This window comes from Aythya ferina (assembly GCF_964211825.1).
Source record: "Aythya ferina genome assembly, chromosome: 16".
NCBI classification, from domain to species: Eukaryota; Metazoa; Chordata; class Aves; order Anseriformes; family Anatidae; genus Aythya; species Aythya ferina.
In genome coordinates, this window is record NC_140315.1 from 9,786,158 (window position 1) to 9,851,107 (window position 64,950).

Here is a 64,950-nt window from a genome sequence, read left to right on the forward strand (position 1 = left end):
TTCTCGCAACAGTAATGAAATATTCCCCATGCCAGTAAGATAAGAAAGTGATGAGGAGCATGTGCTGGCGCTGTCTGAGTTTTAGAACATTTAACCTGCCCCAATAAGCTTACTGATTTTTAATAAATCTTGGAATTCTGGGGAAATTCCAGAGGTTTGGGAGGCTCTGGAGAAAAGGAATTTAATTCAGTACTATAAAGGGTCACTGTTTTGACCTAGCAATTATAAGCAAATTATGGGTCTGTTGATACCGACTGAATCTTGCAATATGATTGAAGGGTTGTAGTTTAATTCATAGGCAGGAAGAACAATTAAGATCATTTAGTTGGATGAGCTGCACACCCAAGGTAAAACTTTAACCTAGGGACTCTGCATCTCTGAGAATATCAGCTCAGTTTTTACAGACATCAAGGTGGCAAATGCAACTTTAGCAATGACTGGGAGAAAAATAGAGAACAAATGAGAAAACAATATGTAGGCACTCTAGGGATATACACGGCTCTTGAACACTGTGATATAGTAGAGCTGGAAGAAGGCAATGAGAAAGATTGGAGGTATGAAACAGCTTCTGTATGAGGAGTAATTAGATAGACTGGAGCTCTTCAGCAAGAGGTGACTGGGGCAAGAAAGAAAAGTGATGAGGGCTAAGAATGTGAACAAGGAGTGTTTGCTCCCAAACAAGAACCATGGTGCACCAAATGAAACAAGTTTTGGACAGGGTTGAAACAGAGATACTGATTCCTACAGCATGCCCAGCTGCACAACTCCTGACTATATGTTGGTTTCTATGTTACGTATCTACATATGTTAAATAAATAAATAAATAAACTGACAGAATTAATTTCATGTAAGAAAACTCCATGAAAAGCTGGTAGACACAGGGACCTGCGACTTTCTGAGCCATTGGTAGCTGAGAAGCTGTGCCAGGAAAACCTCACTGCACATTTCTCCTGTCCTTGTTATCTTCTTTAGCGATCTGCTGTCACCCATTGAACACAGGCTAGATGGAGCCATGGGTTCACTTAACAAAACCATTCTTATGTTCTGTATGAAGCCCCAAATTTCCAGTGGACTAGTACAGTACAGCCTCCTGGCTTAATCCATTGCATAGGACTTATGGCACCTTGGCCACTGTCCTGTTAGAGAAGCATGGCTTTCTGATGTAGTCTCTTTTTCCCACCAATTTGTTTTTAAAAGGAAGTCTATTTTTAAAATTCATTGGAATTAAATGATGTTACAAAATAGCTGGGTATTACATATATGGAAAGAGAGATCCAGAACTGATCTAAAGACCAGAAGTATTAAAAAGCTCACCACAGTCAGCTCTAAGCTAATACTGTGAATATTAGCACTTCATTTTTTAAATAAGCAGCTTATTTCTACCTACTGTCCAGTTTTCACTTTGAATCAGTGAATTGGCTTATTTGCCTGCTATACTAAAAACTTATTCCTATGGGCATTGTTCTTCATATGCAGACTCTGATGATCTCTCCTCTCCTCTCCTCTCCTCTCCTCTCCTCTCCTCTCCTCTCCTCTCCTCTCCTCTCCTCTCCTCTCCTCTCCTCTCCTCTCCTCTCCTCTCCTCTCCTCTCCTCTCCTCTCCTCTCCTCTCCTCTCCTCTCCTCTCCTCTCCTCTCCTCTCCTCTCCTCTCCTCTCCTCTCCTCTCCTCTCCTCTCCTCTCCTCTCCTCTCCTCTCCTCTCCTCGATGGAAGACATACATGTACATCACCTTGGTTATGTTTTTGCTGTGCCCTTTCTTTGCCAGATTCTTTCTCCTACTTTTATTTATTTGTTTGGTTGGTTGGTTTTGGTTAGACTTTTTCCATTTTTCCAAATACTTTTTGCACCAGATCTCTCATTTCACATTTGGTTAACATTAACTGTCTAATCAATGACACAGAGACAACACGAACTGTAGTTTTACTGGATTTTGACCTTCATTATCATCCAGGGTTTGGCTTTCCCTCTCTTCTTTGGTACCACATTAGGAGCTCATTCTCAGCCTTCTATTATAACCTACACTGCTCTCCATAATCACTGCTTTCAGATGAAAATCTTTCCATTTTACAAATTGAATCACAAGATGATAGACATACCCGTAATGGATCACAAGACTGATTCATACAGGTTTTGTTGTCCTGCCAGCTCTAGGAGGTGTGCATTTTCTGAGACCTGAAGGAGGCTCACACCTCTCACTGCTATTCCATAGGGTGCTTCTATCACTTGCTTGCAGCCGCTTACACCCGGAGGCCCACCGGTGCCCCACTCTCCCTGGACAATGCCAGCTGTCTCAAGGAGACTTCAGCTCTGGACATCAGGCTCTTTTTTGCACTGTGGCTTCCAGTGTAGACAACACTAACATTGCTCAGCTACCCAGCCCAGCAGGAGTGATGGGAGGCATAACAAGGACTCCCACTTGTCTCTATTGAGATACAGGTAATAAATACATTGACACCATGGGAGTCATCCCATTGCGTGGTCCCTCTGGGACTCTGGAGCAGCAGGACCACTTGCTACCACAGGGGAAGACCACCTTGTGCCCTATTCACAGACCGTGGCCAGCTCCTGCAGCTTTTGTTGGGAGCCATGTGAAGGGAGGGAAGAAGAAAGAGGGAATTACTGCTGGAAGGTGGTGGGTTGAGGGATGGTGGGGACATTTCTTGGTGAAAATTGTTCTGCCGTTGCTAGTAGGGACTGACAGCATGCCTCTGATAGATTATCCTGGATAGCCAAGCCTTACCCCATATTATATGGTTTTAATCACAAGCATAAATGTACTCGGTATAAAACAGAAGGTCAAGGAGGTTTAAGACATGGTATATGAGAAAACATTTTCCAGATTTCAGCTTCCTCCAAGGTAATATGCAAGTGTAATTAAAACAGAACCTGGAAATATAGAGTACAGTACCCTATTGAAAGTGTGTTGTATGAGCTGAACTCCCTTCATTGATAGTTTTCCAAAACACACAGCTGCAATAATCTTTATCCAGGAGAAGGGAATAAATTAAGTCTGAACACCTCTGCATATAGTACAGTACAGTGTATGGCACTGCACCCCATATAACCTCTTAGCAGTAATGGAAAGCTGAAGGAGGCGCATGTGGAAAACCTCTCTGACCAGCAAACATTTTCTTCTTCAGAAAGCATACAGATGGGAAGAAAAGTTCATGAAGTAGAGGTGGCTTAAGTACTGGGATGTCTTGTTTCTGAAGCTGTCTGCTCAAGACGTTGAGACTCCACAATGGCAGGGTGCCAAAGCACACTTCAAGCTTGACAGGTGGGGAGGGAAACATCCTGGGCTTGCCCCAGCAAACAGTGACTACTGATGGCAAGTTAAAGTGAACAAATAGGAGTTTATCATGTTTAACAGTAGCAGCAGCCACTAGGATATATACGCTTGGAAAAAGTAATCAGGTCTGACTTCTGCTTCCCCTGAACAGTTCAGTCATGGAGTTCAGATGCTGCTTGCTAGGCTTCACCAAACCCAGTGAGTGCCCCAGTGAGGAGCCTGTTCTGCTCCAGGTCTGCTTTTACTACTGCAGCGCTTGCACAGGAGAGGGGTAGTTCCCTCTTGGAGACCAGAGCAAGGACCACTATGCACCTGTGGCCAAGGAATTCCAGATCAGGCAATTGATGTCCATACTCGCTAAACCTTGCAATATCCATAATACATTGTTGGGATTATACTTTTACTGAAAATTTCTCTTCTTTTTATATGCTTTTTTTATATAGCTTGAGAAGCAGCAGTAGTAAATGTATTCATACCGACCCCACAAACTGATTCAGTCTTACAGAGAGGACTAAGCATCTTTACTTTGTTAATAACACAATTAGCTTCCATTTAAATTCCTCTATCAACTTGTAATGTCATCCCAAAGCTGAATTCAGTCTCAAAATGTCCAGATATACTATGCATGCAATGGTGAAAAATTGTGTGAAAGCAAAGTGTGACAAATCCATTATAAATTACCAGTTCAACCCTACAAATGCCCTTTTCCTTCAGCACAGAGCCTCAGCTAGAAATCCAGTGGAACCTGGTTTTCCCCATGCTGAGTCAGGTGGCCCCTCACTTCATTTCTGGGACTGGGAGTTCTGGAAGAGCAGTGCAAAGACATCCAAGTGAGCTCTGGAAGAAGTCAGTCCACATATGCCAGGGCTCCAAAGGCCTGTTATCACTGATTTGTACTCCAAGTCCTAAAAGGGTGCATTAGACAGGATGCAGTGCCAGACCTGCACTGGCTCGTTGGTACATACAAGGCCCTTTCAGAACCTGGAGCACTGGGAAAGTATGCTGCAAAGACAGTCAAATAGCTGAGGGGCCAGCTGGCAGTCTTGCAGCATTGGCACTGAACCAGAGTTAATAAGACCTGCTGGACCTGAACAGAGTTTTTGAAATTGGGTTTTTCTTTATCATGATCTCCAGGGTGTCCTGGAATACCCATGGAGACTATTTTCACTCTTGTTATCTGGAGTATCCCAGCCGCACTTGTCCCAGATAACAGAGAGAGATTCTGTTTTCCTATATATTCGTGAGATTTCCTTTGACTTTTCTCCTGTGGAAGCAGGAGCAGGCTGTTAAGAAGGAAAATCAATATAATTTTAAATTCTGCACTTAGACAGGAACTCCAGACCGAGCAGAAAAAAGACTGAAGTTGAGATCTGTACTTTTGCCCTAGTGCAGAGTATGTTTGTGTTTTGGAAACAGGGAGCTCTCCTCAGGAATGTTGGGCTAACAATTGCTTTATGTTAATTTTGATTCTTCCTGTGATCAAGAGGAGAAAAATAGAAGTTGTCTTGGAATTTCATATATTTAGACTGTTTCAAAAAGGTTGATTTACAAGTGTAGTTACTTTTCAAAAGATAAAAATATACAACTACATAAAAATGATCAGTGAAAAGAAAAAAAAATCATGTTCTATGCTAACATTTGAAATAAAATCTGATGCTAACAGGAAATTAGGAGGACAGGAACATCAAAATATTTTTAAATGTGTTTGTTTAAAAGCTATATATCATTTCTCATTCATTAAGTCAAAGAACAAACAAAACTAGTACTGACCACTGAACCTGCTTGGGAGAGGTTAAATACATACCTAAACTCAAGATCTCAGTAGCCCAAAGACCTCTGTGCAATGTACGGAGAGTCTGTGGGGTCTATTGAAAATGAACAAAAATACTCAGAAAAAAATAGATAAAGGTTATTTCCTGTTGTGTTACATACAGAAAGGCTGGCTGACTGCAGTCACTGCTGGAGAGGAGGAAAGATAGCAAGTGAAAAATAGCGAAGGAGGTCATTGAGGTGGCTGTCTCTGAAGTCCAAAAAGTGGAAATTTCAGGAAAGATTTAGTCTGGAGATTCCAGCTTAGCAGGTCAGGCAGTGCTCACTGTACTAAATTCCCAAGTGCAGCCCCTTTGCCTTTTCAGCACTGTATTGCTCACTCTGAAAGACATAAGCATTCTGCAAGGCAGACTATGATACAGAGGCCACACAGGACCTGGATCACTGGGTCACCATAAACTGTTTTGTGTTTTTCACAGTATGGCCTTCACATACCTGCTTGTACTTCTTATTTCTGATGGCACTATAACAAGCTATTTAAAACCAAACTGAAACAAACCCTGTGTCATTTTCTGAGGAAATATGTGCATATCCACTAGCAGAGTGAAGAAAACCCAAGTAGTTTGTAAATGTTGTATAAAAAATAAACTTGCAGAGCTGCATTAAGAAGCCTTCTTAACAACTCTACAGAGCTTCTCACAGCAAATACCTTGAGGTCAATTTCTTAAAATATTAGCCAAACTCTGCTCTGACCTAATACCTTAAGGAACTTGACATTAAAGGGAGAACAGGGCTCACACTGTGCATCTTTTTAGTAAGTATGATGAAACTTTCACAGTGAGAGACTGGAATGAGCTTCATGTGGAAATTGGAAATCCCCTCATTAAAATATTTAAGTGCAGGTAAGAGAAATGTGCACCAGAGGATCTAAATTTAGTACAGCCTTGGACATGGAGGATGCTTCAGGTGATCTTTTTAGCTACAAACCTATGGGATTTGCAAAAGTTTGTACTTAATTATGCCAACCAAGGAATAACGTAACAATACAGAATCGAAGTCTCAGACTCTACCATGGCCTAGCATACCCTTAGAGCACACATTTTAAAACTAATAAATCATCTAAGCATCATTGCTGGTCTGGGACACTTCTTCATATTAGAAGGTTTCTCAAAATTGAAGTTTTCAGGGTAGTTAAATACCCAGTTTAGACAAGGCAACGTTCTGAGTCTGGGATTGAATTACTGGGCAAAAAAAACAGAGCCCTTGTCCTGCTCTTCTCATAGAGAACAGACAGCACCCCAGGCCATAGTACTTCTGTGCAATGCTACCCATCTTCAAGCTTTGAAGATTTTAATCTGAATTAAATTTGAGCAACCTGATTTAGTGGGAAGTGCCCCTACCCATGGCAGGGGGGTTGGAACTGGCTGATCTTTAAGGTCCCTTCCAACCCAAACCATTCTCTGATTCTGCGATTCTATGAATTTTTCACATCAACGTCAGTCATCACAACTGTGTGTATTGGGCTTACATGGTAGGTTTCTGGTAGCAATGGGGGCTGCAGAGGTGGCCTCTGTGAGTAGAACCCAGGAGCTGCCCCATATTAGAAAAGAACCAACTCCATCCAGCTCCAACAGGGCCCCACCACTAGCCAAAGAGAATGATGCTGCTGCATCTCTAGAGAGGAGATTGAAGAAAGGAAAAAACCGCTGCACAACAGCAGCTGGGAGAGAGGAGCAAGGAAATGCAGAAAGAACTAGTCCTGCAGCCAGCCACCAGGGTCAGAGCAGGAGGGCAGGAGGTGCTCCAGGCACAGAGCAGAAGTTCCTCTGTGGCCTGTGGAGAGGCCCCTGGTAGAGCAGGCTGTACCCCTGCAGCCCATGGGTACCATGGTGGAGCAGATCTCCATGCTGCAGCCCATGGAGAGGAGCCCATGCAGGAGCAGGGGAGCTGGTGGGAGCTCCTGCCTGTGGGGGACCCATGCTGGAGCAGTTTGCTCCTGACACATGGACCCCGTGGTACAGAGCCATACTTGGAGCAGTTCTTGAAGAGCTGCTGCCTGTGGGAAACCCATGCAGGATTAGTTTGGGAAGGGTGGCATCCCGTGGGACGGACCCCACTTTGGAGCTGGGACAGAGAGTGACCATGAAGGAGTACTGGAGACGAAGTGTTATGGACTGACCGCAGCCCCATTCCCCATTCTCTTGCACTACCTGGGGGGAGGAGATAGAATAGAGTAGAAGGGTGGAGGGGGGGAGAGGGGGGAAGTGGGGAAGGTATTTGTGTTGAGTTCTCACTGCTCTGCTCTGTTAGCAGTTAGCAATCAAAGTACATTAATCTCCCTTATGCTGAGTCTGTTTTGCCCATTTGAGTTCAGCTGCCCGTCAGTGTGAAAATATCAGATTATGCTAGAGACCTCTGCTAGTCTTCCAGTCTTTCTTGTGGCATTTTATGACTATTTAGCAGTTCACTGTATCAGAAAGTCAGTTTCTGTTCTGATAAATTTTAATAACAGGTGTCCAAGTCACCCAGGGGGTGCCCAGGGAAGTGGTGGAGTCACCATCCCTGGAGGTCTTTAAAAGATATTTAGATGTTGAACTTAGCGATATGGTTTAGTGGAGGACTTGTTAGTGTTAGGTTAGAGGTTGGAATTGATGATCTTGAAGTCTCTTCTAACCTAGACAATTCTGTGATTCTGTAATTGCATGGTGTAGGAATCCTGGAGCTTCATCACTTTCAGTGACTCTAGCTCACTAACGGCAAAGAGGAGGCTTCAGAAATGGATGCGCATTCTCCTCTTTCACCTTCTCACACACACAAAAAAGCTGCTGTTATGAATGGCATTCAGCATTGCTTTGAGTCTAATACACAGAGGACAGCTAAGCAAATGGAAACAGAGCTAGCTCTGACCTTCCTCGCTAGAACTGACAACAGGCAGAAGAAACAAATGAAATGGTGCACATCCCTGGGATCTGCAGTCCCCTGCATTGTTCAACATCTGGCACTGCATCAGAACAACTTGTTCACTAAACACAGTCAGATACAGTTTAGTTAGACGTATTTCAACCTATAGCTGCAGCGAGTCAGAACACCTCAGAAAAACTGCCTGCATGTGCAGGGATCTGGGATGCCCGTGGAAAGGAAGCCCAGGCAGGTGTCTCCATTGGCCCTGGGAGAGCTGACATTTAAGAACACAGGAAAGAATTCCAAGGACTACTGTGGAGTTTCAGAGCCATTAAAGCAGCTGCTACTGCCCTCTTGAGAAGCTGACATCCCAATAAATATGCCGGGAAAGAGGGGAGCAGAATGTTATAGCTCCCCAAGCCCTTTAAACCAGCACTGCTGCTGAGAAGCGCAGCCCCCCTCTTCCCCAGCTGCTCTTGCTCACATCTGCACCAGCCTTGGACTAGCACTAACATTTGCGAGGTGATGTGGATGTGATGCAGACGGGGACTACCCCGGCGCAACAAGGCGGCTGGTTCTGTCCCACCGGGACGGTGCCAGCAGGAGCAGCGCGGGAGGCGCGCTGGGGGAAGGCACCGCGGGTGTTGGGGGGGTGGTGCTCCGCCATGTTCTGCGGGAAGACACCCAGCACATCCCCCCCCCGCCTTCCTCCCTCTCCACCCTTTCCTCCTCCTCCTCTCCGGCCGGAGGGCGGAAGGGACGGGGCTTCCCTGCCGGAAGCGGCGCGAGGGGCCATGGCGGCGCTGGTGCGGGCCGTGGTGAGTGGCAACGGCGGCGGGCGGCACCGCCACCCCCCCCTCACCCGCCGCCCTCCGCCCCGCCCCTCCCCGCGGCATGGCGGCGCTCTGAGGGGGCTGAGCGGCCCCTGCGGCCCCTCTGCCGTGCTCCGACCTCACAGCGCTCGCCCGGGGCGAGGAGGGGGCTGGCTCGGGATGGGGAGGCTTCCTCTGGGTTTGTGCTTCCATAGGAGCCCTGCAGGGTTTTCGCGTTCTGGGCTTGGGCTTTATATTTGAGGATTTATTATTATTTTTTTTTCCTCTGAGGGTTTCCCTTTCTGGAGATCCCTGTCTCAGTTTAGAGGTGTTATAAAGGTTCCAATTTCCGTGTCAGGTGGAGGAGATTGGGTTCCTGTTAATGAGAGCGGGTTACTAATCAGCTCCTTCGTTTCCCATCCATGTGTACATTTTTGGTCTATTGGCTTTTGAAATCTCAGCAGCAGGTTACCAGATTTCAGCTTTGCATCTAGAGGTTGGTGCCAGGATCTGATTCCCTGCCCCAGTGCAGATACGGGCATGGCCAATGCTGCTAGCTGGAGACCAGTGCTTGAGGAAAATGGAAAGCCCTTAATCAGAGAGCTTGCGCAATTAATCCACCTAAGTTTTAGAACCGATATCTCAGGGTGTGGTTTCGCAGGCATGATGAGCCCTGCCCTTTTATCTGTCCATCTGAAAGCAGCTGAGAGCAAACTTGCCTGAGAGCAACTGAAGCGCAGTGAGCATGAGTTCCTGCCTTCCTTCTGCCATTGCTGCACTCCGACCTTACTCACATCGCTATGCTGTTGCCTACCTCTCTGTGCCCCAGTGTTTTTCTTGACCCCTATGCTCTGAATGCCAAAGCAGCAGAACTGGTGGAATATAAAGTTAGTTTCCTGCTGTGATGAGTTGAAGAGGCAGTCATGAGCAAAAGTGGAGGGGGAAGCCAGGGGGAAGGGGAGCTGAGTGCTAGAGGAGCAGTGAGTCACCGGGGGTTCAGCTGTCTGAGGAGCTGTGCCCCAGGGTGCTACTGGCAATGCCAGGCTGCGTGCACAGAGGGGGCAGGACACATCTCCCAGGCCTCCCTAACCCTGGCTCTTCTCCCAGCTACTTCTGGCATTCGTATGGCAAAGTTGGTTCAGTTCTTCAGCCTAGCCAGAAGAATTTCTCTTGGGATGAGAGATTTAGTTGGCTGCAATTTTTGTGATCTGAAGAGCCTCATTTTGTGATTTTGGGAGAAGCATTGGAGCATTAGTAAGAATGGGAGGATGCAGCTGGGAGGCTGGGGAGTTCTAACAGCAAGCAACACGCTTCACCTCAAGCTTTGTACTATCATAGCATTACTGATCCATGGTGTTTCCTAGTATCTGCATTTGCATTAGGATTTAATAGTTTACTAATCAAATGAAAGTAAGTCTTCATACTTTAAACATCTCTTCCATGTATTAAAAATGGGAAGGGACTGTTTTGTTTTCCTTTGATCTTCAAGCCTCCTTGGGTTCTCACGGCGTATGTTATAGTCATGATTATTGTCTGAATATTTCAGTTAATAGTGCTGTTACGACACAATTGTCTTTTACTTAAGAAGAGTTCCTGATGAATGTTTGTGTGTTACCTAAGGTTTTTTGAAAGGTTGCCAGGAGGATTTAGATGACCCGTGGGTATTTGTTTTTATCTGAATCCTGACAAGACAGTTAGCTGCAGGAGGTGCTTATGCTGCCTGCGGACTTAAAGATCTATTGCAATCTATGTGTGTTTTCTTATTACCAAGAATAAGCCTCAAAAAATCTGTTAGACACATTGGAGTCTTTTAGTCATTCTTTATCAATTAAAAAAAAAAAAAGTGAATTTTCTTTCTGGCTTTTAGTGTTAGTTAAACTGTTTGTATCAGAGCACTGGATTGCCTCAATAATTGTTTTCTGTTACTCAGCTGAAATGTAGACAGCCCATCACTTCCTTTGATTAATCTGTTTCTCTTATCAAACTCAGGTTGCATTACTTTACTGTAAGGCAAGATTTATTTTTTATTTTTTTGCAATCAGAATTTAGATTTCTGTCAAATGCAAGTTTGGAGCTTAATCTGAGGGTTGTTGTACAAATGAGTAAATCTGTGGAAGCAGGATGACAGTTATACTGTATTTCTATTAGGATCCTCTTCTTCATTGCTACTCTTTCTGTTCCAGAGCTGCCGGACTGGAGTAACTCAATGGATAGCAGTATGCAGTGGACTATTACAGACAGCCGTGGTCCAAGGCCAGTGTAGAAGGATGCTCCATAGTATTTTCCAGGTAGGATGTCACAGTATATTAAAGTGTGTAAACACTGGGATGAATTTGAATCTGGAATACTTTTTCAGTAAAGAGGCTTCCAGAAGTGGTGTCTTCACTTCACTGTGTATTGCTGAAATATCGAAGCAACTTAAAAGCTTTCTGCTGCTGAAGGAGTGAGGTCCCAGTCTTTATCACACAGTTGTCTTGATTCAGAATACAGAAATCCAAACATAGGTATCATTTTTTCAAAGCAGCTAATTACAAACAAGTCACATTTGCAGATAATTGCCAGCATTTTATGTTATAGAACATTTCTCTGCTGTACAGTAGCCTTGGACTTTCTAGTATAGATGGTATGTTTACCTAGCACAGAACAACATTGAGGAATATTATTTCAAAATTGCTTTGCAATTTTACTTCCAGTTTTAAACAAGCATACCTAGTATCAGATTGTGTCTATAGTAAATCAACAAGAGGATTGCTTAATAGCAGCCAATTATAGAGGTTAAAATGCATATATAGGAATGCAATACAAAACACAAACGGGAATAGATGCAGGTTATCAGAACAGAAATAGGGTATGTCTCTGGGTGTTTCCTTCACGTGTGCAAGGTAGCCAGAGGAGATTAATCCTCTTTTCTCTTTTCCTGTATATTACAGCTTGTAGAGCCAGGACTTACATAATTAATTACTAAGCTCTTTGGCTTTGATGTCTATCCTCTGATAAGACCTTCCAGTCCTGGAAAAATCACTTGTGCTTTTGTGACACTAATAAAGCACCAGCCCACATAAAGTAACATATAGCGTTGAGAGTAGTGAGAGAAATTAGCAGTTGTGAAGTTGATTGATAAAGTTAGACTTGACTCTGAGCCACATGTTAGGATTTAGAGGCTTCTGGGAATGGCTACACTGAACAAAACAGCATATTTGCTTTGTCTGAATTTATTCATAAATAGTTTGCTACTGACTTGGGCAAGCTGTAGATGTATGATAGATATGCTTTCCAGTGTGGCGCTTCTTAGAATTCCACTCACTCCTGTACGATGTTTTGTTATTATGCAGTAGCTGTGTAATGCAAATCACGTGCAATGTAGAGGTTACAGTGACGACTATTACCCTGTAATTTGTTTTGCTCAAGTCTTGGCCATAAAGGCAGTTCAACGGACTATAAAGTTGTAGATTAAAAATGCCATAAGCTCTGTTTCTCTGCAAGGCCAGGAAAAATAATTATTTTTTTTAAGAGGCAAAAAGTGTAATTAGAAGTAGTTTGTGAGTCAAAGCAGTTAAGCTGTGGTTTTTGAGAGTGGAGCGTTCTGCCGGTCCATTCCATTAGTACATTTTCAGAAAACTAGTAAATTCGTAAAGTGGAGCATTAAGCATGAGCAGCCATTTTATTTGTAGCAGTTATGATATAAATTTGTGCTTTTTTTTTCTTCAGGATTATACCAAATTGGCTTGGAAGCAAAGTGAGGGTAATTGGTGTAAAGTTAAGTATTTACTAATCAATGGTCTCTTCAATTTTTCTTTTTCTTTTTTTGTTTCGTCATTTTTACTAGAGACACAAGACTGGCCGGTTCCAACTTTCTGAAGCCTGTGGTGGATTTATTCAAGCCAATGGAACCATTAAACAGCTAAATAGAACATTTTACAATACAAATAAGGTTAGAAGAGTTTTATGTTTTTATTGTCAGGGCACATTGTTCTAGGAATTGTACAAATACAGGTAATGAAATGCTTTTGAAAGCATGTAGGAGATGATTCATCTTTTACGTAAAATATTTTAGTATAGCATTAACAATGAATCCAATAAATTGAAAAGAAACTCTGTTGCTTTCCAGAAAATGAACTGCTAGTATAGGAGAGTCAAATCACATTTGCTTTTTTTGGGAAATGAGCCCAATGAGGAAAGAAGCAAAGTTGGGAAGAGTAGTTATTGGGGTGGGGGTTGGTGGCAGATGTTCCCTTCTTACCTTCAAAGAAGGAAGAACAGATGTTGTCCATACATATTAGAAGTGACAAGATGTTTCCAGATTCCTTATCTTGGGGATAGTGTGTAACAATGGTTTTGCTGTCTGCTTAACACTGACATTTGTCATGCAGTCTACTAATAATGACTAGTTATTGTCGTACCTTTTCCTGTTCTTCCGTCCTGTTTTGTTAATTTGTGGTGTCCACATCTCTTACATTTATTTTCTTTTGTCTTAGAATAGAAGTTTTCCAGAGCAAGAATTACTAGTTTAGCACTTAATCTAAGAGAGTCAATGTCTCTCATTTAATAAATGTCTCGATCCTGCTCTTGTTATTTCAGTATGAAAAGAATGGCAAAATGGAATATAAGCAAGAAAAATGAGAGAACAGAGGGAAAAGGAAAGTTGACAGGGAACACCAATTATTTCTTTCTTTTTTTTTTTTGTATTTTGTGTCAAAATTAACAGGATGTATATTATTGTACCTTATTTGTACAGATGTACCTTATTAACGTTTATAAATATGTAAAGGATGAGTGTCAGGAGGACAGAGCCGGGCTCTTCTTGGTGACACCCAATGATAGGACAAGGGGCAATGGGTGTAAGATGGAACATAGGCGGTTCTGCTTAAATATGAGAAGAAACTTCTTTGTGGTGAGGGTGACAGAGTACTGGAACAGGCTGCCCAGGGGGGTTGTGGAGTCTCCTTCTCTGGAGACTTTCAAAACCCACCTGGATACATTCCTGTGTGACCTGACCTAGGTGTTCCTGCTCCAGCAGGGGGGTTGGTCCCTTTTTGTGGTCCCTTCCAATCCCTAATATTCTGTGATTCTGTTTTGAGCAATGAATTTCAGGTATTGAGCAAGAAAGTCAGCCTGAGGCTTATGTGCCTTTCAGTGTTTTGATGAGCTAACTTTAATTTGAATGAGACTTCAAAAACTTTTATCTCTTGTGTTTGATTTTATATACATTTATATGACTTTAATTGCATTTGGCTGCAGTCATGGCATTGGCAAGGTGAACTGCATGTCTCTGTCCATACATTGAACCAAGCATTCACTGCTTAAATCTCCTCTGTGTTTCCTGAGGTAGTCCAGTCAGACATCTGAATGAAGTAAGAATCATGATGTTCCACAGTAAAAAGCCATTTTCCAGTCATTTTTTCATTTCTTTTTTGGTGATGAGCTAACAATTGAATCAAAATAATTTTGGCTTTTAACTTAACTTCCTCTGCATAATGAAAAGTCCATAGTGGGGGGGAACTTCGTAATGCATTTATAGATAAGAGGTGTGTAGTAAAATTAGTCTGCCTAGATTCACTAAGAGTTTAATAGCATTTTAATTCAACTGGAGAAGGTGGAAGTTGATGTAGTGAGTTCAGTGTGACAGTGATTAGTAAGAATAAAGTTCTGTATTTAATGCATTCTATCATTGACTGGCTGGAGGGGGCTTATGAAGTCATCTTACAACATAAGGTTAGATGTCATTTTTAGTGTAGAGAAGAGTATTGTGTGGGATAATCTTGAAGAACAGAGTACTAAAGCTTGGATTAAATTTTCATGTACACATTCATGAACTCGCTGCATCCATCATGTGTTGCAGATGCTGTTGTTTTGCATGATAGCAGTGGACTTGGTGAACAGGTTTAATAGCCATTAGGTTTAAAGGGTCTGAGGTCCTGGACAGTGTGATGCTGTCTAACTAGGTGACTGATAGTAAAATGGCATTGAGCATGTTTCTTTTTAGTTACCTGAATACTAAGCGTGATGGAGGTCAAGACATTAATAGCCATCCGTGGATTGCACGAGTGCAAATCATTTTATCTCAAATGCTAATGATAGTGTGTACTCTCTGGATATACGTGGGAGTTGATTATGGCTCTAAGCTAAATTTTTTGTAGCTTTGTAGTTAATTTTTATTGAAGTATAGCAACTTGTGCTGGATATGTGTCAGTATTTAAATATTTGTGTATCATTCATGCCATTTCAAAAAATAGTTGTGCTAGGAAAGCTATAGAGAATACAAAAAGAATAATGAGAAATCTGAAAAGCCTTCTATATGAGAAGAGGCTATTTTAGGACTCATCTAAATCACGGTCTGATAACTGATGGACCTATACATAATACTGGTCTGTAAAATTCGTAAAAGGTACTGAGAAAGGGCATAGGACATGGCTGTTTGCGGCTTCTTGTAGTTAAATTGAAAGCTTCCAATGAAGTCCCAAAGTTGGGTTTAAAAGAGGCTCAAGGGAATTGATTTTACGTAACGAAGCTGTGAAAGTCATGTACCACAATTCTATGTATTATGGAGGTTAGATGGTTTTAAAAACTGTTTTGGAGTGCTGAATTTGTAGCTGCCAAGAATAAACATGTGCATATGTTTTCTAGAACAGGAGTGAGCATTAAAAGCTGGGCAAATATACCACAGGAACCTGCAGTGTATGTGACTATTTCTCTGCTCTTCTAAGTGTCTCTTCTAAGCATCTGCAGATGGTCCTTATTGGAGATGGGGTACTTCTCTGAGTAGTCTAGCCATGCATGGAAGTTCTTATGTGGCTAAATTGCTTCCCTGCTAAGAAAATTCTTTTCTTAGTATGTTCACATCTTAGGAGGAAGTGCTTAAAGTGAAATTCCAGTGAGTTAAAGCAATTTAACATTTCCTCGGTCATGGAAGTTTCTCAGATGATAATGGCTCTCAGCTGCATTCCTCAAATATATGTACAAGATACATTTGCAGTAGATTTTGGTTAGAATGGTTAAAAGTAATTTATTTATAACATAAATATTTATACTGCATCCTTCATTGATTAGAAATTATTTGCTGGAGTACAAATGATAATTCCTGTTGGCTGATACAGTACTGCTAGGAAGTTTTAGCCAGAATGTCACAAAGATTTCTTACCAGCCTAATGCTGTATAGTTAATCTGGAGGAAAACATTTATCTTCATGTTTGCAAACACTGCAAATCCTTGAAGAATAAATTACTCCTCTGATGTAGATTTTCCACAAGTAAAATTGAGAAAAACCGCAACGGGAATAAGAATTTGGAGGAGCTATCTAGTAAGATTTCAGTAAGCTTTTCACTGGCTTCATGTGCCTTCATTAATTTTATGATGGAGCGGATTGCTTTTTATCATACATAATTACTCTAGAATGCAATATGACTGTGAGAGTAAGACAGGATGTGAAAGGGCCAACTGTTTGTTTACTATCTGTTTACTATTCATTTACTGTCAATTTACTATTTGTTATTTACTCTGTGTTTGTGATTTGTTTGCTTATTTTATCTGTCTGAGTAAAGGACAGTCATCCAGAAAGAATATGGTAATTTTGAATAAGAGCAATCTTTCAGAAATCAGACCTCTGTACAGTCTGAGCCTGAGCTTCCAGTGGGATGCTCTTATTGGAACAGACACGTAATGCTTGCATTTATATACAGAAGAATGTCAAGAAGGAAAGACAGTATATACTGTTTTGCAGATAAAACCTAAATATGTATTTGTTTTGTTGAGCAGAGAAAGTAAACAGAAAATCTGAAGCTCTCTGTTAAACTTCTAGCTTGTCAAACTAAAATAGTCAGATCCAACTGCTGAGACTGATGTATATGGTAATCTTTCTGTTTTACAGCATCTTTCTGCAAAAGATACCTTGCAGACAGAAGAGAAAGTGGGTCCTTTCACAAGGATAATAGAAGCAATGGGTTTCACAGGACCTCTGAAGTATAGCAGATGGGTAAAGCATTTATTTAGTATCTTGGTTAATACTTTCAGCTTTCTTAAAAAGCAAAGACAAACAAACAAAAGCAGAAAAACTTACAACTGTTTTTTTTTCTTGCAATAGGAACAATATTTATATGGAACAATTCTAATTATTATCCAAGTATGTCATCACTTTATAACGTGGGGGATATAGTAATATAAGCTGGAACCTGCTTTGGTCTGTGTTGTCATCTTTGACCTAAGTAGGAACGTTGCATTAGCTTTGTAGAGTCTTTAAGCCTTCTTGAATTTCTTCAGATAGCCTATTTTCCTCTTTGTTTGTGCACCAAAGAACACAATAACCACCTTACTATCTTAAAAGTCAGTCCAACATCTGCACAGACCAGCATCTTGTCTCTGGCAATGACCAGTACCAGTTATCTAGACAGGATTTAATTACAGTAAAAGCATATAATGATACTTTTCTCGTGTACTTCCCAATTTACAGCAATTGCCTGTTTCAGAATTTCTTGAACAAGAGTTGGCATTTTTCTGTAGATGAATTTTTATTCCATAAATCTATGCAGTTGCACTTTGAGCTCTTGTAAGCTTGTAACATCTACAGCATTCTATATCAAGGAGTTCCATAGCTTAAGTATCTGCTGTGAGAAGAGGTACAGTTGTTTTCTATTGATGTTTTTTGATTTTGTCATTAAAAAAAAAAAAAAAAAAAGTGATTATTCTTTCCTTGGCGTGTATGTTCACCTTTTCCCTTTCACTTGTGGCTTTATAATCTTATATATGCTGTATTAGCTGAACTTTTTGCTGAACTGAAGAGACCTAGTCAAACTTGTTTCTGTTATTGAAACAAGTTTCGTGTCTTGATTTTCATTGGCCTTCTTTGCATCTTCCCTTGTTCTGTGTTTCTGTGACAGGAGGGTCTCTGAAATGGACAGTAGTGAGATGTTACTGCTGTTTCAGTAGTAGCTGCCTAAGGCAGAGTCACAAATAGGTCCTTCTCTTCGGTGTTTGTAAAATAGTCCTTTTATAAAGCAGTTGTTAACAGTGACTAAATGAGAGCAGTTCTGTAGGAGACCTCCAGTTCCTTCTGCACAATGGAAAAAGACAGATGCAATTCTGAATTTTGCTGTGAACCAGGTCACAGGAAAAGGTGACATGACTGGGAAGGGCTGAGCCCAACTGTGCAGATGTTAAAAACTTATAAGGTGCTTTGAATATCTGCAAGGCAGAGTGGACTTCCTGTGAGACTGATCTGAAACTGTTGCTTATTGCATCTTGCCCCTCAGAAAGAAAATATAAAGAAAAGATAACTGGCAGTTACGGGGGTGAGGTATTTTGCTTGAAAACCAGTTGCTTATATCATATACTGATAAACATCATGAGAGGGTAGTTTCTGTCCCATGTGTTTGTGTACATATTGTTGTAATAAAGATTCTTGTTAGCTGCAAATGTTGATTCAGAGCTCTCCTTAACTGCTACTCTTTAGTGCCTGCTTTTGGCTAGGGAGCTTGGGTTTGGAGAGAGTTATTTTGTGGTTAGGGCTCAGGAGACCTGTGTTCATTTTTGGCCTTGCCAGTGCTCTCTATGAGATCTTAGGGACGTTTTCTTAATATTTCTGTTTTTTTTCTTTCTTCTCCCTTCCCCCTTACCTCTTCTACACACCAAAACTTTCATGATTAAATTTCACCAGTTTCTCCTGTGTTTCTTGTCTTATTTAAGGGCTGGATTACAGGAACTGTTCTTTACAGTATGTTTTTAATGTCTAATAACGCTTAGTCTGGAGCAGTGACTTTCACAGGGGAGATCTCTACTCCCAGGCCAGGCAGTGTTTCTTTTAAAATTGAAACCTTCAGAACTCTGATAAATGGTGTAAATTACTTCACTGCAAGAATTTTAGACGTATAATCAATTGTTGAGAAAGCTTCTAATCCTTTGTTTTTGACAGAACCTTGTGATTACTGAATAAAAAATTAATGGCCTCTGTGTTTCCACAGCAGATCAAGTGTAACTTTCCTATCTTTCTTTTGGCTGGAGGAGCCAAAATAAATAGTACTTCAGCAGTTTGAAGTGCCATTTGATAGGCATTGAGTGCTCATCTATAATATATTGATCACCAAGACAATCCCTAGTAGTTACCAATGAAAAGAAAAGAAAACAAAACAAATAAACAAAAGAACCAATGCTGATCCCTGGCTTAGACATGTATGGGAGTAGGCTTTGGAATTTTAAAGTTTTTTTAATTTTATCCTCCCATGATGTTGGTAGACAGGAATAGCTGTCAGTTATTCTCTTTCACAACTTTGTCCGTTATTGTGCTTTTTGAAGCTTCAGCGTGTCTGTCTTAGTTATCGATGATGCACTGATTTTTTTTTGTGGTGGAATGGCAAGCCATGAACAAAATTTAAAGTTCTGAAGCACCTGAAATATACTTCACATCATTCATCACACAGGATTGCTTTCTTGCTTTTGAAGCTTTGTTGGCCAAATCTCATTTTTGTGGGGAAAAACAAGATATTTTTAGTACATCTGGTATATCACTACTTAAAAAATAAAGCATACAGAACACTAATTTATACATCAACAGGTAAAAATATTGGATGAATTTAGGAGTTGTGTGTTGGGATCTTTTGAGCTTCTGTAGGGAAGCTCTTTCATTTATTTTTCTGCAATTCTAGTTTTATACTAAACTAGATTTGGAAGGGTATTCAAGCAGCCACTTAGCCATTTTTTGCCTCGAGGCAAGATGAATTACAGTTGTGTAATTCCTGGGAAATAATAATTTATTGTACTCTTGAAAATCTCAGCTGATAGTGAGTCTCAAAAGAAGTCTTTTCAGAAGAATACAGCATATGTATTTAACAAAAACAGTAGTGTTCTTATGATGAATGATTGTATTCATCATGTAATCAAGTATTGTCTTTTCTTTTTCTTTAGAAAATTAAGGTAGCAGCTTTGCGCATGTACACATGCTGTGTGGAGAAAACTGACTATGAGGAATTCTTTAACAGTAAGTTGTGTCTTTGAAGATACTAGAATTTGGAGTGTAACCTTGGTGAGAAAACTTATGATGAAAAATAATTAGATAGGTTTACATGTGTATCTATAAATAAGACAACAGTAAGACTTGTCATATGCTAACAGTGCACAGCCAACTGGAAGCTGACTATGCTACATTATTACTTTAAGCTCTGAAGCTGCAAAGGTTCAATGGCATGCTCTGGCTTCTGGACTTGTTACATTTTGTCCCCTGCAATGGAGAATAAGAACATGGTGGGATTGGTAAAACCAGAATATCCTGGAATTTGAAGGACATTGCCATTTCTATTACGAAGGGTGGGATAAGCTAAGAATCCAAATGTCTCTTTCTTTTTTACCATGGTCTGATGGTCTCTGTCTTACCCAGTCCCATGACTAGTGAGAAAGTCCAGTGTAATCAGGATACAGGCATGAGAGAACCATCCCCCTCCACTGATGCACAGCTTTTTTTAATGATACAGGATCAGTTAGATTTCAGGGTTCTACTTGTCTCTCTTCCTTGTATCTGGTTAAGCCAGGACACATCTCCGGACTAGTTGGTGAGACTAGAACCAAGACACGTAAGTCCCTCCTTTAAGTATATACGAATTTTAGCTGGAATTGTGATGACTCTTCCTTGTTGCACAGTTTTGTTTTTTTTTTGTTTTTTAGCTATCAGTGAAAAAATCTGTTGCTGCTGCTTTTGTTAGTATCAAATACAGATTGGTGAATGGGGAGCTGTATGATTCACTTAAGTAAATTTCAAATAATTATTCTTATATGAATTATTTCCCATGACAGTGTGATTATGGTTGCACTAGGCATAGGTGGGAGTTGCTGCTGCTTCTTCAAGAGATCAGCTGAAGGTGCATCTTTGTGTTTTAATCTAGTGCAGAACTTTCTGAGCGTGGTTTGGCACATGGTATTGCTGCTGCAAGATTTTCCAATGGCTTTCAAAGGTTTTCCAAAACTGTGATGTGGTTTCAGTGGTTGTAGGGAGAACTCTATAAGTAGTAGGATTCATCACTGATGATGAAAAAATTAGAACCTCATCTTTTCTGCACACACACCTCTCCCCAGCTGTGTGTCCTCTCAGACTTTCTCAGCTAAATAGTCTTGTCATATGTACCTCTCAGACATAAGTTTTGCTATTTTTAGCAGTTGTTTCACTATCTCTGTTTAACAGATTAATTGAAAAAGATTTATAAATGTTGCTCTAGATTGAAGGATTTTCAGAACCCGTCTAGGAAAGAGATACTGTGTTTTTTGTTTGCTACAGATTCTTCTGGCTCAGTACTGGGCAAAATGACTTCAATTATTATTTTTGTATTATTTTTTATTCTTGGTACTGTCTTACCATTTTAAAGAGAAAAATTCCCGGAGCTCCTCCTCTCTTCAAGCATATCACAAACAGCAGGTGGTCTTTCCCTCCTTTTTCTCCAGAATGTCATAGTTGTTCCTATTGTCTTTTTGCTCTACAGTACAAGTTGTAGCCAGTCAAGTTCTAAATTTATACACAGGGAAATCTCTGCTTGCATTCATAGGAGACCTTTCTAATGTAAGGAAGTAGTTTTGTTGACGCTGACTGTATGATGTACCTGTTGGTGTAAGTATGCCTGTGATGTTGGTGTCTATGGTGGTTGTTCCAAAGAACCCATTGTTCTAATATAGACAGATGTTTCTGTTACTTCTATCTCCTGCAGCTGTTTGGGGAATTGGCTGTAGAACCTAATAGGCATGTGATCTGTGTTTAAAAATTAATTCCCCTAAAAGATAGACTGGATGGGGTGGACAGGAACCTTTTACTTTGTTTGTTTGATTGTTTATTTTTAACCAATGAAGAGCTTTAGGTTGTACACGTAGTTCCACGGGCAGATGAGTTGAAAGGGTGGCCAAAAGGAAAAGGCTCACTTCTCCATCTTCCTTCCTCTTCTCTGCATGGGCTTTTTGCCTGTGTCTAGTCTGTTCAATTACCATGTCCTCTGATGAAATGTTTATGTCATTGAAAGAAACTAGCCTGCTTTTTTGCTGCCTTCCTGTTTTGCTGTGTTAGTGAATTAGTGACATATGGAAGGGACTGATGGCCAGAGGCTGTGGCATAAAATAGGTGGTGAGGAGTATGTGGTTCAGAGGTGGGAACATGGCATACAAGATACCCAACTTAGTTCAAGTCGTCCTGTTTTAATCAAACTATATCAGTCAGGAACAGGTTTTTCCTTTTCGAGTTGGTCCTTTTTCAAGTAAAGGGAGCAACACCTAAGCCAGAACTACGACTTATTCTCAAAAGAGCAGTCTGGGAGACTAGTAGGAACAGGAAGCAACTACGGTAGTCTCTTAGCTCTGTCTCTTGGTGATGTAGCAAACACAGGTGTGCCTGAGACCATGCTGATGTGGGTGCTACACACCCACACAATGAACTGCACTGCTCAAGACCCCTATGAATGGTAATGCTGCTGCGTGAGACTCAGATCAGGTCTGCCTGCACCAAAGCTGACTGCATGCAGACCTAGCGGTGTGATTATGTTTTGCTGCCCCCAGCACTTCTGGCTGTAGTTGCATGGTGCTGAGATATCCAAGTGAAATGAACAGTCAGCTCAGGTCTCTGGAGATCTTATTAGCTTTTTCTCTGTAGTTTGTGAAAGCTGTTAACCTACTGAGCTGGCCTTGAAAACAGTATGCCCATGCATGTGTAAAACCATTTATGGGCTGATTAACCCTGTGTGATCAGAACTGGTTTGTCACAGAGTTGTCTTCAGTGTTTCTGGACCTGCTTTTGTGATGTGGTTACCTCATGGCTAGAATAATAACTGTGATGTGACCTTGTGGAACTCATACTGGTATGTGGATTTTGTGAGGTGGTTCTCTGACAGGTGACTTGGGTTGGCTGGATATCGTAGTGTTGAGGACTAGAACAATGACATAAAATGCATGTCTTACAGGCTATCTTGCTGTCTTGGTGCATTTCTGCTGATACCTTGTGCATTTTTCTGAGAGTTTCTCTCATGCACTGTGAGCACTGTCTGCTGCCCTTCTCTGCATTATGCTGTGGAACAGCAGTTCCTAAAACACTATGGATACGAGGTACATGAAGCTTCTGTAGCATAGAAAGGAGGTGTTCTAACTGAGGGTCTCCAGTATTATACTTAAGTTAACTTTAGTGTGTGTGCCATTCTGCTCTCTCTTTGTCCATGGATGATTATAAAGCAAAATTTTGGGAACTCTGCTTTTGGGCTGACATCCCAAATATCTGCTACACTGTGTTGCTTATATGGAAAGTGAGGCTGTTTTAGGATTTTTTCTGTCCTTTGTATAAAGGAGAACAGAGAAGTAGTAGAGGGAAGTAAGATTACTGGTGCAAAACCTTCTGTGCATAAAGCTTGTAGAGTTTGGGTAGTTCTAACAAAATATAGGAAGCTCCTGTTTGTGAGGAGAACACTTCATGCTTACCGTTATATTTGAAAGACCAGAAGAGCTGTTAATATCAGGTAGGTGATACTGAGAGCTGAGTTGGAGTTTGTCTGAGCATGGAGTGTAGGGTTACCTTGAATTTATCTTCATCTGTTAATAGTGTTAATTGCCCTGTTATGCAGCTGCAGTAACAAAGAGCTGTCCCTATTTCAGGTAGTTCTTAGTAGGGTCTATCAAGAAGCACAAAAGAGATGGAGTTTACCTACAGTGCTTTGGATTCTTCTGGCTTCCGAAGCCCATCAGGCATCCTATTGGCACCTGCTGCTGTCTCAGTCATGCTCTGAGTGGAACGCTGATGTAGTGCACCTATTTTTTTTTTCAGGGTGTGGGGATGCTATCCAATTGTGTTCTTCCTAAAATTGTGATAGTTGCAAAGGTGATCTATCATGAAAAATTCTACATTCAAGTTTGCTTCCCCTACTTGATGAATTTTAAGTGCAGAATATGACTGGAGAAAGAGGTACGTCCTCATAATCATGGGCATTCATGTCTCTTATGTGCACAGGTGTGAACAGGAGGTATTCTGTAGGCAGAATAGATTTATTCCCTAGCTGATACTATCACAGTAATATCATAGGTAATTACGCTTTGTAATATTTTTTTCTGCATCTAACTATATTCTGAAGGGAATAATTTTCTCTTGAATTATAGGATTCTTATTTCTGCCATGTTAGTTTCCTGGAATTAGGTCTTTCAAAACCCCAAATTTTATAAGTACCTTCTTTCAAAAAAGCTGATAACTAAGGGGAAGCTTGTTGCTTTAAAGAAACCATCTCTCCTTCAAGTTTAGGATACAGTCAGTCTTAACATTGAAGTTAAAAAAAATGAATTATGGAAATAGAAGTGCAACACTTGGAAAGCTAGAGGAAAAAATTCTTCCCTCCTGGTTATTGAACAGGTGTTTACAAACTCTCAGTATTTCCGGTAGTGGAGTTGTGAGCTTTGCTTTCCAATGAATTGTTAATTTTTGTGGTAGGAGACTGGTATGTGGGAATTGATTTCAGAAACCTCTCTTTTGAATGGAATGTTTCACTCTGTGTCTTACCTGTGGAACCTTCATTTAATGAAATGGTTTGATTAATGCAAGTGCTGTGTACTTTCTCTCTGATTAGAGATGCCTTAGCAAGTCTTTATGTCAAAGTAGTCATTTTTAGGCTCTTGAACTATTCCTAATAGGAATGAGACAGCCAGAAAGTTAGATGGGTGAGGAAAACATCTGTTTAATCTCCAAACATAGACTGTTAGTGTCTTTTTACCCTCTTAGAGGTGGTGTGGGTGATACATGGGCATTTGATGCTGAAGATTGGCACCTCCTATGCCCTGGTGGAGTTATTTCTTTGAGGAGGGAGCAATAGTGATTGTTTGTTGTGGAGGATGCCTGACCATGGTTGGTATGTAAAAAGAAAGAGGCTGTAAAAATATTGCTTCATAATCCAGGTGAGCCTCCTTGGTGGTACTTGGGAGCCAGGAAGTATAGGAGTTGGGAAAGAATACATTCCAGTACAGAAAAAGATAAGGCTGGCTTCCTGGAGTCTGTTTTTGAATACTCTGGCCTTCTTAAAACTAGATTTGAATAGTTCAGAAGACAAGATGAAGTGCTTGGTAGGCGAAGGCAGCTGTGATGATTCCTTCTCATGAGGGATTCTCTACTGCTGTTTAAAAACTTCTTCAGGAGACAGATGTAGAAATAGCTTCCCACAAGGAAGCTTTAAGATTGAGAGGAGCTGGAGGACTTAATGTGCACATAGCCCATAGGTCCATGCTTTTCAAACATGAGGAAGAGGAGTATGTTGTGGCCTATAGACTAAATTTCCAGCCCCACAGCCTCATGACATGGTACAAATTCGGTGTGAACGTGCCTATGGAAACCTCTATAGCCCAGTGGCTATTGTAGAAGAACTAAGTATAGAAGAAGTTGTTTCTATGGTTGGTTGTTTTTAATACTCCTAATATGGCTAGAAGCAAGGTATACCCCAGAGTGTAGTGGGTTCTGCAGCCATGCAGCAAGTCCTGACAGCTGAGTTAGAGCCAGCATGGTGTCCTGCCTCCAGTAGGAGGCAACAGCACTTGATAAAGGATGAGTGTAAGAACTGAGCAAAGCATCCATTGTTACTGCCTTGTTATTCTCTACTGCTTTGGGACTTTAGAAGCCACATATTTTTCTTCTTAATTCTCCGTTATGGATTTTTTTTTCTAATATAAATTTTATCTGAGTTCTACGCATATGAAATCTTTTGGAATCTGCAGTGTCCCATGACTGCATGTTCTAAATTTTAAGCACATGTTTGACAGTAAATGATGTTTGCTTCCAATATGTATTTACTATGTAGAGCTAGAAATTAAATTACTAAAATGTATTTGGCTTTTGGTGGAGTGAATTTCTGTTAGATGAGGAAAAAAAAAAAGATGAAATTCATATTAATATTTAGCTTTGTTTCCATCAAGGGTGCCAAATGCCTGATACTTTGAATTCCTGGTTCCTTGTAGCACAGCTTCATGTCTGGTAAGTGGAACTTAAATAGTAATATAACTATTCTTAGGAAATAGAATGATAAGTACCTTATGGGGGGGCGGAGGGGGAAGTAGGATATATGGTTATTGATAACAATGTTTATATTCAATTTACTAAGTACTGAATTTTGGTAGTTTTCTACTAAAGAGCAAAAAGACCCATGGAGAAGCTAACATTGTTTAAATCTCTGAATTCCTAGGTATTGGAATGATCTGTGCCATGAGTTTTCAAAAAGCCTTGCCTAGCCTGTGTGGAAAAATCTTATTTGGGTGTTTTAGGAAAAGTTTAAATTTATGTAGAAGTGTTTTAAATTGTGAGAATTTGTGGTGGTTAAAGTTGCTGCTTGTCAGAAGCATTTAACAAATTATAGCGCTGGCATTTATTCTTGCACCTCTGAAATGTGCACACAGGTTGGTGAATGCCAGCTTGGCTTTATGTAAAAATATTTAACACCTTACACGTTAAGTGTTTTGGCACCTTTTTTCATTTGTGAAAATAGCCAAAAAAAATCAGTTCTTCATCTAATATTACCTACTCATAAAGGTCAGAGGGATGCACAAGGGAGTACAGTTTCATGAAAGACCTGGCACTTAACAAAAATTTCTGAAGTACATAGACTTGCACTCAGCTATCCAAAGGCTGAAAGGAAGTTTGTACTAAAATAGTTGCCTTACGCACAGGCCCCTTATTTCCTTGCCTCCTTTTTTTCCCCTTCCCTCTTTTTAATTTCCTGTCTCCTCAGTATATTGAAAGATGGGGCAGCTCATTTCACCAAGCAACGAGTAAATTAGCAGAACCATTGAATCAGTTAATGAAATCAGTGGAATCATTTAATGGATAACCCTTGAGACTTGCAGTTTATTTCTTACAGTTTCCTGTGAAAGGGACATTAATAATTGAATCAATAAGGCAATCGTGTTTTGATATTCGGAAAACTACTGCAATAAATTTCAAAATCAAACCATTTGTAAATACCTGGGGGAAAACGAAGAGGAGTAACATGAATCTGCAAAGAACTTTTTTTCACATCTTGATTTTGCATTGATAGGAAAATGTACCTTGTGCCAGCATCATGGTCAAGATGTATAATCTTCTCTCATGACTGACAGGTGTAAAAATAAATAAGGCAACTATGGTAGGGAACTGTGATAGAAAAGGAATACTGGATAGAGAACTTTTTAAGATCACTGCTACATAAGAGAAAGCCAAGAATTTGAGCCTGTGGTGCTAAGGAGACAGCTAATGAGGGACATTGAAGTTCTTTTATGCTTAAGGTATGGTCAACATGTTGACAGCAAGGTACTACACAACATTGAAGAAACTAAATCTCTGCTTCATTCGACAACAGACTCCGAAGTCTGTTGCAAGACTTCATCTGAGTATTGCGTCCCATAAGGAAAACTGCACTTGTTAAAGTGTTGAGCAGTTTGAGAGAGTCCAAAGGAGAAGAACCATCAAGTTTGTAGAAAACTGTTCTTGCAGAGAAATAATTATCAGATTTGCATAGAAAGGAGTGAGGTTACTGTACTACTTTGAGATTTGCTGCTTCAGAAGAAAGGGAGTAATCTGTCTATGGTTCATCCTAGGAGAACAGGAAGCAAGGGGCTTAAAATTGCACCAAGAGAGTCTTAAATAAAGACATTTTAAGAACAAGTTTATCTGGACTGTCTTAGACATTTAGTTGAGGCATTCCTGTCTTACCTTGAGGGAATGGGCTAATTGACCTAAGCAGAGGCACGAGGAGGGAAGATGGCTACGCAGCCAGGCTCAGATCTGTTAGCTTGTGTCCTATCAAAAAACTATACATGGTTGTAAATACAGTAGTTAGTGAACTTGATAGGCTGAAGCAAAGGATAACATGCAAACATTCTAAAGAATAATGAGCAAGAATTCAGAATTCTGCTTCTTACCATTATTCTAAGCTACCATTGGTCATAAAGTATATCATGACATATAGCTGAAGTCTACTCAGGAACTTCCTTCTCCAGTATCCAAGTTGCTGACCGTTCATGAATGATCTGGGTTAAACAGAGTAAAGCAATAGCTTTCCAAAATTCTTGTTTATACTTCTGTTGTTAAGCCAGAGTAATTTCTCTGATCTAGTGTAACACAACCCTAGAAATTGTTGTTCAGGAACAACTGAGGAAGCCAGAATGACTGGCTATGCAGGGGATAGTATGAAGCTCTGAGTGGGCTTTATCCGTGGAAGCATATTATCACCTTGATTGCGTAGTACTGAGCCACATTACAGCAGTTGAATGGGGTGATGACAATTGCTGCTTCTGGTGTATAAGCTAGTCAGTGGACATTACGGGAATACCGATGGAAACACTCACAGCTGAGGCTCTTGTGGGAAACTGCTACTTCTTGCCTAAGATAGATAGAGGTGAAGGTTCTCCTCTTCCTTTTCAGGCATCCTTTCATATATTTTTCTTCTAACATAACCTCTCTGCATGCATAAATTATCCAGCAAATGTTAGGTAGATAGATTTCTAAAGACAGTTTGGAATAATCCTGCTTTCGTGCTTTGACGAAGATGAGTCAGTATTTGAGTAAACTGCAGAACAGATTCAGTAGTGAAACGATAAAATGTTTCACACTGTGTTGATCCAGTTAGAATGTTTATAGTCTTTAAAGAGTGTGTGTCTTTTTTAAACCTCAGACAGCAGGTGTAGTAACACACTACCAAATTTTCAAATAAACTGCAGATTTCCATGATCTCACTCGTGGTGCTGCAGAACAGCTCTATGACAGCACTATGCATCCAAACACAGAGAAACCTTTTAGGCTTCAAGGGTAGCCAGTTTTAACTCAGAACACTACTCCATTCCTGCTCATCAGTGACCAGTTGTTAACTGCTAGTCTGTGAACTACTCTCCTCTTGGTTTGCCATTGCTAAGGCAGACTAGATGGGAACCAGTGTTTATGCCTGTGGGGATTCTTACCAAGCCACTTTTTTTTTTTCCTTTTTTTTTTTTTTTTTGCTGTGCTTGTGTATTGAGTGAGAGAAGCATAAAAATATTTTTCTTAACCCAGAGTTAGACTTCTAAACTTAGTCTTTAACTCGTTGACTTATGAGTGAGCAAAAAATTTTGGATACAATAACTAATTAACATTTTCATACAAGTCAATTATATAAATACACAAGAGGAACAAAGGTCTTGAAACTGGTGGAAGTAAGAAAGAAGTTTTAAGCTTGCTGTGTGTTTGACTTGTGGCAAGATAGACAGCTGTCCTGATGTCTGGACCATTGGTTTAGCAGAAAGCTTTGCCATTTTTCTGAGGGCAAGATGCTGAGAGATCCACTTTTTACTACCATCTTAATTGCATTTAGTTGCTGGGACAGTGGTGCTATTAGACTGAAATGGGGTTGTCACTGCCACAATATAAACCTTGGGAATTCTTACATGGCTCTGTTTCCTGGAATGGGAATTGCCACTCATCCCAGTGTTCCCTTCACTGACTGTTGCCTGTTCCCTTTTCTACCCACCCTCTACCCAGGTCCTCTGTCATTGTGGTGGTTTTACTCGGGTGTGCACCCAAATTCTACCATGGCTGCTCTCTCACTCCCCCTCCTCAAAGGAAAAGGGGGAGAAAATACAATGCAAGGGCTCAAGGGTTGCAATAAGGATGGGGAGTTTGCTCAACAATTATTGTGATAGGCAAAACAGGCTCAGAGTAGGGAGATAGTAAGATTTATTGCCCATTACTAACAAGCTAGAGAACTGAGGAACAAAGGAAAGAAACCAAAAATGCCTTCCCACCATCTGCTCTCTTCCACCTCCTTGCCCCAAGTGGGGCGAGGGAATGGGGGTTGTGGTCAGTCTACAGCACTTTGTCGCCACTGATCCTTTTTGGTCACTCTCTTCCCCTGTGCTGTGTGGTCCCTTCCCACAGGATAACATCCTTCCCGAACTGATCCAGCGTGGGCTTCCCACAGGCAGCAGCTCTTCCAGAACTGCTCCAGATATGGGTCCATACCACGGGGTCCAACCATCAGGAGCACACTGCTCCAACCGGGGTCCCCCACGGGCAGCAGCACCTGCCAGGTCACCTGCTCCTGCGTGGTCCCCTCTCCATGGGCTTCAGCTCTGACCTGGAATCTGCTCCAGTGGGGGTCCACCACAGGCCGCAGCCTCCACCAGTGCAGGTCCACCTGCTCCACCATGGTACTCCATGGGCTGCAGGGGGACAGCCTGCTTCACCATGGTCCTCACCACAGGCCGCAGGGGACTTCTGTTCTGGCGCCTGGAGCACCTCTCCCCCTTCTTCTTCATGACCTTGGTGCCTCCTCTCTCTCTCCCAGCTGCTGTGTAGCAGTGTTGTGTTTTTTTCTCTCCTTTCTTAAATATGTTCTCACAGAGGCACAAACAACATCACTTATTGGCTTGGCTCTGGTCAGCGGTGGGACCCTTATCTAGCATGGGGCAGCATCTAGATTCTTCTCACAGAAGGCACTCCTATAGCCCCCTGCTACCAAAACCTTGCCATGTAAACTCACTACGGTCACTCCACCTTATGATCACATGTCTATGTGACATGCCTCAGTTCCTCTCTCTGGCCTTCTGACCTCATTATGCTAGGATTGTGTTATGTTGGAGCCAGATCCATGGAGCCTCTAATGGTTGCTGTCATTTTCAAAAGCCTCCATCTAGGAATCAGATTCTGGCCCAAAGGCTATACTTTTATTGTTGGTGCGTCAGTTGAATGACCCTTGTATGGGACTTACATGTATGGTTCTATTTAGGGAAAAAAAAAAAGAGTAGAGAAGCAATGTAGGTTTTGGTGCCTTCAGTTTTCTTTGACTCTGTGACTCATCTCTGGCAATAAATTTTTCTATCTTTGCAGGTTAAAACAAAGTTTTATTTACTAATCAGCACATCACATAGAATCCATCATAAAGATTGGCATCTGCCCTTTTACAGGTCAGCCCAACAGACAAATTCCAACTGTTTATGATTTTCTCTAAGCTGGCATTCACGGAGCACCAAATACTTCTAATGTCTGAAGGGAAGCCCAGATCTTATCTCCACTGAAGGAATGAACAGATGCATAAATCATTTTTTACCTCTTAACTCTTGTGGTACATTCACTATTGGTAATACGTGGCTGCTTCAAAGAGGCCTGCAGTAGTGCTGCTCTGTTCCTTTTATAAAGTTGTGAGAAAAAGCTTTTATGTGAGCAGTTCCTAAGCTGTAGCATGTCTCTGTGCAAAGCTGTGACTTATTTTAGTTTCAATGTTTGAGCTTCACTGCATCCACAGTAACTTAGTCAACCCAAACAGGCTCTTCTAATCTGAAAAACAGGAGCCAAGCTGACTGGTAAAGTGGAGAACGTGGGGCTGATGATGGGACTTGTCTCTTAGGTTAGTGAGGCAATAGCCTGTATTTCAGTTCATGCTGTTTACAAATGTAGGAGGAAATAAAAGGAAATGCATTTGTGGTGGTGGTGGTTTATTTTTTAAACTGAATAGCAGCAATTAATTTCAAATGGCTTTAAAACTTGTTATAAATTAAAAAAAAAAAAAGAAAAATAAAACAACCCAACCTGGTATTCATAGTAAGATTGCAGAATCATCTAGGTTGGAAGAGACCCCCAAGATCACCTAGTCCAACCTCTGACCTAACACTAACAAGTCCTCCACTAAACCATAGCACTAAGCTCTACATCTAAACGTCTTTTAAAGACCTCCAGGGATGGTGACTCCACCACTTCCCTGGGCAGCCCCTTCGAGTGCCTAACAACCCTTTTGGTAAAGAAGTTCTTCCTAATATCCAACCTAAACCTCCCCTGGTGCAACTTTAGCCCCTTCCCCCTCATCTTCTCACCAGGCACATGGGAGAATAGACCAACCCCCACCTCGCTACAGCTTCCTTTAAGGTACCTGTAGAGTGTGATAAGGTTGACACTGAGACTCCTCCAGGCTAAACAACCCCAGCTCCCTCAGCTGCTCCTCATCAGACTTGTTCTCCAGACTCCTCACCAGCTTTGCTGTCCTTCTCTGGACTCACTTGAGCACCTTGATGTCCTTCCTTTAGTGAGGGGCCCAAAACTGAACACAGTACTCGAGGTGTGGCCTCACCAGAGCTGAGTACAGGGGGACAATCACTTCCCTAGCTCTGCTGGCCACACTGCTTCTTATACAAGCCTTCTTGGCCTTGTTGAACTTCATACAGTTGACCTCAGCCCATGGGTCCAGCCTATCCAGATCCTCCTGCAGAGCCTTCCTACCCTCAAGCATATCAACACATGCACCTGACTTGGTGTTGTCTGCAAACTTACCGAGGGTGCACTTTATCCCCCTCATCCATATCATCGATAAAGATATTAAAGAGGACCAGCCCCAGTACCGAGCCCTGGGGAATGCAACTAGTAACCGGCCTCCAGCTGGATTTGACTCCATTCACCACAACTCTTTGGGCATGGCTATCCAGCCAGTTTTTAACCCAACGAAGCGTACGCAAGTCCAAGGCAAGAGCAGCCAGTTTCTTGAGGAGAATGCTGTGGGAAACAGTGTCAAAAGCCTTGCTGAAGTCAAGGTAGACCACGTCCACAGCCTTTCCTTCATCCACTAAGTGCATCACTTTGTCATAGAAGGAGATCAGGTTTGTCGAGCAGGATCTGCCTTTCAGAAACCCATGCTGACTGGGCCTGATCACATGGTTGCCCCACAAGTGCTGTGTGATGACGCTCAAAATAAGATCCTACAACACACAAACTTGTGATTTCTTCTAGCATGTACTGTGTTTAGGGGTTTTACCAAGTGGTTGGATGTGTATCCTAAGATCCCTGTAGTTGGAATAATTTAGGACAATGCTAAAGTGAGTTTGGGTGATGTCTGTAACTTGCTTAAGCTTTTGCAACTTGTCTAGGACAGACTCTTCCAGTATTTTAGTATACCAGGCTGAATTAACAGCTGGCTTCTAGCCTAGGATTAGACAAGATATTTGTTCCTACTCCAAAGAGTGATATGTTCTTAAGGCTATGGAATTTAGGTTGCAGTACTGTTTAACTAGATTACAGTACTGTCAGCCAAAGTAGAGTTTGCTGTCACTCTTCCATAGCTGGATTGGCCAAAATTCAACAGATACAGCTCTTGAGAACAGAATAGACAAATTTAGGATATTTAAAAAAACAGACCTTTGTTCCTGATCACAAAAGCACATACTCTAAGGAGAATCTTAAATAAGCTGAAATAGATTTAATTTATTCTTTAAATTTGAAGAAGAAATGAAAGCTATGAATAATATGATGTTTATGTTCTTGCAGGATGTGTTTGGTACGAATGAAGCAAGAGGGTCGTGCCGGAAAATACATGTGTCGCTATATAGTTCATTGCATGTGGGAGGATGTTCAACAGCGTGGTAAGGTGATGGGGGTAAGTTATCTTTGGTGTTGATAATCTTGATTTTTTTGATGATTCATCTCTTCCAATGCTTTTGTAACTTCACATGACTTGAAATAATTTTTAAGAATAAATTTATAGCCACGTATGTAGTTCTTTATTACCTTAAGCTGGTACACATAGCCTTAATCTTGGTCACTTGTTCCTGCAGCTGCACTGTCTATTGTACCGAGCCCGTGACTTTGTTTTTGAAACCATATCGTGGCCTGGATGAAGATACTGATTTGTCTGTAAATAATTAATTTTCCACGTGGTTTGCTACCTGATTGCAGAAACAGGGATGCTGCTGTAATAGGATGAGCGTTTGTGGATAGGAATTAAGCAGCTGGGGTAGGGAGAAACCTGATGTCAAACTTAAGTTGCAGCTATAAATCATTCCAGAAGAGCTTTGAGTTTTCTCTGTATCCAGGATGCTGAGTAAAAGGAAGGCTAAAGAACAAGGTTTTTGTTAACTGCACATGACTATTAAATAGTCATTAGTTTACTTTTCATTCTGGATTCTTGGTGTATCTAGTCTTCAACACAAAAGAAACATTCTAAGTGTAGTTCTAATGATAGTTGATTTCTAAGTTTGAAGGAAGAACAGGGTTGGGTCTTTTTGCCTGTGCCACGAGCAAAGTTATGCTAGTTGTAATGGTCATTTCTGGCCTTAAAATGCTTTTCTTCATCCTTGTGTCAGTGATGGTCTTCAGACAAGGCACTGCAGAAGCAGTGGACATAGGACACCTATGTTGTCCAACAAAGGACAACTCAACTCCAATTTGACAGTGGTGACAGTAGACCTGAGGGTGTTGAGGATGCCTATCTTCAGGGTGCTTCTAGTGAGAGAACAGGACTAGGAAAGATCTGTGCTGTGGAAAAAGAAGTAAAGAACGGTTAAATAAATAAATACAGGTTTGTCTGTGATGAAAATAAACTGTTCAAGAAGTGACAGTTTTCATATAGCAATAAGGTCATATTGTCAAGTTTAGTTCTCAGCCAAATACCCAAGGGAGAGACAGGAGTGTACCTCTTTGTGACGAACAAGCGACTTAACCAGTGGGTTAGGATTTGGTATGAGACCCCCAACAGTAATTCAAGAAGTTTCTTTCTGATGATCTTTTATTTTGCATATGGTCTTGGAAAGTGTTGATTTGGGTTATTTATTGGCAATTTTTTTCTATTTGTTGGGAACTTCTTATCTTTACTATGTTGCAGGTTGCTTTTTAAGACAGGTCTAAATTTACTCATCTTGGATTTTTTGCTACATTAATGGGCAAGACAAAACCTCCAATATAGGAATCTCTAATGTCGTGGTCAGATGCCATAGTGTGAGTGAGCCTGGGCAAATCAGATGATAGCTAGTATAAGGTAGAGTTTGTTCTTGACATCTTCCAGTGTTTTTTCATTCTAGGAGACAGAGAATGATGTAAATAATGACATAACAGGTTTCAGACTGTTGATTTTGTGACGTGCAGATTGGGCATGAGCATTTCACTGAAAAGAGGATCTGAATGCCATTACGAAAAAGTTTTGAAGGCCAGATAGCAAACATCTCACATTATTAAGTAGCTGTTCTAAAATCTCTACTTATTTCAAACACTGTAAATTATTAACAAACTATTCTAAACTCTCTGTATTTGATTGTATTTCTCAAGTATTATGTTTTCAGTTTTTCATTGTCCTGTGCTTTCAGCCTTGACTTCCTGTTTATCATAGTCTTGTCTAAGAAAAGCACCAGAGAAAAAGACTGAATGAAATAGCTTATACATTTTTGGCCTTTTCCCATGTCTTCCATGTCATAGCAGCTGTTTCATGTTTCTTTATAAACTGGAGACGGTTCAGAGCCTTGTCCTAGGTGTAAATTAAAGGTTGCTCCTCTTTAACAACAAACAGAACCACATTACCCCTCCTCAGCTGCCCCCCCCCCTCCTCTCATCTCTTCAGGGTTCTTTGAACTCCATCAGGGCACAGAGAGAATACTGCTTTTGGACAGAAAGCTATTTCTCTGTTCCTTTTTGATGATGCTGTTTTTATTTATATGAACTAAACTCAAATGTCATCGTTTAGTTTTCCTTACAGGATTTGGGGCTTGGACCCAATGATACCTTGAGGTCCCTACGAACCCCTACAATTCTGTGATTCTGTGTGATTCTGTGATTTGAAGCAGCAGCAAACAGCAAAGAGAAGCAAAGCTGTTTGCTACCCTTACAAGTATGTTGAATGCAAAAGTGAGGCATAGTGTAAGTTAGAGCTGTATCGATGCTTTTAAGTAGTCTCTGAGAACAAAAAAAAAAATAAAAAAAATAGGGCTTATTGTCCTTTCTTTGTGAAGGGAAGCACAGGGCTTCCATTTCTGCAAACTGAATTATTCATCTGCTCTCAAAATTCCCCCCAGATGATGAAAATTGAAAGCTTCCGTATATGTTTTTATCTAATCTGGAGCCTCAGATGTTAATATATGCTTTTTTAATTGTATGTTTGCTGTATGATGCAACTATAAAGAGATCATATGTTGTTTAAATGCCATTCATTCCTTGCTTTGGCAAGCTAGGCATCTTTTCAGTTTGTCCTTGAATTAAAATTTCACAATCTTTGTAATGATGATCATGCAATGTAATAATAAATATGCTTATACTGCAGTATATAATAAGATGCCTACAATATGTTTTACATTATCAAGATATGCTTTTGGCTGTAACCTACTCTTAACATAGCTTTTATGTAGCAATAGCTGATGCTTAAAGAAAGCATGTACACATTTAAAGGCTTGATCCCACAAACAGCTACATCTGTGTGTATATTTAGTACAATTTAGCTGCACAGAAGTCCATAGATTTTAATGAGACTCCTAGTGAGAGAAGGTGGACTCTTGAGGTAACAGCTAACTAGAATAGGCACTAAGAAAGCCTAGTGAGCTGTACTAGTTTGTAGACTTGGAAATCAGGACAGTGCTCTGCCCCATCCTATTTGTGAAGGAACATTGCTTTCATAATTGTTCAGAGTTTTTTCTTTCATCCTTTAATTATTCCTAATCTTTCAGTCATTAGTTTGTCAAGTTTTTATTTTTAGTATTTAATAGTCTTTACTCTTCTGGTAGTATTTATTGTCTGTTGCATAAAAACAGTTTATGCATTGATGTTTGTAGAGGTTAGCTGTTCCCTTTCTCCTTATCCTCACTTTTTTTTCCCCTCTGTGCTAGTGATCTTAGCCTACTGTCCCATTTTGCCCATCCCTCTGCACAGGTAATTCTCCTTTCACCCATGCTTTCTCATCCTTCCTCACTTTTTTTCCGCTTCACATTCATGTACGCTCACTGAACTTCTCACATCTCAGCTTTAGGAGTGGTAAGTGATAAATAAAGGACACTTACACTGGATGTTAGGTTCTAACTATTAATCTTGATGTATGTATCTCTAGCCTTTCATCTTAAAAGAAGTTGAGGTAATTCTTTACCTTCTCTCTTAAAATCTGACAAAGAATCTGTGAACCAGTTGAGAAATATGTATAAAAGCTGTTTATTTTAAAGCAGTTTAGTCCTGCAGTCAGTATATATTGAACCTTCAAAAGAAGATAGTTAAATATGTCAAGAGAAGAATAGTAGATAAAGGGAAAAGATTATGACTTTAATGTTTCACTGCTGGTGCTTTCAGATTTCATAATCTTAGACTTTCTCAGAAGTAAGTCAAATGAAAAGAAACTTTTCCTGAATTATTTTATGGCACTAAGATATCAACTGCAGAGCTCCCTAAAGGAGCAATTGAAATTCTATACCCTGATTTTCTGTCATACAGGGTATCAGTGGTCAATATTAACCCCCAATTGGTACATTCCTGTATTGTGGTACAAGTGACAGAGGACCTGTATGAAATTTGCAGGTTGGATGCAGTTAGATTAACTTGGTGACAGACAAAGCTGCAGTTCTTCAGCTTGTTTTCATATCTAGCAAGAATTACAACATTTGATACAGAAAATTGATATTATATTCCTGAATTGATATGGATAGTTTATTGAAATACTCCGTCTGCTCTTAAGTATATAAGTTCATTGGAGCTGAAAGTGATAGAATGCAAGGCATTTTAACTGCTAATTTACATCAGCTCCAACTCCAAATGGAGTTTGTATTATTTCAAAAACTGGTTGTTAAAATTGCTGAAATCTAAATCTCAGCTACAAAGTTTTGGGACCTGTTAGCCTGAGCTCCTTCAGCACTCCTGAATGTCGGCAAGAGTCAGAAACCAAAACTTGACACAGCTGTAAAAACACACAGAGAGCCTGTGGCCTCAGCAAATTCTACTGGTGCAGGCATATTTCAGATATAAATTTTACTCTGCTGTCCCTTGTACTAATGAAGTCAGTTTCTTTTGGTGGATTTGCAGCCAGGTGTGTCCAGTTCTGTGGCTAACCAGTGCTCTTTACTTAATTTTTCCACTAGTGACATTTCTATCAAACTTTAAAAACAAACAGAAAAATTGGCTTGATGCAATGGCTCAAAGTGTTAATAGTAACGTTAGGCTGGGTAAAAGACTTCTTTCGATCCTGCTTTGCCAGAGATCTCCACCTTGTGGCTTGCAGTGAATAGACTTATACTGTCCAAACTGGCAGCTGCTTTATCGTTTTATAAGGGTAATTCAATCAGAAATTTACTAGAAATTGCTGCTATTTGTCTTCCAATCAGAGTTCTTCAGCAACCTGAATATTAACCTTACTGATCTGAGTATTGTTTCACTAACTGGGTGTGTATAAAAGCAGTTGTTGCAAGTTTGAATGTATTTTAATATGCTTAGATGAAGCCGCAGACCTGATCAGAAGGATTTGTGGATGCTGGAGTTCCCTGGAATGGAATTTCAGATGGTAATCTGACAATAGAGATGTGATTCTTAAAACAAAAACAAGAACAACAAACACAATAAAAGGCAACCCCCCCTACTACTTCTGGATGCAGATTGCATGCAGCTTTAGAAAGGGGCATAACTCTTCACTCAAATGCAAGTATATTGTTGTAACCTCATTTTAGCAGTGATAATCTTGTGTGTTGTGGTAGCATTGTGCTTCTGAAATAAGTTTTTTTCATTGCAGAAGAACAATTCATTTTTAAACTGTATGTGTTCTAAAAGCTGCAAAAGAGATGAGAATAGGAGGGGCTGTCAAGCCCAGCATGCCCAAACATGTTTTAATTTATCTTAATCCCACTTTCCTGTTTTCCCACCAGACCACTCAGACCCCTGCTCCCCTGCCCCCCTTTTTTTTCCAGGAACACATCTAGGTGTCTTTTGAATTCATTTATTGGCTCTGCTGCTCATAGCACAATACAGTCTTTGTTATACTTTTAGCTAGAGCTGTTTATATACAGTGACCATAATTTGTTCTCAGTTACATTGGTGTACATCTTAAGTAACACCATCAGAATCAATAACATGGTTCACATCAATGTAGCTGAGAGCAGAATTTAGCTCTGTAAATTTGAACACAATTTTGGCTTAATACTCTTCGTACAATTAAAAGACTTTAGAAGATTAAAATGCCATTTGCTGTACACTAGCAAAAAAAAAAAAAAAAAAAAAAAGAAAAAAGAAAAGCAGAGCCAGAATTTAGGTTTACATCCTACATTATTGGACTTTCCTAAACTTGATACAGTTCAATTAAAGTTGTTATTTTTGTGGAGAATTAAGTCTGACGCTTACCTAAGGACTCAGAAATCACAGTCAGAGTCAGACCAGTAAGGTTCTAGAATGGCTTTCAGAGATGAGAGGACATAGTGTAAAATTGATAAAATTTTCAAGATTGAATGCAGTCTTTGTATGAATTGAACTACTGCAGTTGATGACCTACAGTGAGAAGCTACTACACTTAAAGAATCAGGGGGGTCCCTTTCAGGCTGGTCTTTAAAATCTCGTGGAAAGTCATGGAGTCAATTTGGGATGCACAGAACAGAAACTACGTTATCATGGGAGAACAGGGGAGATCTGGGGCAGAAGGAAAGCGTGTGTAGTATTCTGGCAGCATAGCAGATGCGGTAGTTGAGATGAGGAAAGTATACTGAAGCAAAAGATGTAGAGAAGGTAGTAATCTTTTTTCAGAAAAACTCTGAGATAGAAGAAAGAAGAGAGCTTTTAGTACAGTTGAAAAAGTTAAAATAAAAATCTAAGGCCAAAGAGGAAAGATTTTAGTTTCAAATGGTCTGTACATTTTAAAATGTGCAACTTCACTATGACATTTTAAGGAGAAAAATGTTAAGATATTGATGATTATTTTAAGAAAAAAAAAACAACTTCTCAAAGTATTGAGATTCAAAATCGCCGTATACATTTTTGTGCTTTTTTGTTCAATAGGATAGCAAGCTTTGTATGACATGTTTTAATTAAATGTAGTGTATTAAGAACATCATTAAAAATGATGTTTGAATTATCCACAGGTAGTTAATCTAATCTGAAGATTAACTGGGCTGTGGATGCAAAAGCCTTGTGAGATTAGGTCCAATACAGTTCTTTAAAATCAAAGCAATATCACATAGGCACTTCTACTTCCTCAGTGTTTGCTAATTAAAAAACAAACAAACAAACAAACAAAAAACCATGATCTTTTCCTCAGAGCATGAAAGCCAAGTTGCATCAGTTCTGTGCACCACTTGTGGGTCCAATAATGCCAGTGTTCACTTGATTTTCTTTGTTACAGGGGTTCTCCATCCCCTGTTTGTCAGGGTTAGAATCATGGATTATACAGTTATTGACAGTTCTTCAATCCCATTTAAGACAATGATGGCTCTTCTCTCTACTAAGAAACTAATCCACATGTAGAAACTTAAGCACAATACTGATTCTCTAGGTAGAGAAGCCATGTATGTATAACACACTTGTGTTTAGAACATAAAATACTGTGGACCCGAAGATCCTTTGTGCCAAGGATACATGTGTTCCTGGGCATAAAGGAAACGTGTTACTTATGGTCATACACAGTGAATTAAAAATATTCACTTTGGGTGGTTGAAGTGTTTTTGAAATCACAATTGTAGTGTCTGTTTCTCTAGCAGTATGGGAGTAGGGCTTTGAGATTAACATAATAGACAGAAAACAAGTCCTGTAGAAAATGGGATTATAGTTGCTGTTTTAGCAAGATAGCTAACAGCCTATAAAGCTTTTAGTAAAAAAATTTACATCTAGCTATCAATACTATATTTTGAGTAGGAAAGCATGATGGGGTCACACCATATGCTAGGAGCTGTGTGATTCAGAGGGGATAATGAAACATATTTTATTTATTGCATGCTGAGTGTGCATGAATAAAATTTCAGAATGATTATCATCTATGCAGCAGAGTAGATATTTTTTAAAAAAAAAAACAACAACCTTTTGGAGATATTTTCCACCAAGAGGTACTCTGATGTCTTGAATATAGTGGCCTGAAAATGCCAATTTATTGGCTAGTGTCATTGAAGGTTTAATAGGTAAGTCAGAAGTGCATGTTTAAGGTCAAGTTCAATATGATGGAAATTAAGAAACTGGTTTTAAAGTTAGCTTTGTCTTGTTCTTTGAGGCTTTGTATGTGGTTGAAGTATTGCTTTTCCTTCATCAGTAGGATGTGGATTTTGATTGATTTGCCTAAATTCACCTTCTGAATGTCACCAAGAATGTACACCATATTCAAAATTAGAATCCAATTCTTATTGTATGAAGTCTATCTGCACATAATAGAAACAGAAATACAAGCAAAAAAAAAAAAAGGAATAGAAGCATCAACTCTTGGTCCTTTCTCAAAGAGCTCCAAAGTTCTTAGTGAGTTTCCAGTAGTCCTCACTTCATAAATGCAAAAGAGCAGCAGGTACTGCTTTCAGAGTAAATTTAGTATTATGTGACTATGGAAATCTTATTAACTTAAGTGTGCAGGCAGATGCATGTGTGTGTAATAATACCTTGAAAATACCTGGACCATGATGAGGTCTGGAACAAATAGTAAGCATGGTGATGAGAGCTTAATGGGGTCTTTCTCGTGTTCACTTTTTATTGTAGTTCTAGATTTGCCAGGGATACCTGATACTGAAATCAAGGTATAATATATGCTTGGGTTCTTTGCAGTTGACCTGCCCACAGTTTGCTGTAAAGTCTGGTATTAAAAAAAGTAAATAAATCAAATTTCCCAGATGTATTTGCTTCTGTTGCCCTAAGGTAGTGTTTGTCATCTATTTTGTGCCTTCCTCTGGTGCCTGCAAAAACTACACTGGAAGCTGCCGTGTGACTTTTCTAGAAATACTTTTCATTATTCCCCGCATATACCTGTGTGACTCACTTGCCAAAATTGATTTTACTGTGCTGTGGTTGTAGATGTTAACTGCTGCCTATGTTCCTCAAATGCTCCAGAACATAATGTAATTCCCAGAATTCAAATGTTGAGCAATGGAATTGCTTCTCACCACAACTGCACTATCTTTATTTTGACAGTGTAGAGATGACAGCAGAAACAGGGAAGTGATCAGTAGTGAACCTGTCTCAATTTCCAGGCTCAGCAGAACTGTTAGCAGTTAGGTTTTCAGTGTTCCTGGTTCCTGTCATTGCTCTGTGTATCACTTACTGTATCTTATGCTTTGCCTGTGGTCAATACAGGGTGGAATAATGTGTTATGCTAGGTGTTTAGGAAACTGTTATCAGCTTTCTATTCTTTTGGAGTTTGTCCCAAAATTCCACAACGGAGATCAACTGATCAGCTTGGCTAAGTCTTTGGAGTCTCTTCGAAGACAGGCATCTCATGTGGATGTAATTCTTTATTAACACCAAGCTGTTGCAGTGAAAATATATATACACTTTTAATCTCCCTTTCCAATACAGAAAAATACCCAGACCAATGTCTCTTCTAAATCAAACCATTGAGAGGTTCCCCATGTACTTTGATCATATTGTTGCTTGTGCTTTTCACTGCCAGTCGAATGTCACTGGTATCTTCTGTTTCCTCTTCAAAATCTGTATAACTTAAGCTTTCTTTATGTTTGTGGTACATGTCTGTATGAAAAGACAATAACATAAGCATTAGTTAGGGTTCCAGTGTGGTGCAGGGATGCTGCAGAGGGGCTGACATGAAAGGGCTGAAAATCCTGCTCTGGTTCTTCTGCAGATGCTGTTAGGCCACCCTATCATGGCACGTCTATCTGTGAATAATGCCATGTCAGGTAGTATTAACTGAGCATGAGCATTTGACCCCAAAAGAAACATGGTAACTCTTATGAAACATAGCAGCTTGATGACTTTATGGGAGTACATCATGCCAGTCGTTTTCTGTACATATTCAGCTTCCATTGAATGTTTCCAAATGCTAATTCTGTCCAAACTAAGGAGTGGTTGAAGTCCTACATTTGGCACAAATTCTGGCCTTGTCTCCACAAGGCACAGATAAAGTGGTTTTGGGATCTCTTCTCTTGTCTTTATTTTGAAGCAACTATGTTTTCTTCATTTGTGTCTGAGGGAAAATGTGTGTGCAGCTTTGCAGACTACTCTGTTTACAGGATGTCCTGGTTTCAGCTAGGATAGAGTTAATTTTCCTCCTAGTAACTGGTATGGTGCTGTGTATGTGGAAGAAGGGGCGCTGCGCGGAAGGAACTGCAAGACTGTTGTCTCTGTGTCAGCCAGTACAATGACTCTAATAGGATCTTTGTCATCCTTCCACAATATTTGTGCAATTGTGGTGATGAGCCTATACCACTCTCTCCTGTTATAAGAACAGGGTGCTGCTATTTTCATTGCCTTTTTTGCTTGACTCTTTGGTTTTGTTAGTTTACTTCTGCATTGATGACTTTTTGTAATAATGCATTGGCCATATTATTGTTTCCTGATATGCCTCATTTTGGCATTTACTTGTAGTATGTAGGTAATTACTTAAGGTCTTAACTTACCTCACCCATTCTGCATGGTTTTTGTTTTTCCTTCCTCTCATTGTTCTTGATAACTTTTGCATTGCCCTGATGCCTGAATTCACTTGAGCTTGTATCTTTTCTCCCTTTTTAGGTTTTTCACCTGCTTTCACAATTGCTGTGTCAGTATGTCTCATACTTCTCCCTTCCTAACTATCTTTTAGAGAATTAGTCTATTTCTCTACCCGTTCCTTTTACCTGTTAATTCTTTGTTTCCTTGCAGAATTCCTTTCTGTATGTCAGACTGGCACCACCACCTCTCTCCATTCTCTTGTTTTCTTTGATGATCATAATCCTGTTATAGTCATGGTGCCAGCTGCGCCTGCTCTCCGTTCCTGCCATGCTGCTTCACTGCTTACACAGGCATGTGCTGACTCTGTCATACTCTTCTAGCAGCCTCATATTGCAAAGGTCCACAAATAAACCTCATGATCTGTCTTCTCTGCTAAACCTACTCTTGAAAGTTGAAGCATCTTCATGACTTTGATTCTTTCAATCCCAGATCTTTCTTTTAGTTCCTTTTTTTTTATCTGAACACATGCTTTCCCATGCTAAATACTAGTTGCATATTTGCCATCTTCAGCATTTTCCGCCGTTTCTGTCCTTGTGCCTCATCTTTTTCTTTCTCTGACCTAGACTTGATTCATGTGTCTTCTGAAGACTACTGCTATGATCATATTTGTCTGCTTGTCACTCACTATGGTGTTAAATCTCCAGACCATCTCCCCTAGTTTTTGTGTTTCAGTTGCCTCTAGTGGTTTACGGAGGAAGATGGCTGGTAGTCTTAGAATCAACAAATTATCTTGATTGGGGAAGACCTTTAAGATCACCAAGTATTACCATCAACCTGACCTACCAAGTCCCATCACTAAAGCATGTCCCTCACTGCCACATCCACACACCTCCTAAATACATCCAGGGACAGGGACTTTACCACTTCCATGAGCAGGCAGTTCAATGCTTCACCACCACCTCTGTGAAGAAGTTCTTCCTAGTATCCAATCTAAATCTCCCCTGGTGCAATTAGAGACCATTTCCTTGTGTTCTATCCCTTGTCACCTGAGAAAAGAGACTGACATCTGCCTGGTCCTGCTGGCCACACTATTTCTGATGCAGGCCAGAAGGCCCTTGGCCTTCTTGGCCACTTAGGCACACTACTGGCTCCTGTGCAGCTGGCTATTGACCAGCACCCCCAGGTCTCTTTCTGCTAGGCAGCTTTCCAGCCACTCTTCCCCAGGCCTGCACTGCTGCCTGGGGTTGTTGTGCCCCAGGTTCAGGGCCTGGCACTTGGTCCTGTTGAATGTCATGCAGTTGGCCTTGGCCCATCAACCCAGCCTGCCCAGATCCCTCTGCAGAGCCCTCCTACCCTCATGCAGATTCACAGTTCCACCTAACTTGGTTTTGTCCTCAATCTTATTGAGGGTACACTCTCTTCTCCTGAATGCAGCTCTGTGCCACTTCAGTTGTACAACTCTTCAAAGTACAGTCTTAAATTCTGCTGCAGAAGCAATGTCTTCATGTTTATAATGTACCTACTGCAGTGCCTAGTAGTCTGGCTAGGTAAGTGGATTGCAAATGTTTATGTTTTTCTTAGAGCTCAGTTTATTTTGTTACTTCATTTTCTGACTTCTCCAGCCTGTTTTATCTGTTCATAAAACTGCCAGTTCTATGAAGTCCTTATTTTTGACTGCTTTTGCTAACAACTCCCACAGTAAAATAAATGGTGCAAATACAATGCATTCAATAATTGCAGTGCTGTCTTTCATGTTTTTTCCTTTGCTGTCTTTTATTCCTTTAATATAAGCAATTTTTTTGTACACATCTAAGCAAACTTTTCTGTTTTCCATGCTGTTTTGGGAATCTCAGTAGATTCAATTCTTTCTATTCCCTTGTCTGTCCTCAGTTGTTTTATCTTCTTCTGTTTCAGATCACGCACAGCACTTACTCTTTCTCTGTTGGTATTAACTAGATAATTATTGTTACATTTCTGTTAGAACTTGAATGTTTTTGTCTCCATATTCAAAGGGTAGGAAATAATGCAAAAGGTTAAAACAATTTAACCAAAACACCAGCATATCTGATCTTAGAAAGAGATCTATGTTGCTAGCATCATATTGATTTTCAAATTAATCACATGGCCTTGTGGTCATGAGAATGACTGAACATAAAAAGGGAGATTCAGCTCATGGTAAGGAGTAATGTGGATGGAAGACTGTGTCACTAAGGTCTTGGTGTATGGAAAATGAGCAACACTGATCTGAGTTCATTTTTGTATGGCTTGGGCATAGATGTCGTAACTCCAAATGTATGTGGAGGGTAACAGAAAGCAGCATTCCTGTGAATGACCAGTTGTTCTGGGAATATCACCTGAACTATATATTCACTTGTCTAGTTCATGCTGAAGGTACTAACGTTTTCTTCTATTTGTAGCTGTTAAATGAAGACTTTGGTTTTTGAAGCTGAGGAAATTATAGAGACACATTTAGTTGATGGAAGTTTGTGGTGATAGCCCAAGAGGACAGAGCTGTGTACAAGAAGATTGAAAATAAAGTCTGAGAGTATCCTAATTTTCCCCTTTTGTGTTTCCTGTTTAATTCTGTACTTGCAGGGGAGAAGATACTGCATATCTAGGTTTCATCTCTGTTATTTAGGAAACTGCAAAAGGAAATTTTTGCCTTTTTAAAATCCTTGATTGCTCTTTTAGGATCTTCTGAAAGTTTATTTATCCATGGCAGCATCAAGTCTGAATGAAATACAGAATTGGGAAAACTCACAGTATCTTACCATGCGGCTTTTTCATGGTTCACTTTTCTCCTTTGCCTTTTACTTGAGGGCAGAACTAGGGTACAGAAATAATTTTTGTTCGCTTCTGAAAGGTTACAGTAATAAAGAAACTCTTGTTAACATCAGAGTATATGGCAGGCAGGAGTTTTCACAGTCTGGCATTGTTTATTTTACCAGCAATTTGGAACCTTCTGCACTCTTAAAATATTGGCAAGAAAATATTTAACTGTTAACTATTCTGTGGCATGCGTGTGTTTGAAGCCCTGGGGAGGAGGAGTGCTTGGGGAAATTGGGTTTTTCTCAGCTTATGATTGAAACCAGAAGGTGCAGAATATTGGTAGAAGGTGAGAGTATTGTGACTTCAAATTTCAATTTTATTCGAATGTAGAACTGATGGGAGAATGCCAGGCAGGCCATGTATGAGCAGGGCTGTGATAGGAAATACTGTGAAGTCTGATGGGGCAAACACAAATAAGCCAGGCTGCTGGACACTACAGAAATGAATTTCAAAGTTAGATAGTGAGAGTGAGTGTTTGCATTTGTCCTGACCTCAGTCACTGGATAAAGGCTGTACAGTACTAGGTGTTAGCATCAAGGATTAGGTTTACTAATTGCATGGAATCTAGCAATTATTCCTCAATTTTGAAATGAAATAAAATGAACTCTTTTTTGTGTGTGGAGGGTTTTCTTGGAGAGGAGATGGCAACTGCTTTGGGGGACATACTTGTTCCAACTCAACAGAAACTTGGAAACTTCTTGGAGAAAGAGTATTTTCCCCTGGGGAAGAAAATAATTAAGGAAAACATGCTATTTGGTATGAACAAGATCATTCTTGTATTTGTGCATAAAATGTAGCCTCTTCCAGTAAGATTACTAAAAGCTATGCTAAAGATAGCTTTTGTTTTTCTAATCACACTAGCTTATTTCAGATGAATTTCTATGAGGTCAGTAACCTGATGATTGGAATCCAGGATCATCTAATGGTCTGTGGCTGTCTTGCTGCAAGTTAGGACAGGAACAGATATATAGACAGAGATGCCAATCTCTCTGCAAATATCAGCAAAAAATGAATGAAATGGAACATGTTAAGTAGTCATCTTCTAATGTCAGGTGAAGATCCAGTATACAATTTCTAACAATGACCAGAGATATTTGGGAAAAAGTATGAGAAAGAGAACAAATGTGTAGCATGACTTCTGGTATGTCCTCTCAGCATTCACTGATGTGTAATATGAAAGTTGCATAAGGACTGTCATATTTAGTGTCTACTAGCAGAGCAGTCATCTATGAACATGTAGTCCTTTTTTGACCCCTTTCATATTTTTTGTGTATTAATGTACTGTGACAATGACTTCTACAAATTAATGAGATTTTTTTCTCTACATGAGAAAATACTCCTGTTTATTTTTTATGTATTGGTTGGACATTTCATCAGCTTCTTTCTACATCTGGTTTCATGAGAGGAGTAATTCCTTGTTTACCTGCTCTATACCACTCATGGTTTTACCTTCTCCATCTTCTTTCTCATTCATTCATGAATACTACTAATGTGTCCTCTCATGTGTCTAATCCTCTTGGTATTTTGTGTTTTTTATTTTTTTATATATTTTCTGAGATGAAAAAGTATTATGTGCAGCGTTTTATGTATGGGCACGCTATGGATTTGTGGTGGAAGAGGTTCCTCTTGTACTACATTCATAATACTGTATTATGTTCATAATAATTTATGAAACTTATTCGTCTTTCTCCACTATTGAATGTTGAGGTGAAATTTTTGAGATAGCTCCATTAAAAACTCTTTAATTTCTTGAATTGTGGCTGTTAAGCAAGGGTACATTGTTCTGTAATTTTTTTTCTATAAATTATTACTTTTTCTTAACATCTACTATTAGTACATTTATCAGTGCTGAAATTTATTCATAATTATCTGTGATTGTTAATCAATTTATTATTGTGTTTTTTTTACTACTTCGTACTAATGGAAGTCAGGATTTATCAGTCTGTACTTCCTTGGGTCTCCTGAAATACTTCTCACAATTGACTCTACCTTTTGTGGCTCTGCAATCATATTAAAAGCTACCTAATATTTTTCATGTAGTTTAGAACTTGAGGAGCACAGGGATTTTGTTGCTCCATATTTTTGTCAAGTTGTTTTAAATCTTTTTCTATGGGCAGATCATACCACATGGAATACGAGGGACTCAGAATGCTGGGTGGTAGTGAGGTGGTGACAGAGCTTTGTTTATTCACTGCCTCATCCAGTGAAACATCTTGGCCATCAGATGAAGCTAGTAGGTGTTAATTTAAAGAGAAACAAGCAGGAGACAGTGGTTCTCCTCACGGTTAGTAGACAAGGGAACTTTTTGCTGAAACATCTTGTAGATGCAGAGAGTTCACTGGATAAGTTGCTTGAAATAAAGACCTTCTGAAGGTTAGTATATAAACAGATCTCAAGGGCTGAGAAATGCCCTGAGCTGCAAGTGATTGGGAGAATGCTTTGAGGAAGCACAGATAACCTTGCACTCTTTACTTCTCTTGCTGTATCTGACTGCTGTTGTGTGTTGGGTGGATCCTTGGTCTGATCCACTATATTTTTTTTCCTACTAAGGATTGTGTGTGACTTCCTCATAGTTATTCAAGTTTGTCTCAGTAATGAGACCAACTTTTGCAGGTTCTCTGTTACCTGCTCATGTTGAATATCTACCCTAAAAATTTACTTAGCTTTACTACTGTCTTCTCCAAGTGCCTCTTTGAAGCTTCTTTGTTTAGCTTCCTTTCAGTTTCTCAGACAGAATTCTTGCTTCTGGTTCATTCAGAAACATTTTAATGATCGGTTTTAGGCTTTTAGCAAGTAGGTCTTTTAAAGAAGCGTTACAGCAAAAACTCTCTACAGCTGCTCACCCTTACAGAATCAGCCCAACTAGACAGAGAGCACAGCAATTTGACCTCTCTTCCATGATCTTTCTCTTGAAAGGTTGTCAATGAGCTCTGCCAGCCACATACTACAGAGAAAAGAAGAATTCAGAACAAGCCGCCATATATTTAATATAATTAGGATTGTATTGTGACCTACTCTGCATTTTCACTTGTTACCATGGCAAAGTTTCCAAATTAATAGACTGCAGTATAGAAACATACCTCATTTTCTTAATACTGGCTGTCTAGTAGGGGTGGCCATCAGGTTTTCCTGAAATCTGTAGATAATGTAGTATAACTTGCTTTTCTATGTCTGCTTAAAAAACAGATATGCTCTAAGGTGTGTTATTGATGATTGTACAGTTGTTATGAAGGTAACAGAGCATGCAAAAGTCTTTTTCCATTAACATGTTTTTATAGATTGAAGGTTTTGGCAGGAACTGGTTGTGATACAATCTAAATAAATTTAGCTTTTTTTTTAGGTTAATACGATGTCGAACATTTAAGGTGGCTTTAAAGACTGTTCTCTGAGTTAATTATCTTCTGTGGTACATTACAAAATTAATGTCTCTTAATTAGAAAATTAGATTATTTTAAAAAGTTACTATTTTAAAGTGTATGGGGAATCACAGCTGCAGCTAATTACAGGCCAATACGCTTGACCTTGTTTGAAGACAAAGAAACAAGACGGTTAATAAAAGACTCAAAAAAAAAAAAAAAAAAGATTGGAAAAATACTTCCTGTAATATCTTTGTCATTTCACAACTATGCGAGATTGCCTGAAGGAGCTAGCGTTTTCGTCCCCTTGCTATGGAGGTATTTTTAATCTGTTTTATTAGTTTAATCTTCTTGATCTTAGCTGCAGTCTCAGTCCCTTTCAAAATTGCTGTCCTACAAGTAATAGTTATGTTATTAGAAGAAGTAAAAGGGTTGTATGCAGTCTTTTCCATTTTATGCCATGTGCATTTATTAAAAGGTCAACAAAAACTTAAAAGCCCATATATAACTGTATGTGGTTATAATATTTATAACTAATGTAAACACATACAATAAGTCATTCTTTCCAAATGCAGATTTGGAGAAGGTCTGGGGGAAAAAAAAGTCTGAATGTTTGAGGATTGACAAAAAAATAATTGTGAATGATTAGTCTTTATGTCCTTCAGGAACTCCTGCCGACACTGACTGCTCTAGTAATCAGAAGTGTAAACAGAAGTGATTCATGTTTGTGGCAGCATGGCTAACAGAAGTCATAGAATCACAGAATTCACAGAAGTCCTCAGAGTAGACTCCTTCATAACAACAGAAGGATACACAGAGCTGTGTGACTAGTTTTGCGCAAGAGATGGACTGATTTTACTGTATCAGCATAAAACACTACTTTGCTACTACAAGTGTGACTACTCTGGGAGTGCTCTGATGATGCAGTACATCAGTGTACCTAGTGTAAACATTACCTTAACAACCTTGTCTTAGTTTGAAAAGAGGACTGTGGTGACACATTTACTGTGTACACACAAAAGAGCAAATACATTCTACAGGAGAAACATTTTATTCTAGAAGGAATGGTATAATGAGAATGAGGAGGTGGAAGCTAAAGCCAGAAAATTCAAATATGAAATGAGATACACATGTTCAGCTGTGAGTGTGATACACTTTAGCCAAACACAACTTACTGAGCTTAGTACAGAGGGAACTCAGTGAAATGTAATGGCCTGTGATATGCAGAGGGTCAGGTTCTATGATCTAATCATTTCTTCTGGCTGAAATCTCTTCATAAAAAAATCTAGTTCAACCATAACTTATGGCCTAAAGAGAGGAATTGCTGCATGAAATTCAATGACTAGTGCTTGCACAAGGTGAGTTGGAAGTGTCCCTTCTGACTTTATGGTTGGATTAATGTGTTAAAGTAGCTTAATGTCACAATACATGCTAGTAAAAACCATAACAGAAAGATACTCCTGTTAAAATGCTTTCAAGTAGAATAGCCTGTGGAGATGGCAGCTATGCCCACACTAGTGTGTACTGTGGCCTAGCAGGAACATGCATGTTGAGGGAAGCAGTTAATGATCCAGCATCCCTGATGCATGGGCTGAATCCTTATGTGGTGCTGGTGTTGGGCTGATCCTATGACCTGGATATCTCTTAGCAGGCAGAGCACATCCCAGCACATTTTCCAGCTAGTGCTCTTTGAGACAGACTTCTCTGCAGTGTAAACCAAAGCTGGTAGGGAGGGATGGAGAGGAGATTGATTATGAAAGAAGATTCTCCATCCAACCAGAGATTAGTATAGGCTTATCCTAAAGCACCTTTCTTTTTAACTGTACACCTCTATGTGTGATAGTTCCATACATGTATAGTGTACACAATGAAACAGTCTGCTCTTACTTTCCTAGAAATTTTGTTAGAATACGAACCCTTAACTGGGATTTGATATAGTAAACTGCCTGATGTAGCAGTAATACTCAGCATCTGGCTGTTAAATGATGCATATTGAACTTGAGGCTGAAGATAAGATTTCTCATTGCAATATAGTAACGAAAATGCAGTGTGCACGCTGTAGTTTGGCAGGCAGAATGTGGGATCACAGAGTGCTTTAATGAAAAGTTGCAATGTAGTAGAAAGATGTACAAAAAATACATATATACACATATATATAAAATATATATGAACTAAGGTAGTTCTGTATGTTAATTTAGATGATGGTTCATTTATTCTGGTGACAGTTCTACAATGGATTGTTGCAAAGAAGGCAAAGGGCTGAAGTCCCTAGAAGAGCTCCAGATGTTACGGATTTTTTTTCTTGTTATTAGCAATTACTCGCTTGGAGTTGTCTAGCATTTTTTGTTCTTAATAATGAACTGTGGAAGAGTCAGCAGAATCATGACCAGCCAGATCATGAAACTTGGTAGTGGTAAGAATATGTAGAAGTTTGAAAAGAGGAAGCATTTCCAACAAACCGTGATTTAGATTTTCTCATTTTTCATACTTTATAAAGGTGTTTTGTTTTTTTTTCCTGCGGTGTTTGTACTTAACCTCTGCTGTTGTATTCTTCAGAAGCTGCAGTATTCCTTTAAACATAATTTTATTGCTAAGATACTGCTTCATCCCCAAAGTCACATTTTATATTTTAAACTGTTTGTCTTTTAAGATGTATTTATTGCCATGTTTGTTTAACTTGGTTATCTCCTTCATCAATCTGTTTCTTGCTAACTTAAAGCTGTTGCTCTTTGTTTTTAGTATAGAGGGCTGCTTCCCTGGGGAAGTATAGTCCAGGACTTGTCTCTGTAATGGGACTATTTGTTTTCTTTGCCCCTTGCAGTTGCCTGCTGTAACATTTGTAGTATGTGTTAAGTAATCCTTGAGGTAACATTTTTATTATGTCATAAAAAGTGCGTGGCAAATATATAATAACTCATGGAATTTGTTTGTTTAAAAATGGAAGGATAATTTATTGAGTGTGTTACATGAGACCTGCTCCCCCTTATTAGAGCTGTAGAAGTGCAGCTTATTTAGAAGTATGTTCTATTGAGAAAAACCACGATCTCTGACATACACAGAAAGTTTGAGCATGGTTGGGTAGAAATGACATCATAGTTTATGTACTCAATAAAAATTTAATTAAGTCATTACAGAAGTTGCAGTCATCATTTAACCCTCTGATTTCTTATGGTTAGTTCTTTTTTTTAAACATTCAATAATAACCAGTCACCAAATCTTGATAGCCTATAAAATATCTGCATGAATTTTAATAGCTTAAATTAATGGGAAAATATGAGTAACTGACATAAAAGGAATTTTCCTTGTGTTTGCCCTATATGCATTTCTATAAAAATCGACTGATGAAAAAAGATAGTGGTTTAATGGAAGAATATTTAACTGGAGATTTGCTAGTGTGGCAAAAACTAATTCACATTTTGATAGAAAAGCTGTTGCATAAGCACCAAGTTGAGTACCCTTAAGGATGCTAAGAATTTAGGACATGGCTCATATTTTCATAAGTATTAAGATACTAAATATGCAAAGTTTTCACAGCTTTTCTGTAGCCTTGTGAATAAGCTGTACATCAAAAAGCAGTAATGCTCAGTCCATTGTAGAATTGACTACCCTGTATTCCTGTTGACAGTTTTTTATAAAACCTGCCACCAAGATGCAGTCTCATAGATGAGTATTCTGCTAGTATGCAGGTATTAAGATAATTATCTTTGCGTGTGAGGTCTGTTTAAAACAAGAACAAGCAAACAAACAAAAACCAATGGAAGCATAGCTCAACCCTCAGGAGAAGAACTGCTTATTAAACCATTCTGTTGATAGAAATAAAAAAATACAGGCAAAAGAAGTAGATGGTTTGCCTGAGGGAGGTGCACAGAGTTATTTCAACCTTCTCTCTACTGATCTCCTTTTGTTCTGTCTTAATCTCATGTAGGGGTTAGTTCTGCAAGCCAATGAGTGGCTTAGGCTATAACCAGCAAATATTTAAGCAATTGTTAAATTTAGTTAAAAGTCAGTGTGGAACTTAGACTGAGTCACACAGCATGAGGGGAAGTACCTGTGTCATCACAAACTGAAAGAAATTCAGTCATAGTGAATAACTAGTGCATCTGAGTTTCTACTGAGATGCTGTAAGAACAGAATTCATGTGATTCCCGAATGTACAAGTCAATATTGAGAAGTAATAGTAAGAAGTGGTAGGGATGCTATCTTTAGTATTATGGTATTTCTACTGTGACAGGATGCCCAGCTCTGAGGCCCATGCTTTAGGGAAAAAAAAAAAAAAAAAAAAAAAAAAGGACAATGCAGCTTAATAGTTAAAATGCAGAGGAGTCTTCATTATCTTATTCTGTAGTGCTACTGAAAGAGAACAGCCTTGCCTTCACTCTTCACCCAGTTGTATCTTTTCCTCTGTTCATGTAGCTCTGTGTCAGCACTGGTGGCTGAGGATTTTTCTGCCATTCCTTGACTTTATAGCCATAACCTTGACTTTGTCTTTCTTTTGTGTACAGACTTAATTGAGCTGCGTTACACGTTGTTCTAAAATCTTTAACTATAGGAATATCATTTCTTACAGACAAATTCTAACTTACATTGGTCAAGGCGCTTTTTCTTCTTTTCCTACTGATAATAATTTTTTCATCACCTCTTTAGATCCCCTACAGAAGGTTTTCTGCTTTATTTTTCAGATTAATTCTGTTGTTCTAAAGGAAGATTTGAGAAGTATGGTAGAAAATTTCTATGCAGCTCTATTTGGATATGATGAGGTAAGAAGGATGTTTTCAGAGAAATGTGCAAGAACAAATAGACCCAACTAAGTCACTGAACACAGAATATTGCAGATGGGTAAAGCATTTGCTATATGTATTGTTGGAGAAATGTTACACTGTAAGCAGACTTCTTGGTGATAATCTTATGCCTTTTTAAGAAAAAAGAAAGCACCTGACATACTGATTTAAACCATTGGACATAGAAGAAGGAATATTCTTTGTTCTGTTTCAATGTCCCTGCTGTCAATAAATAATTTTCTTCCTTTGAGTCCCATTGTATTCAGCTATCCTTCGAGAGTAAATAGAGCATTTATAAAGAACGTGTAAATGTGGAAGTATTTATAGGAAGTATCTGATCAATATAGGGAGGCAACAGTATCACTGTGCATAAGCATCTGTGGGATTTCCAAGGAGAAAATCCAATTGCACCAGCTCTTTTAGTAGTTATTTTTTTCCCTTCAGTGGATATTGTTCTTCATATGCTCTTATTCATGGGGTGGTATTTGCATTCATGTGGTTATTTTGCATTATTAATACATTATTAATGTCTCTTAAATTTAAACTTCAGAGTTTTGGACAGTGTTATGAATGTGAGTCTTTAATCTAGTTTTAAGTGTTGCCACGATGTGTCTGTGTCTGTTTTTTTTTTTTTTTTTCTCTTTTTGTTGACAGTCTTTTTGGAAACAAGATGTCTAATTAAATTAACGACAAATATTGACCTCTTATCCACTCTTTCCTTTGGCAAATGTTGTCAGCAGAGGCAGGAATTATGATACTATGTACTGTGATGAGAACACCACGTAATCTAAAAAGACAACAAAAGTTGGAGAGAATTTATAGAAAAGGTGTTAATGGATGTGATTCTCCTATAAGCCAAATTTAATATTAGATTTAATGGAATATCTAGATAGTTCTTGATGAAGAGTTCTCTTTTTCTCATTTAGTATGAAAAACATAAAAGCAAAGCAAAATAGCAAAGTCCTCGTTACTTCTCTGTGACATCATATTATGCATCCTTTTCCTCCAGTACGTAATTGGAGAATTATACGTCCTCCAATTGTCGTGGTCTTCACAAAATTTTGTAAGGTGGTGTTGTCTTCTTTGTAAAGCCAAAATCTTTGTGGTAAAGTTTTCATAACAGAAATGCAGTGATTAGCTCCTGCATTTAGGAATATCCTAACCTAGCTTTTTTTTCCAGACTAATTTGCCAGAATATTTGTTACAGACTGCTCTGCAAGTTACTTAATTTAAGGCCAGGCTTGTTCTCCGTTCTGTAAAAGGAGTGATGTTGATGCCTTTTTATATGTTGCTGTGGGCTTTGAGGCATCTAATATTGTCAGTTGGCAAGTAATTTTTAACTCACCTCTATACTTTAGGGAATTTTGTCTGATGATCACGTTCTGGCAGCAGCTCTTTGGAGAAACCTTTTTAACAGGAACTGCGAGGACCCTCGGCATCTGGAGTTACTCGTAGAGTATGTGCGCAAACAGGTATGCTACAGCTCATAACGTGAATTCTCTTCATTCTCTTGGTTTGTATATTGAATGTTTATTTTTGCTTGCATAATATGTAGCTCATTTCTCCTTATCAATATCACTTTTTTAATGTTGATTATTTTTTAGAGAAAAAGTAAAACCATAAAAACTGACTGATATTCATTGTGGTTTGATGAAAAATAACTACAGAGAAATTCACAGAGGATTGAAAGCAAACCTGTATTCCTTTTTTCTGGGCCCATGTTATCTTCTGATACTGAACTTAAGGGACTGAACAAAACACATAATCACTATAATCACTTGCCTGAAAAATAGGGTGAAAGAATAGGTTTTTGAAATCTGGAAGGTGTATGGAAGGTGAGTGGGTGTGGTGGTTTCACGCCAACACATACCTAAACTCTGCCATGCTGCACTCTCACTCTTCTTCCTCAAAAGAACAGGGGGAGAAAATATGATAGAAGAAAAGCTCACAGGTTGAGATAAGGACAGGGAGACCACTTGCCAATTTTCATAAAGGGTAAAAACAGACTCAAAGTAGGGAACTTAATGTAATTTATTGCCTGCAACTAACAGACTAGAGCAGTGAGTACTAAAAGCAAAGTATAAAAACACCTCTCTCCCATTCACCCCCTTTTACCACCTCCCCTGAATGGCACAGGGGAATGGGGAATGGAGGCTGTGGTCAGTCCCTAATGCTTGGTCTCCAATGCTCCTTCATGGTCACTCCCTGCTCCTGCTCCAGCATGGGATCTGTCCCACGGGATGCCGTCCTTCCCAAATTGATCCTGTATGGGCTTCCCACAGGCAGCAGCTCTTCAAGAACTGCTCCCACATGGCTCCGTACCATGGGGTCCATGTGTCAGGAGCAAACTGCTCCAGCGTGGGTCCCCCTCGGGCAGCAGCTCACCCCAGATCCCCTGCTCCTGCATGGGGCTCCTCCATGGGCTGCAGCATGGAGATTTGCTCTGCTGTCATACCCATGGGCTGCGGGGGGACAGCCTGCTCTACCATGGGTCTCTCCACAGGCGAGCTTCAGCTCCATACCTGGAGCACCTCCTGCCCTCCTTCTGCACTGGTCTTGGTGGCTACGGGTTCTCTCTACATTTCCTCACACCTTTCTCACAGCTGCTGCTGTGCAGCAGGGTTGTTTTTTGTTTGTTTGTTTTGTTTTGTTTTGTTTTCTCCCTTCATCATTGTGCTCTCTGGGGGTGTAAACAGCATTGCTCACTTTAGCCACCAGTGGGCCCTTTTGGGTCCCCTGGCTGGAGTTGGCTCTTTTCTAATATGAGGTAGCTCCTGGGCTCTTCTCACAGGGACTGCCCATGCAGCCCCCCACACTATCAAAACCTTGCTACATAGCCCAATAGAGCAAGGAAAGGCTGAATGCAGGTTGCCACAGGTTGCTCGGGATGCCGAAATTGTACATGGGTTTTAATGTCACTGGCAAGTCTTATCGAAGAGAAATTTGTCTAGGGTTAATAAATGCAGAGCAACAACCTGAAGCTCAAAATCTCTGTACTAACAAATTTTGTGAGGGAGGGAAAATAAAGAAAATAACATTGCATTCATGCATTGTATTCAACTCCTGCTGGAGAATCTGCTATGGACTGTCAGAAACAGGATGTTGTGCTTAGGTGGCTCTTCAGTCTGATCCTTGTTGCCATGGATGTATTTCCTCTGTTGAGAAATTCCTTCTCAGATTATCTTTTATTGCTAGTAAACATTGGAAATCCCTTATGTAAGATGTCTTTCACATGTGTTCTTGCTGATCCTGTCTTTAACAGTGGCTATTATTGGATGCGCAGAGAAGAATGTAACAACAGGGCAAGTGTGTGTGCTACTTCCCTGGTTGATTCTTAGCAATCTATGCTCAGGCTTCCTGAGCCAGAGGTGGTGTTTCTAATTTTTAATGCCTCTTGATGGGCTTTTTAGTTCCTTTCCCTCACCCCAGTGCTTGCAATGTCTTATGGCAGCAAGCATGGCATTTACAATGTGTTAACGCTATGTTATGTGACAATAGTACTTTGCTTAAATGTTTTGTTTGCGTTGCACCTTGAAATTTCATTTGATGCCAATTATTTCTTGTAGTGTAAGAATGTGAGTTCATTCCCTGTTCATCTCCTTCATCAGCCTGTGCGTTTTTGTAAATCTCAAAAGTTCCCTGCTGGTCAGGTTTTTTCCTACAGTGAAAAGCCCTGGTCTATGTGAAACCACTTTTATGAGAGCACTCCTTGCAGATAATGGTACTAGCAGTGTGTCATTTGACTTAACTGCTTGGAAGATGAAATGAATCATGTTATTTTGCATCTTTGTCCTGTTGCCAAACTTTCAGAGGAAGCATTAGCTAAGGAATTAGACAACCTTGCGCAGTTAACTCCAGTTGATCTGCAGATACTTATCTCCTAGCCTGCCTGTAATGCTTAAGCAGTCATAAATCTTTTTCAGTGTACCTCTCACAAATGGCAAAGTATACCAGAAAGTAGCGTGTTTGCGTAGCTCTTGAGGGCCTTTAATGAGTGTCAGGATGCCTTGCACTAACACCCTGTCTCTTGCAGGTGCAGCACCTGGATGCACTGAGCGGGGAGGACCTGCTGTTGACGGGTGAGGTGAGCTGGAGGCCTCTTGTGGAGGACAACGCCCGCAGCATCCTCAAGCCCCTTTCCCCTGTTTACAATGACGAAGGACTCTGAGAGCATCTCTCAAACCAGCTTGGGAAACATGCCTGAAATTGAACTAGGCAGAGGCTGTGAGGTCAGGAAGTGAAAACTGCTGTTGAAAAAGAGCGTATTTAAATAGATATCTTATCTGTGGTAGCTGAATAGCAAATTGGACAGCCTTACTCTTCTGAATATTCACCTGTGAATAAAGCTAGTTGGTTTGGGAACCTGTGTTCTTTTTATGGCACTGCCTGGTCCTTGCAGACAAATTGCAAGACCTGCCTTCCATCTTTGGGAAAACAGATGTTTTACCATGACTTATAATTATCTCCAGAAGCCATTTCTGTCCTTTGCCTCATTTAGAGAGCTGCTACATACAGACTGTACGGTGTTCCTTTGCTTACTGAATGGTTGTTAATACAAATCTGAGCTTTGCATATTAGATGTTAATATATTCTAAAAGCCTGATATCAAGATGGCATGGTCCATTTTTGCTTTAATAGAGTTAAGAATTGCTTTATCAGGTTCTGAAGGATTTTCCATGAAAATCCTTTTTAGGAACTCTTTGCACAGGAATAGGAGGTGCAAAGAATAATGCATGGTCCCCAGTAATCCTCTAACTCTAACCATCTTAATGAGGAAAAAAAGTCTGAAACATGGCTGGGCAGTTGCTAAAAGCTACCTCAGAGCACTTGGTATTTCAGAGGAGCTCTGCCATGCTGATATTTCCATATTCTTTTGAGAGCTGTGGTATAAGAATTTCTTCATGAAAATAGCATCTATGTTTCTGTCCATGGCTCTTAATGGGATAGGACTGTGCTGCCCTCCACTCCCAATGCAGTGGTCCAGGGTTTTTCAACAAGAGCTGTCAACCCCAATTAAAAGTTTATATGGCTGTGCAAGCAAATTACCCCAACACAGTAATTACGGGAGCAATAGCTCCACTGATTAAATCAGCAGAGGCTGAGGTGTACTGCGTAGGTGGATGGTTCACCAGGCTATTTCCAGGTCAGTGACAAAAACAGTTTTCATTTCTCTCATGTCTAAAATTGTAGTCTGTAATAAATGCCAGTCTGGGTAAAAATGATGTGTATGTGTTTTCTGGGCCATACGTGACTTTGATAAGAATAAGCCCTATGATATTAGGGTGTATTCCTAATAACACTATTAAGCAAAAGTGGAGGAGGATGATTCTTAGTTGATGAAATGTTATTTCTGCTGAAAGAGTGACTGTGCCTGGCTGTGACTGTTCTTTATGACATTGTATTCTTCATATTGTACGTTTTGTTGAATAGTTGACATCCCTCCTCTGTGTGAAGAGCAGTGGGATGTTGAAAATAGGCTCTCAAACACTGGTCTGCATTTTTTTTAGCCTTCACTTAAGGAACCTTCTCTATACAAAAAAGGCATTTTGTTATTTTTTTTCCAAGCCGAACTTCCTCAGTTTAACTTGTTATAAAATGAGTCATGTAAAGAAACCCTCTATGTGTGAGGTGTATCCCTTCTCTGTGAAAACATTACAGACCAAACAACTTGCTTGCAGTTTATTTAAGATGCTTTTGTTGAAAGCTGAGCTAAGCAGAGAAACCTCTTATGTGTGAAGTATTATACAGTGTATGTGAGATAATAACACCTTGTAATTCATTACAGCTGGGTTGTATTTACATAAAAGAAGGCTGAGCTGTGTAGGAATTTGCTGATTAATTTATTTTTAATGGGAGTGAAGTATACCAAGTACCAAAATAAACTTTACTTTGTGTATCTTACTGCTCCTGAAATAGGTGGAAAAATTAATGGTAGATATTTTGGCTCAAAGCTACATACATTAATTCATATACAAAACAGTCATTTAAACTTTAACCCCTTTCCTGCTATGTAATTTAAACCTGGACTCATGTTATTCATGCCATGGGAACACAGGACTGGGTGTACACCACCCAACCCAAAGGACATGGTGCTGCACACAGGTCAGAGATTGTGCAGTGTCTGTTGCACTGATGCTACAGAGCCAGCAAATCAGTAGTAGTCGTGGGACTGCTAGTCTGTGGATGGCAGTGCCATTAGGAGCATGGGTATTGAACAGCCAAATGGTCAAAACTAAAGCTTTCCTAAGTTTATGGGCAGGAGGCTTCAGAAATATGGTGCCAGACTGTGGTTGTTGGCATCTGTTTTTGTGCTTATTAATATGAGAATAGAAAGACCTATGATCATGGTTCTTTGCTTGCTCCAGAAAATACCTTCAACCACCCCTCTGTTACAGAGCTGAGCCAGCAGTCACAATGTGTTTTGGACAGAACCATGTGGGGCACATTAAGACATTAGAAGATTGTTACAGACCTAGAAGATAGAAAATGTATGAAACGAGTGATCTTTTTTAGAGAGGAAAAATACATGGAAGACTACACAGGACTTTGCTTCCCAGACATTAATGACCTGGAGACAGCATTTGGATGTAAAATGACTCCTCTTACTCTTGATGCATGCCAGTAGGCTAGAAATATGCCATTGCCTACATCTTATGACATCTTTACAACCAGACTTGAGAGTCCTTGAGAGAGTGTACATTTCCAGTAGCAAAATCTGCACCTTGCAAGCATTACAGGAGCAGTGGGTAGCAGTTAAGTGATTCCTGTGTACACAACTGCTCCAAGTGCAGCAAAACACAGTTCTTTTAAAAAAATATTGCAAAGGCCATCTTTTCCAGTTTTCCGGGTTTTGCAAAGGGAATCATCAATGGTATTTTGCTTATGGACAATTCTTTTTTGCTTCAGCATGGGGACACTTACTGAGGTTTAGGTTTATATATGTGGAAATCCACTTCCTCTGAAAGGAGCTATGTTGAGCATTTTATCATCCAACCTGTGATATCCTGAATCATATACAGAATTCGGATGTTGCTGGTTATTTCAAAGGAATTGCTCTCCCAGCTGTGGCTAAAAATCCTGAGACGCAAACTCTCAGAAGCACTCATTATTTCAGCTAGGTTATTGTGGCTTCCTTGTTACTGCAAGCAGAAAATGAAGGCCAACCCTTGGTGTCCTCCTTTCCCTCTCTGCTCCTGTGCACCAGTAGTAATGTAAGTTCATGTTTTTGCCTGCAGGGTCAAACTTGGGAAGTCCCTTACTCCAGAGTAATATTTGGAGACATTTTGGGGTGCAGAGCAATCATCTGATACCATTGGATGCCTAATTTTTTTTTTTGTGGTTACATGTTTTTCTGCAGCTCATGTCATTACCTGTGTCTCTGTGTTCACACCCCTTTGTTGTATTCCTATCTAATAGTTTTCTCTTGCTTCTCAATACAGTTAAAGTTAAATACACTAAGAGCACAAACATCCTTGATGATGTCCAGGTGTCTCAGCCCTGTTGAAATGTAGTTACCACTTCCCAGATTTCTGAGACCTGTCCTCACCTTCCACAAAGTGTAGTTTTTAGTCATGTTCCTGCCACACCAAACCCTCAGGGCAGAACTGTGGCTCCTGACATAGCAGCGGGATTTAACCACTGACCTGTCTCATTTATACTGCCTTTGGTTTGGCAAATAAGGTAAGCAGAAACTGGAGACAAAGAGCAAATTTTTCCACTCGAGCTTTATATTGGATGAATGTAGAGTAGATGAAGAATAGCCATGGGAGGAGAACCATCAGCTGGGAGAGGATGGTGACTAGTTCTGCAAGCGTGGTCCCTGAGGTATGCACCTCTGCATGACACCACTTTGAGAAGCAGCAGGAGCCATACCAGTACAGACTTACCCTGGTGACCCACACCCATATTCTTTGATACTTTGAGCCTTACAAAGGAGATCTTCATTCAGAAATTCTTATCAGCGTAGACCTGGTGCAGTTTACTTGTAGCGTTCTCCAGGACAAGTTTAATCCTGAGCGTGTAACAGGTTCTGTACATCCCAGAGATGTGCTGAAGTACTGCTGTGAGTGGAGAAGTTTCCTGATCCACTGCACAGGTATGCTGAGCAATTCATCACCCATCTTGAGCTCTGAAACTGAACTGTGTGTGGCTTCTTCCAGGAAGGTGAAAATAACAATGTTGGGAGTGGTAAATGTTTATAATAATACCTAGAAATTACCGAGTGTGTTTCTAACTCTTCTGCTTAGTACAGTTGTGCCACAAATGTATAGGATTCTGCCCTCCCCATCTGCCTCTTCACATTTGCCGCTCTTTGTTTCATCTCTCGTATAGTCTCTCATACATTGAACTTCAATCAAAACTTCTGTGTCTGTTTCTCAGCTGACACAGCAGTGCTGCGTCAGGCTTGATTGGGCCTTTGGTGATCTAAGGGCAGACTTAACACCTCTTCTAGCAGCTGGGATGACAGTACTACCACTGCAGCATGCCTTGGGGAGCAATATCTCCACCTTTGGGCATATTGCATCTGCACAGCCTGGCTTCAGCACTGTCTGTCTTTTCATGAAGGTCCGAGAGGCTGAGGAGAGGTCAAAAGCTTGCACAGGAGCCTGAGAAAATTGGCAAGGACATGGGAAAGACCCTGACGCTCAACACGAGAGTGCTAGGCTCTACTGCTTTAGACAATTGTGCTGTGCTTGTGAAGTGTCCACCTCTCTTCTGTGCCTGCAGAGGAGTTTTGCCCATTGGTGCTGGTGGACCTTCTGTGCTGTGTTGGGCCAGTTGCATGACAATCCTTCCCAGGCTCCTCTGGTGAGATTTTCTTTCCTGCTTCCCTTCTTCAGGTGTATTTAACCGTCCTGCACATCCTACATAGGTTCTTGAAGTTGCTGAACATGTTGAGGGAGTACTTGTTTTGCTTACAGTCATTAAACCTGCTCAGCAGCTTGCTCTGCTCATTTGTGGGGCAGAAGAAAAGTTTGGGCCTCATCTTTCCACTGGGAATGCAGAGCAGGAGCTCACATAGGCACAATCCCATGTTTTCTAGTGCATTTCAGTGGCTGCACCCAGCATCTTTAGGGGATGTGGCAGCAGACCTGCCTGAGGGACCTGGGATGGACTGGTGTAAACAGAAATATCTACAGCCCTGTTCTTGTGCAGGTGTTTCATGTAAGAGGACCCTGCAACATGTTGCTGAGGCTGGATCCTGTTGGTGTTGGCATGCTACTGCAGCTCTTCAAGGAGGTAAGAGCCACCTCCATGCATATTTAGGAAGCAAGGAGTCTTGCAAATGCAAAGCTTTCATTAATGGTTACGTCACTGGCAAAAGGAGTGAGCTGGGCTCATATTCATACCTCATCCCACCTGCCTGTATCCTGGGCTGCTCCACATCCTGTCAAAGTGGGGCATCCTGTGTGGATTTGGTCATTGTCTCACATCCTTACCTTCATATCCTCTTCCTGCTGATAACTAGGCCCACTGACATTACAGTGCCCAATTCCATTTCTATGTATTTCCTTTGGAAGGAGAAAAGGAAAAGACATCTGAATGTGCTTTTTGCTGTTTTCAGCACAGAGCAGCAGTGACCAAAACTCAGGCTTTTCCCATCTAGCTGTAATATATCTGGCCACTGAATCCTCCTCAGTGGAACATTTCTGGGTTTTATGAATTTCCAGAAATGCCTATAGATAAGTGTGTTTGAACACCATGATGTTTTGTGGTGGAGGGTGTGAATTTCAGTGCTGAAACAGAGGTGAAAGAAGGATGTTGGACTTCCTATGTTCCTGGGTGCATGGTCTCCAAGACCTGTGCTATTAGGGAGTGAGGAGGCAGGCTCCCTTCCACTTGTGCTTGAAGAGGAAGTGGCAGGTACATTTTATGGAAAGTCCTGGCAAGGTGTTTATGTTTGGTGAGCTCCAAGAACATCTGTAGTAGAGCATGAGGTATTGCCTAATGCTCGGATCCTGACTGAGCCCAGGTACAGCTGTCTAGAGACATCCACTTGGAAGTGGGAATCAGTATGCATGTTTAGCCAGAGGGGAGTTTTCCCTTTTCTGATTGCAGAAAGTGTGTAGACAACACTTCCAGATAAGATCCTTTTAGCTGGCAGAAATTATCTGATGTGATTCCCACATCCTGTGTTGGCTGATCAGACTGAGGAGTACCAATTATAGACACCTGTTTCCCAGACAGGAACAGGATATATCTCATCTAATTTTAGATGTCTGCGTGGTAAACCTCTGTCACTTACCTGGACAACTTGAGCTCTCCTCTTCAGCAAAGAAATACCTTCATGGTACATTTCATCTTACCTGCTTCAGATGTCTGCTGCAGCGTGAGCTGACTCCCAGGAAAGCTTTGCCTCTTTCCACTGACCAACACTGAAGAAGCCCAAGCTGACAAGCTTGGATGGAGAGATTTACACCATAGTTGCTTTCATGTGCTGATGTCCATGAGAAATTACTGGAGGGAGAGCAGGTCGCAACCAAACATTAGCTGGAGACAGTGGAAATCTCCTTCTAGAACCAGAAGCAGTTGCTTATCTAGCAGAAAACACACACCTAATGACCTTTTAATATATATAAATATCAGAGGAGAGGGTGTTGAGAGGATGGAGTCTCTTTTCTGTTGTGCCCAGCGACAGAACGAGAGGCAATGGGCACAAACCAAAGCACAGGAGGTTCCAGCTGAATATGAGGGGGCACTTCTTTACTGGGAGGGTGACAGAGCACTGGGGCAGGTTGCCCAGTGAGGCTGTGGAGATATTCAAACCCCACCTGGATGCTATCCTGCGCAATGTGCTGTAAGTGATCCTGCCTGGCAGGGTGGTTGGAATAGATGATCTTCAGAGGTCCCTTCCAACCTCAGCCTTTATGTGATTCTTTTAAAAGTTTATGCTCATTTTAGCTCTTTAGAAAGGCAAAAATAAGGGTGATTTTGCCCTTTTTTATGTTATCACTAGGGCAATGTTATCAC

General features: G+C 40.1%; 1 protein-coding gene across 3 annotated transcripts; it reads left to right on the forward strand.

The window, feature by feature from the left end:
• The first annotated feature begins 8,683 nt into the window (after positions 1-8,683).
• Positions 8,684-59,198, forward strand: UQCC1 (ubiquinol-cytochrome c reductase complex assembly factor 1). Of its 3 annotated transcripts, none has more exons than XM_084538325.1 (10): positions 8,684-8,779; positions 10,957-11,061; positions 12,600-12,704; positions 16,638-16,742; positions 19,664-19,736; positions 25,658-25,715; positions 32,994-33,102; positions 53,881-53,958; positions 55,338-55,451; positions 58,013-59,198. In XM_084538325.1, the coding sequence occupies exons 1-10, from the start codon at positions 8,756-8,758 to the stop codon at positions 58,145-58,147; spliced, it is 906 nt and encodes a 301-aa protein (XP_084394451.1). In that variant the 5' UTR covers positions 8,684-8,755; the 3' UTR covers positions 58,148-59,198. The 3 variants fall into 3 exon arrangements, with proteins under 3 accessions (XP_084394451.1, XP_084394452.1, XP_084394450.1); XM_084538326.1 differs by lacking the exon at positions 8,684-8,779 and adding an exon at positions 8,850-8,972; XM_084538324.1 differs by lacking the exon at positions 8,684-8,779 and adding an exon at positions 9,485-9,660.
• The last annotated feature ends 5,752 nt before the right edge of the window (positions 59,199-64,950 follow it).

Coding starts and splice junctions, on each gene's coding strand:
- UQCC1 (XM_084538324.1), top strand. CDS start 9,574: ATGCTGTTGCCTACCTCTCTGTGCCCCAGTGTTTTTCTTGACCCCTAT. Junction 9,661..10,956: donor CAGAACTGGTGGAATATAAA/GTTAGTTTCCTG, acceptor TTTCTGTTCCAG/AGCTGCCGGACTGGAGTAAC. Junction 25,716..32,993: donor GTAGCACAGCTTCATGTCTG/GTAAGTGGAACT, acceptor ATGTTCTTGCAG/GATGTGTTTGGTACGAATGA.